This window comes from Ornithodoros turicata, unplaced genomic scaffold (assembly GCF_037126465.1).
Source record: "Ornithodoros turicata isolate Travis unplaced genomic scaffold, ASM3712646v1 ctg00000979.1, whole genome shotgun sequence".
Taxonomy (NCBI): domain Eukaryota; kingdom Metazoa; phylum Arthropoda; class Arachnida; order Ixodida; family Argasidae; genus Ornithodoros; species Ornithodoros turicata.
The window spans coordinates 145,405-205,990 of NW_026999433.1; the positions used below are offsets into that span (position 1 = coordinate 145,405).

Sequence of the window (60,586 nt, forward strand, 5' to 3'; positions counted from 1 at the left end):
GACGTCAGAGGTGAAGTCCCCCATCTTTGGTGGGGGACTTCCATAACGGAATATTTGGCTGTCTTAGATGTTGTCATTTCGTCGGCATTTGTGAGGGTCTGGTATTCCAAGGAAAGAGGAAATAAGGGGGCGAAATCATTCCCGTGCTCGTTATTTGCACAGAACACCACCCCCACATTAGTTCCAGCAGTAGTCGATCAGGAAGGATCTTGCTCAGCATCATTGCATATGCCCCCTCCAGTTCGTCGCCCTCGAGAGGAATTCAGAATTTATCCCTCTGACGCTCTCGAGGCTAACGCGTAGACGCTCCAACAGGCCTTTGAGGGTCGAACGGGTCACACGAGCGCTGCTCAGTGGTGTCCCATAGTCTCCAACAAGCATCGCGGCTTGTCTCCAAAGAGACAAGCCGCGATGCTTGTATCTCGTTGTTCACAGGGTTGTTCATTGTTCACACTTACAGGGTGCTCACCGCAAGTTCTGTATGTCTAGTCATGAGTATAGCACTGTATGCAAAGAGTCCTTCAATCTATTACCTTTCCCGCCCTGCCTTTGCCGCAGCCATGTGTTTCCCAGATCTTGGAGCCACGTCGTTAGATCACGTGCGTTTCCCGAACGTCAGTCATGTATATTTTCGATAACAATGATCGTTAGACATTGCATATCCCCTCCCCTCAAAAAAACAAAAATAATGGGAAGAAGTTCCCAACACCCCATAAGTGAGAAGGAAGGCATTGCCGCATAGCACCTATTTATTGCCTGTCGTTGTGCCTCGATGCTCAACCATTGAAAATATCAAGAAAATAAAACTGATAATGATAATTTATAATGGTAAGTTAACCCTGCAGATACCATAACCGGCCGTCAAAGCCGCTTGTTCCCACCGACATCACAAAGATGAATGTTGACAAAGTCCGTATGGGATGTATTATATGCCCAGTGCTCTTGTTCTTGTAGAAATCACAGTGCCCCATCGACGTTCCACACATTACCGCCATCAGCTTCTTCCTCTGTGCAATGAAAGATGCAACAATCTCATCACTGCATCCTTTCCTTTTTAGCACTTCGGGAACACAGTGCTTGCTGTATTCCATGGAACTGGAAAAGATGACATTCAAATGCATGCAAACTCTGACATAGCCTTTGATCCGGTGTAACGGGAAAATCAGCGTCAGTTGTGCGTTGGCGAAAAGAGGCCGGATTAAGGTGTGTAGAAATATGTGGGACCACGTTGCATTTGCCACATTGGCCCAATATTTGCAAGATTGGTTTCCGATATTGGAACAATATCGGTCCACTATTGGTGTGATGTTTGAGAGCATAGATTGAGAAGTTACGCGTAAAAAAAAGAAAAAAACTCGTTGCAAGTTAAGTTACCCTGTGAAAAATGTAACTATGTTAATAATGAGGTTCTTCAGCCGGAAACGTAACTCGCAGCTACTGAGCTACGTAAAAAGTTAATTCCAAGTTACTTCGCATTACGCACGTGCAGCACGCATGAGCAGCTGAGTTAGACCTCGAGTTGCTTGCAACCCGTGGAACCCAGCCCTCTCCTTCCGATTGGTTTCGGTTCCAGTCTGTCCACCAATGTCATGATGACGTTTCTCAGGACGTTTTGCATCTTACTCCCTGTAACCGCAGAATGGTTCAGCTTCATTTCAATGGCAGCGGTTATTACTTCCTGAACAGAATACTGTCATTGATTGAATGTCACGTTTCATGGCGAACAATGCCATGAAGTAACCTGGGAGGAAGCAACAAAAAAAGTATCTGGACGTGAGTGAAAAGCGAGTTAAAAGTAACTTGGAACTTAACTTAGCCTACTGTGGCAAGGTTACCTGAAAAAGGAACGAGTTCCTCTGAAAGGAACTTAGTACCAGTAAATGTATGCCAAGATGCCATTAGATGCATTCCATGCCTCAAACCAAACGAGTTACTTGTAACTCGTTACCTCGAACTCTGTTTGAGACTACTGGTCCACTTCTTTTATCATGACTGCGGGACCGCACAAGTAGAAAACCACATACCAGCACTGTTGCTTGCGCATCTCGTTGCTCTTGTCTGCATTGTCTGGTTGTTCATTGGGTTTTAGAGTACTAACGCCGTGCTCCTGCGTGTATTTTGTGCCGCACTCAGTGTCGGCGTCGGTCACTGTTTCCTTGTTGCACTTCGGTGCAGTCCCACCTGAAACAGAACATACGAATGTATGTATAATTCAGATATCAGTAAATTAATAAGACATAAGCAGCTGATTACAGGAAATCTAACCAAGACTAGTTTAGTGGAGAATTTAGCATGAAAACGACAAGATGCTATGGGGCATTAACGACATGTGTGCTAAGTGTCTCATACGATGTTGTGCTTTTCGTGTTAAATTCTGATCAGGGGTGGCAGCACTAATCGCGGCGCCCATTCCTTAAATCGCGTTTTTGTGAATATATGGTGGGAATGTGGGGAAGGAAGTGTGTCCAGCTGCAGTACCAGTCAAAGCTGCGATCGTTGAACGATTTCAAAGAGTTTCAGACACGAAGGGCGCACTTTGTTTGCCTTGTTTTCCAGCGACGAATATGAAAAGAGCCGCGTCATGTTGCACTACTTTGTGAGCAGCCCGAAACCTGCTTATCGCCTCACGTGAGCCAGCGGCAGTCTTTGTGACACAGATACGTACATACGATAAGATAAAAAGGGCTATAAGACACGATCGCATTCTCGTTATAAATTATCATGAGCGTATTGCTTTATCCTTTGTTTGCACCTTTGTTTCATGCTTTAAACCAACAGAACACAATGAATAGCTGTCAAAGAGGAGCATCCCTCGAATTTTCCGTTACGAATGAGAGCACTTTTATCGTTTGACGTCACAGTCAATGGGAAGTGGCTCGTGAGACGATCGCGCTAAGCCTCCGCCACGGAAGCGATTCTATAAATTGAATTCTGCTGTAACAATATATTGTTCGGTATGAATATTTTACGAGAATGATTTTTTGCTTGACAAACTAAAACCAACTTTTTTCATATAGTGAAATTTCTTTTCCATGCTCCTTTAAGACTGGTGTTACCAACCGGGCTGTGGCCAATGAAGCAATGAAGTGCGCATTATGCCACGATATTCTTCTCGCTGTTGTACTTACAGTTCCACTTGGAAGTTCCACATTCATCGCGTACTTGCTCGAGGAACATCTCAATAAAATCTGGATCAGTGCAACCGTAATGTTTCAGAAATCGTGGAACACAATCCTTGCTGTATTCCATTAGACTGGAAAAAAGGTTGAAAATGAGGTGGAAAACGAAAATAGACTGGCAAATAGGAGGTAAATTAGAAATGCTTGACATACTGAGGTTTATTAAATTGTCACGTGGTCGTTGATGGGTTCTCTTAGAACAGGGCCCGTGACAATTCAGGGAGAGTGCGCGTGTCGTGGCAGTATTCTACTCGAGGGATTTCAGTGGAACAATGTTCCGTGTGTATGACACTGGAATGGGCATCTCTCAACGATTATGGTGCCGGAAAGGAGTCGAAGGGCGGTGTCTAGCTGGTGCATGATTGCGAGAGGGCAATACCCGAGACAGGCAGTGGACATAGTCTTTTCGTAAGCACAGCAAAGTGTAATAGACGGCGAATCTATTCAAATACCTCCGAAGCGGCTGAAGATGAATAAGGGAAGGATTGCATTACCGCTTGAACAGTTTACATGAGGGGGTCCCAGCAAGCGGCCCTTTCTTTGCACGAAATAAGAGTTCACGAATATGTGCGTATAATACCTCACTATCTGCGTTCATTGCTTTGGTTCACGTCAGTCACATAATAATGGATGTGATGTCGTAAACACCGTAGCAAAGCTGCCCGTTAATCTCGGTCTAAACCCAAGAACACACTCTCATCCCAAGGATATTCTAAGAGAACCATGTATGAACAGGGGTGGCACGCGCAAGAAAGTCGAATCTGATCCCCAATTCATGCGTCCTCATCGTCACTGTGGGGCACTATATGGTGCACTCAGGATGTCCTCAGAACTCGATTAATGACAACTTTAGGACAGTGTGATGATACATTAGAGACGTAATATAGTTTCCTTTAATTGCACCTTATTTGCTTCTTCCTTTTCTTTTCCAAGAATGGTAAATGATACGAAACTACACGAATTGTCCCGATGTGTTCTGTTTTACTGATTCCACTCACTTTGGTAAACAGCCGCAATTTACCTGTACCTTTCCTGTACATCCTATGACGGGCAACGAGCCCGGCGGATTCGAAAGAAAGCATAGAGAAATATAAATTATCAAATAAGGGAAAAAATCATGAGGAGCACTAAGTTCGAGAACCCCACTTCCGAAGGTATATTAGAATCTGTAATCTGTTAATAGGTAATCTGTTTGAGCGTGGCTTCTGTTATATGGGCTAGAAGGGACGGTATCTTAATGACCGTATTCGTAATCAGCAGCTTAACACCGACAGAAGACTAGTGAACTTGTCCTGCATCTCAGTGAATGCAACAATTCTAAACCTCTTTTCTGTGAAACCCGTATTTTCTATAAAGAGAGGGCCTCTTGGCGGACAATTCTCAGGGATACTATGGCGATAACCATACGTAGTAATTGCGTAAGCAGTCCTTTTACTTGTTTGCCACGTATTAAACCTTGACATGTTTGAGAAAAGTACCTGCGTGTTTGTGTGTCGCCTGCGTCTCTCATTCACAATTGGGAAAAGCTTAGTCCAATTCATGCCTCCCCATTGTCTTCTCAAGTTTCTCGGTTACCAGTCGTTCATTCAATTACGAGGTGTAGTGCAACGCGCTCTCGCAGTGAGTGGAACGGTGTGAGAGCAGCTTTGATCGCCATATTCATTATCACAACGCGGCTGCGCAACCTTAACGTCCGCTTGCACGTAGAACAGCGCTTACCAGCATCGTAGTCTGTGCACCTCAGCAGGGCTCATATCCCTAGGTTGTAGGTCTGCACGATGTTTTGGAGCTATGGTTCCGTGCTCATCCGCATATTTGTAATCGCAAATTTTCCTCGCGTTGGATAATTGCTCGTCATCGCACTGTGGTGCAGGGACGCCTGAAAACGAAATATGTGGTATAAGCAGAGTCTCCCAACAAACACGCGTCAGGAATGTAAGAAGAGACTGTTCTTCCTAGACCGTTCTCTGTCCCAAACATCAGTGGCCCTCTTCCTCGCAGGATTTTCTAAAATTCTTTGTGGGCCTTACGTCAACTGGGGGCTGGTCAAAGGGAAGCTTCCGTACATCTGGGACCAATAGGAGGAGATATCGTCCCCCCGTTCACTTCCCTGTTCTCTCGAGTATATTGGCATTCGTTCTCAACCTTGGAACGCCAGGCGTCGATTGGAATTGGCGAAGAGCGTGTATCTTATGCTAGTGGGGCATCGCCATGTAAGAGTGCTAACACCGAAGATAACAATACAAGCAGCAGAGACAGCTAGCGAACCTAACAACTTTTTTTTACACGGGAGCGACACGCTAACAAGACCTCGGAAACTACATCCCTCTGCTCCAAACTCCAAAGGCCGAAACGCGTGGGCCCTTGACGACGTCATGGTCATGACTGTGGCGTTTGCGACCGCCCGAAACGCACGGGACGTCTATAGAGCAAGAGATCCGGCGTGCAACGGGTACCAGTTCTTTTTTTTAACACTGTCTACGTTTAAAATTTTTATAATACGTGCTCCAGCAACAACGGATGTCGCCTAGACAACTCGAGAATTAATATTTCTTTGCCTCCAGCGGCCGTCGTGAGCAATCACTGGTCGGAATGGGGCAAAAGTCTCGCGTGTGTGTGCCTGGTCCAGCAGCCTAAGATGCCTTCTGTGACCTAACTGTCCTACATTCGCTTGTCCTGGTTCCTTCCTGTCTTAGGGTGGTCCGTTTAATTCCTTTTCCTTCTCTTTTTCCTACCAGTCACCCTGTTAGGCACGTGAGTTGTCTCGTGGAAATTAAACTTCTGCTGGTTTGAGTCGTTCATCCCCCTAGTTGTGTTCAGTTTCGCACTTTATATTACGCACAGAAGATGTTCTGTGATCTCTTTGCGGACTCCTGACTGGTTGCTGCAGAACAAGAGATGCAAAATTTCCGGACATTTTGAAGCGCTCGAAGAAAAAAGAAAGGATTTTGATTTTTCTGTTTTTTTTTTTTCAAAATACTTTTTAAATATGGAAAGAGACGCGGTTACTGCTGAGTCGAAGCATTGCCGCCCAAAGCACAGCATACACTGAGCTACTGCTCATCCTCTTGGCATAAATGCTGAGCAGATCATCCCATGGGACAGCGATAGGTAATTAGAACATCGTGTGCACTCCGACCAGAACTCCGACATTATGCGATCGCGATGGCGATCGCTTGAAGCGGCCAGACGGAGCACTAAGTTGGTGGTTGTTGGCGGATTAGAGGTGCCTAAGGCATTGTTGGCGGGCAGGAACCCATCAGAGGGACGAACATTCACATTTTTCAATTTTGTCGCCGGGAAATTCTGGGCTATTTTTCCAAAGACGAGGAAAATACACAAAAAAAAACGGTTTATTCCTCAAAATTTTCGTTTTTCCCGGGGCTTCGCATCTCTATCCAGAACGTCACTTTGAATAACACCCACCTGTACAGTCCCACTTGGATGTTCCACACTCAGTTCGTATTTGCTCGAAGAACACCTCAAGAAAATCTGGATCACTACATACGAACTCTTCTTGGAGTATTTTCGGAACACAATCCTTGTTGTATTGCATTAGACTGGAAAGAGTTGCATGCAAAGACGAGATAAATTGCAGATATTCGTAACGTAGTGAGGGCTAAGAAATTGTCACATGGCCATTGATTGGGCCTCTTAGAATAAGCAAGAAGGCGCGCTGCGCGGGAGATGTGAAAAAAAATCGTCTCTCTCTTTCTCTCTCTCTGCATTGACTACGTTAAACGTAAAACGTGATAATTCACGGTAATGTCAGTGTGTGTGGCGCCAGGTTTCCACCCCGACTCATGGGATTTCCGGTTAGCGATATTACGTTAGTACCACATAAGAGTGGCTTTCTCATAAATTATTGCGCCGGAAAGAAGTAGAAGGGCGGTGACTATCTGGTGCACGACAGTGACAGGACTCTGAGATATAGAGTAGACAGACACACAGAAAAGTTCTCTCTTACACAGCAAAAAGGTTAATTGACGACGAAACCCGTATATATTGAAAAACCTCCGAAGCGGGGGAAGACGAATAAGAGGGGTACTGCTTGCGCAATTGTCACGTGTTTTTTTTTTCCTTTTGGGGGGTCCCCTCGAGCGGCCCTGTGTTTGCACAAAAGATATGTTCATGAATATCTGTCCATAACGCATCAGTATCCACGTGTTGTATTACGTTGGTTGTAGTCTGTCAAACCAGTGTATGAGCTTTTGTTTCAGTACGCTAGAGCGAGGATCTTACGATCTAAATATGTGGACATCACAGTGGAGGTAATCCCCCCTCGCCTCACGCTGGCCCATTGACCTCACTCGTAAAAGACTGAATGGATATTTTCTTCCCCCGTGCCCTCAATTCGCATGAACCTTTAACGCGTCAACCATAACCTTTTGAATATCATGCCCATGATCAGTACAATTCCTAGAAAACCAGTCTCTGAACTCTTCCTGAGGAACTTTCTTTACTTCCTTGCCGGTAGATTGGATTTTCAGTCATTCTATATTTGGACTTCAAGATTGTGTTCTCGAGTGTTTTTAAAGTTGAGCAAACTGTTTTCTTCAGTTTTACATGTCTCTACTGTAAATTAGCGCAAACCGCTTGTCTTATGTAACCATTTTCGTGGATTATGGTATCCCGTTTGTGCGTGGTTTGTGTTACTTAGGCTAGAAGGGACGGTGTCCGAATGACCATCTCCGTAAACACCAGCACTGAAAGAAGCCATGTTCCCAGCGAGCTTGTCCTGCATGAAAGGTGAAAGATGAAAGTCACTGAAAGGGTTAGACAGCTGTAGGACTCGAACCCACACCTTCTGCATCTCTGTGACTGAAACAACCGTAGATCCCTTTTCTGTGAAACCCGTATTTTGTGCAAACAAAGGGCGCTTGTCGACCAATCTTCAAGAAAACTATTGAAACAACCATACGTGGTAAACGCGCAGAACACCTCGATTATTCCCCCGCTTCAGAAGTTTATGAATATACAGGGTGTTTCTTTTTAGCTCCAACGCATTTTCTTAACAGGGGGAGTTGGCTTAGGAAGCATTTAGTTTTTTCATTGGACTACTCGGCAGGGGTGCTACTAGGAAACCGTATTTTTTCCCAAATTAGGGGACTAATTAACATTGGCTCGAACATTGACAGTAACTTGGAGTACATTGCAATTCCTATATTAAAGCCTGATATCCTCGTGATCCGCTCAAACCGCTGATGAAGCACAAAAGTAATTTCAGCGTGTGCCACAGACCTAACTATTTCAGCTCTGCCGTCTGCTGAGGGCTTCGCTCTGTTTGAGAAAACTTTTGTTGCTGCGTGTTTATGTCTTCTCCGTTTCTCCGGTGTCGTATGTCTTGTTACAGTGCCTCCGGAAACGCTGAGGCCGGAAACTCTCACAAACATGCCCCCTCCCCCCCTCATTGCCGCTCGTGCTTCTCAGTTACTCGTTCATTCAAACATCAGCTATAGCGCAACGCACAGGAAATACTTTAGGAAGACGTACTATAGCAGTGAGTGGAACGGGATGAGAGCAGCTTTCATCCACATATTCAATGTCATAATGCGGCTGCGCAACTTCAACGGGAAAGCGCTTACCAGCAACGTTTTTTGTGCACCTTGTCTCGGCCCTGATCTCTCGGTTGCAGGTCTGCACGACGCTTTGGAGCTATGGTTCCATGTTCCTTTTTATATCTGTACTCGCAAATGAATTTGGCGTCGGGTAAGCTTTGCTTGCACTGTCGTGGAGGGACGCCTGATAACGAAGTATGTGGTATAAGCAGAGTGCCCCAACAAACACTCGTCAGGAATTTAAGAAGAGACTTCTCCCTGGACTGTTCTCTGCCCCAAATACCACTGGCCCTCTTAGACTTCCAATTGCTTCGGTATCTAAATTTGTTTGAGGATTCTACAAAATTGGCTTAGTAGTATATAGAACGAAGAACTCTGCGTCAGGTGGGAGCTGGTCAAAGAGAAACTTCCGTGAATCAGGGGCCAGCGCGAGGATATTTTGTGTCTGAAAATACCACTGCGTGGAGTCGCTCGTCCAGTACCTCCCCGCCCATATAGTCCCTTTCTGGTCCCTGATCTCTCAAGCACATGCACATTCCTTCTCAGTCTTGGTACGTCAGACGTCAAGTATATTGGTCCGCAACGAGTATAAATATCATCTCTTGGTGGTACATCGCAAACCAAAAGTGCTAAAACCGATGACAATACAAACAGCATAGACAAGAAGCGAGTGCTGCACACGAATGACACGCTTAGAATACCTGAAAAACTACATCTGTCTGCTCCAAGGTCCAAAGGGCGAAACTCGTGGGAACTTTTCTTCCCGCATGAAAACGCTACGTGCACATGGCGTCCATATCAACCCCATAGCGCGCACAAAACGCATTGGACATCTCTAGGGCGAACGACCTGGAGTGGGACGCGCTGCTGGTTCTTATATTCTTTACAACGCAAGTCCCACTCATGACGGATGTCTCACGGGCACGTCAAGAATTAGTATTTCCTCCTTGCCTTGTGTGACTGATGCAGTCATAACAGAAATCAATGATCGGAATGGGGAGACAACACTCTCGTTTCGGTGCCCCTATTCTCCCAGCCTACCTTTTGAGATCTAACTGCATTACTTTCGCTTGACCTGGTTGCCTTCGTCTCAGGTTGGCCAGTGTTTTTCTTCCCAGTTAGGGTAATGTGGGGCAAGATAATACACCGGGCAATATGTGCAACATTTTTTTGCTCGACGCCGCCTCTCTCAGAGACCCGTTGCCCCATGCGCTTCAAACTTTCCTCATAGGTGGCTGTGCATGTCAGCTTTATTGCACGCGAGAATTGTCCGGATTGGTATTTGCGTTGAAGAGAAAACAAAATCGTTTACTTTTGCCTGGAATGTAAAGACCGAGAAAAAAGGTGCGATTTTCTGTAGTCCCTTTGCTTGTCGTCTGCGTATCAGCGTATCGCAAGTTTATTCTGTCAATGTAAGTCCAAATCCTATTACTTTATTCATTCAACTAGATATATGCAAAATATGGGTACTCTCGGTTATCCGGTGTTTAACTGAAATATTAAAGCATCCGGTGGTGTCCACGGGGTAAGACATGAAACTCAACGTAATTTAGACGTAACGCAATTTTAATTTACTATTAGGTGGCCTTATGCTGGTTACTCAGACATTCCTCTTTTGCATACTGACTATAATTTTCCTGTGCCCTAGAATGTTTGCAGTAAAGCTGAAGTGCACTCAAAAGCGAGCCGCCAGCAACACATCAGACTGACGGTGCTTCGTTTGCAAAGGACGGTGGAGGGAAATGCCACCAGGTTCTGTCTGGTTTTATCGCTCGTGATGTACGGGGTGTGTGTTCAAGTGGGCCGTGTAGGTGCTTGAATTAGATCTAATTTGTATAGTTCATTACGATGGCGTGTCTTATCTTGCCCCACGCTTTGTGTTTTTAAATTTCTTATTCTGTGTTTACTTTAGAACCTATTACGTCCGTTCTGATTTCTAGATCACAAGCTCAGTACATGTCAGAACGTGCCTATGGGTGTTTTTAAAGAAAATACACGAAACAAAAAAATCTATATTCAGTTCCTAATTTCTGACTTATCTTGCAGCACTACCTTAGTCCAATTTTTCTTGCCAGTCATGTTTAATTGTATGTGCAAGTTTGAGTCACGTGGTCGTCTCTCTACTTATGCCTAGGCCAGGGTTTCTTTTCTTTATTTTTTACATTATTCAGAGAACACTTCCTGTGATCCCTGCACTAGGTTCACTCTTTAGTCCATTATTGGACCCGTATGGAAAACCAGGATTACCAATACATGTCCAGTATGGGAGTGCAACCAGGATTGATATTGGACCAATATGGTCTCCCCATATTGGCAAGCCCATTTTGCCCCAATATTTCCAATGATGTCAAAGGGGAGCCCGTGTAATAAGAAAACATTCTCCGGTACAATGCCCACCACTGCTATTACTTCTCTCTTGTTTATGTTTTTTTTTTTCATTTCTTCGGATCTTATTGATCCACGTTGTATAGCATTACAAAAACAACACTGCATCGCCATAAAAACGAAGAACAGGTGCTATGCCCAACTTGCTGAAGGACCCAGGCAGTCCCACGGACATGCCAATGCCAAACATCCCTCAGCGGTCTTCTTTGGGATCCCAACAGTGTATGGACCAAAAATTTCTAACTCCCTCCTAGAGTACAAAGGAGGTGAACACTTTCGTGATGGTGACAGGCATACACATCAGCGACACACACCGCCTGCAGTAACTTGAAAGCACCTAGCGTTAATGAAGAGCCATCCCTTCCTATCAAGCATTGTGTTTTCTAATTGACCTGCCGCAATTCCGTTATCATTAGAGGAACCAGCGACATTTTAGCCCGAATCAAACGTCCGAACCGAGTCTGTGTTGCGCATGCGCATTAGTTGTAGGACGCGTGATTTCGCTCAAACGCCCACGCTGTCAGTCGGTTCGACGGATTGGCATTGGTATCACGAAGAAAAATGGTGGCTGTTTGCAGCAAGTGGAAAGTTTGGTTGTTGAGTTTCAGTGCATCTTACAGTGGCATTGCCACATATATGGACTCTCTCGAAAGATGTGTATGCTCTGCGGGAAGTTGTTGGATGTAAGGACGTACTGAATTGGGCATTTCACGTGCTTCAACGTCCAATCTTGCCGTGCTGCTTGGGCATTTGGTACAACACAGGTACGTACCATTTTCTGCATTTTCAGTCAATATGGGTTGCACATGGGCAATACGGGGCCCATATTGTCAGGATTTTTCCTATATTGGCCCAAAACTTTGCAAAATCGGCCCATATTAACAGGGCTAAGGCAGTATGCGGAAAATCCTGGTGAAACTGGTCCCATATTGTACCTGCATTGCCAATGACTAGCCAATATGGGGGTCCAATACTGTGTCGTGCGTGGGCATAATTGCTAAAACACTCCATGCAAGACCCCGTAAAGGACATAACTGCAACAAATAAGCCTGAAAAGTTCTCCTGTATCGAAACTTCTAGCTGTCGTAAGAAATGAGCATCGCTGTAGCCGACTTTCTTACAGTATTCAATATGGCAGCTCCCATTGTCCTGACAGGCCGATAGACCCCTGACAGTCAAGCTACTAATGTTTTATGCCATCTGATTCGCTGCACTCGAAATATTGTAATATTGCTTCAGTATTCACTTAAATATGGTTCGGGACGATACGTCAAGCCCATAAAACTTCCCTAAAACTGATCAGCGCCCAGAGGCTCAAGGTGTGAACGCCCTAGCGTGTAAAGACGATTCAGCATTGCGTGAAGCTCGCGGCCTATAGAAGGCCACCTGCTATGCGCCAGTACCTAGGCATCCATAAACGACTGGGAGCGTCACAGGTGGACGCCCCTTTCTGTATATCTGCCAGATATCGCGTGTCGGCAGTTTCAAAATTTTTCCTAGTGATGACGGAATTCTCTAATGGCATGGAGTGTTGCGATAGAGAAAGGAACTCGGGATTGCACTGCGGAAGTTCGATTTTCGATGGACCTACAGGATGTCTCAACCAAAGCAGTAAGAAACACATATGTTGTGTTAGTCTTGAGTTAATACCCCAAGCCATTCCTCACTTCAATGTTGCCTGTGTGAGAGAATAAAGTAAATTTAGACATCTCACACCTTATTTTTAATCGCGACCGCAAACAACACTCGCATTCTCCAAATCACGGAATACAAGTTATACGTATAGTGTTTGTGCTACCTGCATTCACTTCCACTTTGATGTCCATGCATCGACGGAGATGGACACTGCCACCCTAAGTAAGCTTTTGCGCCTTCAGTTCTGGAGAGCGCTTTTCTTTCTTTACATTTCTGTTTCTGTTTCTGGCCTATTGGTCTAATGGTTCCGTTAGGACTGGCCCTGATGGATTTTTCGATCGGGAATGGACTCGATGGCTTCAGGATGCCTTTCAGCTGGACGAGGCAGATTTCAGTAGTTTCCCCGTCAAAAAGCGCTGTTCACTATGTTTGTGACGACTTATGACAGTAATTCACACCGTCTTGGTAGCTACAGGCGTTCTAATGAACATCTAAGGCGATGCCTATATTATTAGATTCCTATAGTAGTTTTTGAATTATTTCTTCTTAGAGTATGTTGCTGCATAGTGTCGATGTTGTTTTGAATGTGAAGAGCAAAGCACTCGGTACATTTCTTGAGGTAGATTCTCTTGAATTCTTAACATTCGCCTGCAATAGTGTTCAAGCTGACTACAAAAACGTTTTACCACACTACAAATTTATTTTAAGTGCGCAGTTTGTGAAGCCTGACAGTAACGGCTGCGTGTTGTACTTCGATGCTTGAAACAGAAACGTACGTAGAAGTAATCAAATAAGTATTAATGCTGAGGAGAAAGGGCAACCTACTCCTCCGTCTAATACTACTGATGCCACTACATCTTCCCTTTCTGGCCTCGGACTCCCATATGCCCTACAACTGAGCAAACACTACTTCTCGTGTCATACTTAAGGCCATTCTCACCCGGCACAATCGCCAGGGCATGAATATGATTTAAAAGTTTTGCTTATTCGTCGACGTTCGTACTTTCACTGATATACGTTCTTGTTCATTATTTTTACACGACTAGCGAGCTATACAGCGGTATACAGCGAGCATGAGAACGGGCATTGGAATGGAATGGGCACATATGAGAGCACGGGAATGCGAGCTATCGAAACAAATAGAACAATCTTTTCGGTCGGAGAAAATGCGGCCTTGTCGGCAGCCTGCTCAGGGCGATGTCGTCTCAACACAAGAGTTTCCCGAGGGGTACAGATTGTGATCACAGAAAACCATGCATAAAGCTCGTTTCGTTAGCCTGAACGACTCGTTCACGAGCCTCGCGCACGAGCTGGTGTCGAGTCACGGGCAGAAGTGATGCATATAACGCGCGTTATGAGATAACGACAAGTTGAAGATCGGACCCCAGCTGTCACTCTTGTTACGTTGAATGTGCGCCACCAGGACTGAATACCGGAGAAGGAACTTTATCAGATTTCACGTTTATTTAACAAATGCAATGTGGTGCAAGAGGCTACAAAGCATATACAGGGTGTTCAAAATTAAGCTTTCACTAGCACTTTATAAACAGGCGAACAAAAGAAAACTGGTGCTATTTTCTCTGCTCCTTGAGTAAGAAACAGGTGCTACATAATCAGCAGCAGCTGCTCCTTTCACAAGTAGCGTAAAGTTATCATCCAGTTTCCCGTCATCGCTGTGTTTGCGTAGCGCTCGTGAAAGCTTAATTTGGAACACCCTGTATAGGGGTCCAGTAGATCCCTATCGCAGGTTTCAAATATTTCGTGTCACGGGCCTACTTGGCTGCCCTGAAGGTACATTTTTTTCGAATTTAATCCATACTGAGTCCATGTTGAAAATGAAAATTGAGGCCCGGGAGTTCATGCAAAGTGCATATTACAAGAATGCTTGCAAAGCGATATCGTTGCCTTGCAGAGGGCGGTGCCCACATACCGCAATAATTTGATTTCCTTTATTTTTTTTCTAAAGCAGAACTTCAAGTCGCCGAGTCTTTGTCGCACGTTCCGCTTTCAGAAGTTGTGCTGGGTGCTAGCGGTGCTTTGCCAATTCGCTGATTGCGTACCTCGAAATAGGCCAGAAGCACGCGCTTATGTAGTTTGACCGCAAGTTTTACCACCATGACCTCCGTTTCGAAATTACGCGAGCGGAGGCAAAGATACTGGGATCGATAAATGTTAAAAATGGTTCAAGTGGTGCCGAAATATGACGTGAAACACGACCAAAAATCGCCGATATATGGCAAAATATTTTATACAGAGTGTTCAGAATTAAGCTTTCACGAGCGCTACGCAAACACAGCGATGACAGGAAACCGGATGATAACTTTACGCTACTTGTGTAAGAAACAGGCGGTGCTGACTATGTAGCACCTGTTTCTTACTCAAGGAACAGAAAAAAATATCACCAGTTTTCTTTTGTTCGCCTATTTATAAAGTGCTAGTGAAAGCTCAATTTTGAACACCCTGTATAACGATCAATGTGAAATATGCCGAAAGATAAAATATGTATCAGACACGAAACATTGGAGAATTGCGTGGTTTTGGTCCAAGTGTCTTTGCGTCACGAGTCTACTATGATCATGAGCGAACGCCTCAGTGGTCGGTGTGCGGAATAAGTTTGCCCACCTGAGAGTTCTGTAACGTGCGTTCGTCGCACTTTAAGATATGAGAGCACAACGCAGTGTGTTTAACGTGCTTCGCTTAATGCAGCCTCTCGGAACAAATTGTAAACTGTCACGAAATTGCTGCCGGCGTTCTGTGTCGGATTTGTAGCCTAAACCTTGGTATGAGGTAACTACGGACCACGTTACCACTTTAGTCAACGAGGGCGGTAAAATGGTAACGTTATCAGGTTGCATTATGCCATCAGAGGATGCCATTAGGATGCATTATGCGGTCAGAACTCTTTCCGCTGTTATACTCACATAACGGGTTGGGTGTTGGACAATTTTTCAATCTGGTCTCTATCTCCGTCGCAGACTGTAGAGCAGCAGCGGGGTGGCATCCTTTGTCTTCTAGGAGTTTCGGAACGCAATACTTGTTGTATTTTAACATACTGGAAAACATGGCATGGAAAAACTTGTTAAATGACAGGGAACATCTGATGGAAATTGCAGCCTGACATGGCATTCAGTCGGGTGTACTTAAATTGATGAACGCTGGACAGATGAAGCACGGTACAGAATATGGTTCCCGTCTTGGGGTGCTACATTTGCATTAGCGCGACTTTTCCCTTATTGTGACTCAACATTAGCACGGCATTCATTCATTTATTCTGACGCTGCACTAGCGTTGCCTCTTCTTCAGTTACGCAGTTCAGTACTTGTGACGCAAGGTCGTAGAAATATCAGATTTCCATTACTAAGGCCCTTTCTACAGATGTGGATTGGGGTGTGGGTGTGCGCTTTTTTTCTGATGGCACCGCCGTGCAACCACGTCGTGCACACGAAATACCACTCACCAACAGAGTAATCTTATATTCCCAGTTGGCTCAATTGGATCATTTGGTTTTCGGGGAATGCCGCCGTGTTCCATTTCAAATCTTTTGTAGCAGTCAGTGTTGGCCTCGGATATTGTTGAGGAGTCGCACGTTGCTGCAAAAGGGCCTGCAAACGAAGGATATGATATGCGGACACATGTAATGCAAATCACACGTTATTTGGATTCTGCATGCACTTGTTAAACATGAGCTTCACCACGTAGCACGCTCCTAGCTAACCATCATCCCGAACGACGGCCTTTTTGCCCCTGATTGTAAACAAGAGGCGGAGCGTATTTTGATCCCACTGATGCGTACTATAAGCTCAGAATAGGATCCGCCTCCCGTTTTCAACAGATCACGATTAAGAACGTTGTCATCCGGGATGATGGTTAGCTAGGACGGTGCTGTCCCAGGCAACACACCAACATTGGCCGAATAAGGGATCAATGTGGGCTGCCAGGTTGGCCAATACTGGTCTCAGGTGGGCATGAAAAGTGCAACCAGGCTCCCTATTGAACCAATATTGACTGCCTATATCGGCAAACCCCTATTTTCCATATTGCGCCATCTGTGATAACGTCAAGGATGAGCCCGGGTAACGGTAGTAATATTGATGTCATTTTTTTTACGTTTTCCTGTAGATTGCAGAGCCAATATGGGTTCGACTTATGTGCTGCCTGGGGGTGGTGTAGTTCATTCTAATAGTGTAGAGTTACCAGTGGTAATTCAATAATACTCCATAAAACTAGGAAGTTCACTGCATCTCGATTTCTATGGATGAGGACGCATCATACAGGGCTTTTTTTTAATGTACATCATTTTTATGGGGACTAACCAGGTACGTTTTTTGCTGCCAGGCGGATGTCCTGGTTGATAGCCTGTTCGGTTCTAACAGATTGTGAAGGACGGGATAAATAGAGAAGACACAAGATGCTATGAACAGATGAAGCCGCGAGTTTTTTTATGAACGCGAATATCCCGCTGTTTCTTACATCGTTTGCAGAAACGTCAGCACTCGCGTATAGCTTGAGCGCTCCTGGAGGGAGAAGGAGAAAGGGAAAGACGGGGCAGAGATACGGGCAGGGATTCTGTGTTCGTCGCTGAAGATAAAGAAAAAGAACAAGATAAGAAATCGACCGACGGGAAAATGTACTGGCGTCATGGTTTCGTTTTCCTGAGTTGCTTGACCTGGTTGATTCTAGTGGCTGTAGGCCTAGGTGCTTGTGTCGTCCTTGTTTGTAGCCAGCCTTGACTAACATCTTGTCTAAGTCGTAAAAAGAAAATAAGGTGGCGTAACCCCTTGCTTAAGACTGCTGTGTTCCTACAGTAGTCCCCTTCCGGGGAGGGAAGGAGCGAAAGGTTATCAAGACCAGGCGCTGTGGCCATCGTGCTCGTCTGTGTGGGCCGATCATGTATGAACGTTGCATCACCAACTGTAGGATGGGCATCTGTGCTGTATCTGTCGGCTGTGTAGGAGAGCCGTTAAGAACAGCATATGATTTTATAACTTGAAAGCCGAAGGTCTCGGTTCCGCCCGCGCGTTTAGTGTCAACACTGAATTTCCTGTCGCCCGGTGACGGTTGTCGTGAAGCGCTTAGCGCCACGCGTTAGAATGCGTTGCAGGCCATCGTTGAGGGAATGCAGTGCTCTCCTTCCCGCGTCCAGGTGGAGGTACACATGTGAGCAAACTTTTTGGCGCCAAGATATGCGGTGGTGATATTGGGCGAATAGGGGCGGGTCCCGCGCTATGTCATAGCTTCGCAAGTAAGCTTTGCTTACTTCCTCCGCCTTCTCTTGCTAAAAGTGGGCGGCAGTTAACTGGTCAGGGTGCATGCCCACAACCACGTCGCAGATTCAAAAAAATGTGTTGCCTGCTCTCATTTCCACTACAAGCGAGTCGCATAGTCTGTGCTAAGCAAAACCGCTAAAGAGTCGTTCTCTGCCAGATCCTCCGCGTATAGCCGTTACCCTTGGGGGAGAAGTGTGAACGACGAAAACTAGTTCGTGTGCTAATTCGCTTCTTGTTGGAAATTGTGTTCGGCTTTTGTCTTTGTGAACCATTCCAGGATCAGTTTTCTGTGTGTGTCTGTGTTTGTTACACAAATGAATCTGCCTTCATAATAAGCGTAGCACAGCAATGGCGGGCATCCGGGCTGTTTAATTTTAATGCGATTCCATACTGGTATACGCAATCGCATTAAAATTAAACGGCTCACCTTTTACTTTGGCTCACAGGCAAACGGTACACTAGAATTGGTGGAAGTTCGCGAGACAAGCAATATACAGTGTATGTTTTTATTTTCGAAAGGTATGCCACTGCCTTTCTAAGTTCATGGTTCTGAGACTTTTTTTTTTTGCTTTTAAAACTTCACGCGCAATGTCTCTAACAGAAATACAAGGTAGAAACAAAGTAGCTAATCATAATGCAGTGGCAGAAGCTGAACCAAAATGGCATAAAAAACGCCAGTAGGAGTCTGTCCACTTACAAGGCAGCTCATTAAATAGTACCAATACTAATGAGAAAATACAGGGCCCTGAGCACGTACGCAAGCGATCCCGTTCAACTTCTCCGGCATCTCCGTGTAACTGCCTGTGAGGGCGAAGCGCGTACGCGGTGGAGGGCCCAAAAAGGGAGCCTGCGTCTTATATGGTGAAAGGTGAAAGCGCATTTATTAACACGCGGTCTGCATTCGTCTCGGATTAGGGCCGAATGGCCTCTGGGCTGCCATTTACCACACTACAATACGCTTATGGTGTCAAAATCCTAGCCATAATGTAGCCTTGAAATAAAACATTGTTGCATATCTTGCATAAGAATGCGTGGCACCCCGCTGCATAGCATATAGCACATTTCTGAAAGAACACATTTATAGCAATATGTGCAGATTTGAGAACATCCTGTGAATATCCAAATACCCCGAAGTTGACCTCCGTGGAATGTGGAAAAAGTGGGACAAGCCACAGTCGCCAGGACGTACATGCGACGTCTACGGGCTCTCTGCAATGATCCATGGGATATCCTAACATCCAATTTGGAATATCAGGTGGACACCTCCTCTATGGTGGACGTGTATGGTTTACAGGGGACACTGCGGCTGGCTGTGTCGCTTGTTGATGTCAGTTGCGCTGGCGCTGACAAGGTCAGTGCGAATTTCCGTCATACGACCCATTTCGAATACTTGGATTAACCGCGAAGGGGTCACGTGATGCTCGCATTCCGCGGACGATCGAGAGATCTCTGGTGTGCCTGCTATCAACAGTTGGCGCTGTAAAAGTCTCAAAGGCGAACAGGTACATGACAGGCTCGATCCTCGAAGCGTTCGCAAAATACAATGACAAATGTCCGGATAAGAGCCTCAGCTACAGCAAATAGGAGAGGATCAGATTGTTCATAGAAGAGCGTACGTGTTCGTATTGTGAAAGTTTCGAGTTGACGACAGCCATTGCAACAAACAAAAGCGAAGGCGAGCGGTCAGAGCACGGCATCGTAAAGCATGTGTGTCTGTGATGGAAGACTAGATGCGTGTCTTACTGCATTGTGCAACTGTCCCGGTACCGAGGGCCTTAGAACGGAAACTCTAGGATTACCAAACGACGAAGAGATCCAGGTTGCCAGATGGGAGTCTGGTGGGGCAGTGAAGCTCGTGGCGCCGTTAAGCGGCCTCGTCTACGTCTCTTAGGAATTAGATTGGATGAGTATGACACTCTCGACTATGGCAGAAAGCTCCAGGGGGAAGTTATACTACTAATAAAGGTGCAGTGAAACCCAGCAACCTGTGTCTTCTTTTGACTTTTCTGAAAACTAGACAGTCATAGTACCGACGAAGGTGCACAGGTACCACTGGCACAATACCCACGTTTCAGTATTTACGTGCGTCGTGGCTACATCGATGGGAACAAAGACTTACGCCGTTCTATGGGATGGTATGTTACACCGCAGCGACTAACGAAGAGCAAGGAACCGTCAAACTGGGTAATTTTTTTACCGTTCATTACAGGAGTTATGAACTCTACCAAGCTGACCCGCTGGCATGTTGGCTGTGACACGTTCTCTATATAGATGATTCCGATAGGTCTGTATACAACCAATGCGATCGCGGTTACCTCGGCCCGGTTCCAAGATCGTTCTGTCCACCACTGTTTTTCAACGTGAACATTTCTTATCTTCATATTTTAGGGTTTATCCCAAAAAAAGAAAGAAAGGTGCCCACGTGCTTTGAGGACGAAATGCCTACGCTGCGTGGTGTCCACGCCGTCGTCAGAGGCAGAAAGAAAGTGAATTGCACCACATCATAGAAAACAAGGCGCGTCAAACGAATGACGTGCAGAAGTATATTGCACGGTCCCAGGTTTTCTGTCCAGCATTTTAGGCCATATTACCAACCCGCGTAAGTTTGTCACTCTTTCTTGCTGCTTCTACTCTGCTCTCCGACAGGGTAGAGCAGACGACGTTGTGTGTACCTCCGCGCTTGCGTCTGATTGGGTGCTACAATTCTTCAAATACGTAGCAAGGGATAGAGGTATCGTGATGGCGGTACGTCTAGTCGCCTCTGTCAGAAAAAATAACGTTTTTGTATTAACGCTGCACCCGTTATGAAGGAGAAGTATTGAACAAAAACTTGTATATAGAATTACGATGTGTAGAAGAACACTATTAGACTTAGTACACCCGTAACTAAATAGCTGCAGATAGGAATTCGTACCTCCTTTAAGGCTTATCGATTTTTTTCTATCCAATCGCAGATCCTAAGGTCCCTTGTTCAAAATTCAGTTGAATATCTTTTTTCTTTTTTTCTCATGAAGTAGAGTGCTGGTGTTAAGTGACACTGATTCTAAAATGTGGATATCTTCATCGCCGACATCATGAAGGCGGTATATGAAGGTCACATTATGCGCCCAGCAATCTGGCTACCGATGTACTCACAGTTGAAGTTCAATGATGCACATTCCGCCACTATTTGCTTGCTCCTCATGTCCTTAAAATGTGTGAAGATCAGTTGATCGCATCGTTGTTCTCTGAGTCGTAAGGGAACGCAGTCCTTGCCGTACTCCAACATGCTGGAAAAGATAGTATAAAAACGAATTCAGTTATTTGCTGACGGTTGTAGTGCCGCGGAGCCATAAATCTTGCGGGTAATAAATACACAGTACGCATACAACACAACTGCAACGTGTTTCATCAATGCACCTAAATGCAAACATATGTAAAACCCCAGTACTTAGTCACACTGCACATCGGTACGATGAAAAGTAATGAAGATATACCAACCAAATACATTATCCCGACCTCATTTAACATCAATATTTTAACACTGTTAAATGGACAAGAGGCCTAACAAGGGGCATCGCGCTGTACAGCTTCTTGTGGTATATTTCAAAAAAAAAAAAAAAAAGGGGGGGGATAAAGAACAAAGATCAGAAGACGACGATTGTTCTAGAAACGCCACTGATGTCGATTGTAAAAGGCTGGATCGCGAGCGTGAAGAAACCGGCCGCCATCTTACTGTACCCACAACAGCCGCCGCAGCGATCATGGTAACTTGTTGCAATTACGGTCGTACCAACCGTACTGGCAAGGATACAGGGCCTAAATTTATACAAGTGAGTCATTATTATCAAGGAATAAATAGGTGTCCATTCTGTATATTTAGTTGACAATTATGAATTTTTTTTTGCCCAAAACGAGGACTGGACGCAGGTTGTTTGATCGCTCTTCCGGGGTTTTATGGAACACACTTGTATTTTACCCGGCGGCAAATACATTTTGAGTTCATAATACGATTGAGAGAACGAGTGACACTACACTGGTAGTGTTGCCATCAATATATGTGCGAACACTCGAGCGCTCTTCTGCATGCATTGCTAGCATGGTTCACGGTGCAAGCACGGTACGGAAGCAAGTGCACATTTTTCTTTGAATTACCTTCGCGCAAAGATTCGGTATTACGTTATAATGAGACCAAGATTGCCACCCTTTTTCATGTATTGGTATTGTTTTGTGCCTTGGTTTGATTTGTGGCAAAGAATCCTACGTAACGGTGGTGCTGCACGACTTGAATACCGCCTTTGTGTCTGAGCTATATCGTCTGGTTGTTGCGATAACACTAATTTGTAGCGTGTCGTGCTATTTGTAGCAGTTTTTAAGGCAAAAGTGGACTCTCAATACAGATTTCCTCATGGGGCTACCCAGAGAATCGTCTATGAAGTGTAATGCGACTGAGTGTACAGGTAAGTATTATGTTCCTCATCCACGGGTTTCTAGTTTACAGGAAGGAACCACCTCCTGATGGATGTTGTATAAACTTGATAAAAAATGTTGAATAATATAATGAACGATATAAAATGTTGAATAAACTTGAACTTGTATACTCTTTACTCATCATCAGTGACCTTTACAAAACCATATCGTGGACTATTTTGTTTACGTTTCACAAACGGGGTACACGAGGGCCAAAATGACAAAATCACTACTCTTTCAAGCTCCACATCGTCCTGTTGCAATTTGCAAACCATAGGTGTGTAGTGCAAGAGGGTCCTTGCACATCAAAATGTAAGATGGGAGTCACAGTTAACGCAAAGTGGTTCCTATGAGAGGCTTCGATGCTGAACAAAATTGTGCAAACTGCGGAAGGTGCCACAGAAGATGTTCAGAAAGTGTGTCTGATCTCACAACGGTGCTACGACGCTCCCTTTTAGATGACGATGATACTGATTGGAGTTTCAGATGTGCAGCTGCATTTTTTGGAACGTGCTCCACATAACAAGCATGACATAGTCAGCACTGGATAACAGGCCCCCGTCCCTAAGCAGCTTTGCTCAATCTGCAGTTGTGTTCAACAAAAGCATGTGAGTACTCGAGAAGGACATTCAGTTTGGCACAACCGCGCCTGCAAATAATCAGAACAAATGAACGAAGAAATAAACATAGAAGGGCTGTACTTCAAAAACAGATAAGTCCTGTGTCTCATGGATGTGTTACCACTTTTAAGTAACTTAATTGATTAAGCTTACATCACTACCTGATTAACTGTCCTAACGAGCGTGATCTAATTGCGTGAAGTAATTATTTGGGCTACTTCGGTGTGCTCATATTTGCGAGGCACAGCACCGCTGTCGTTCACTAAAAGACACTTTCTGCGGCGATGCTTGATATAAACCATACTAAACCCATCCACGGCTAAAACAACGGCTGTGATTCTACAGAGCGATCTCTTTCTGCCATGCGAGTATATTTTTTCTCGGACTGTTCTTTGTGGTACAATTTTTGTCCAGAATGCAGCACTTGATATTACATGGTTGTTAACCTCACATCGCTTCTTGTTGAAATATTGACTGGGAAACGAGCTGTAGTACAATCCCCAGCGCTGCACTGCAGTGACGGTCTAGATTCAGAATGCAAAACATAACGTAATTAAGAATCGAACGGCAGGACACCCGTGAAACACTGGTAGGATATATCAGTATGCTGGCACCTTACAAAATTGTGCGATGACAAACAACGATCAACGCCTGCAGCGCAATAAATATTCACAATCTCCGTTGCCTCCCGTTGTTCTCATGGGCACACACTGCGCTTTAGGGCTTCCCAACATGGCGGCCCGAATGCACGCCTCCCCCCCCCCCCCCTCACGGAGCACCTCTCCCATGCGCGATCCAGCCTTTATACAAAGAGATCACTGAGGAAAGCATTATTTTAGAGACGCGGGACAGCTGCTTGATGTGCTAATTCAATTCAAATTATTCTAACTGATCCACTTTGCATTACGTTACAAAAATAATGATGCATGAAATTGGGAGAGGGAAAACCTGATCCCAGCGGAAGCAGGACGCGATAAGCCATGTATTTGTCATCTCTTTCTGCGATGCCCGAGTGGGTTGGATTTGGAACCTCCTTTCGTCGGACTGACAGCGATTGCGCTCAAGAAGTCGTAGGCGTTATGGTCAGGCGCTTCGTTTTTTTTTTCTTCTTTTTTTCGAAGGGATAGTTCGTGAATATCGCTGTCAATTATCACAAATTTGAGTGAATTCGGCACGTTCTTCATATTGGTGGGGTAAGACAGTGACATTTACTGAGCAATATCCCGAGTTCTGTTCGCAAATGTTTACATAGTTAGACTTACGATGCATGACATTCACATTAGGAAGGTGGTAAAACCAAGTAAGAACAAGTGCCTTTGACCGCATGATTCTAATGATTCCAGGTGGCGTAGTATTTTCATTATAATCCAATGATACCTTGTATTTGCTTCCGTACGTGGACGATGGAACAACAATTTTCGCCCAGGTTTGAAGCCGATTTAAAGGGTACTATGCTTATAACATGAATCTGCATAAAAGCGCATGCTTTGGGCGTGACGGCACATTTTATACGAAAACGCACGAATAGTGAATACTTTTCGATAATTCGATATAGCCAGGCGCCGGAGCACCAGCTTATCCAAAGCCTTCCAATACTTCAGTATTGTTCACAAGGAAAGAATGCGCTACCGCCGGAACGAGTGAACCCGAAGCCTACGTTTCTTGCGTCTGGGATGTTGATTTCGCAAATGTTCAGATGTAGGAAGGGAAACGTTCACTACAAACAATAGCTCGACTTCGCTGTCGTTCGCCAGCTTGTCGACGGTCTCAGAAGCGCAAGCTCTCGCTGTGGAGAGCCGCGAGCGGAGGCAGTATAGATGAGACGGCATGCAAACTCGCGGCAGGCGGTTGCGCACACCTCTACCGCATGTGGGTACTCAAAACGATGTGGGTACTCGACGCTGACGACGCTGTCAACGTACTGCAGACTGCGTGGGTGGCCTTAAGAAAACAGCGTGGTGCAATCTCTCTTGACAACCTGACTAGGCGATGATGCGCGGCATGCCGCTAGAAACCACGTGGTCGAGGAAAAGCGGGACGCGGAGGCGGCTTCTTCCGCACTGCGGCAAGAATTTCCCACTCCGCATACGCGCTACCGTGTGCTTTTGGCGCATGTGGGTACGTGGCCGTATTGCAACAGTGCCTGCGGGGACTTGCTTGTATTGCTCTCCGCCGCGGCCAAGCCGTTTCGCCCTCATCCGTTTCACGGTCTTTTTGCGCACTGCAGAGCGGATCAAGCGATTAGCAGTATAGCTCTGAAAAATAACAGCTCCCACCGTAAAACGCACGAGGCTGCTTCGGAGCCCTTGCTTCAATGGGAGATAACACTTACCAGCATCTTGTCGTATCGGGAACCAAATCTGTAGTGAGTCCGTATTGCTGTCTGTATCTTGCATTACATTCAGCGTCAGCTTCAGAAAATATCTGCGCCATGTTTTCTTTCTCGCATTGTGGCGCAATGAAGTCTGGAAATATTGTAACCGGGTATATTCGTACGCTTCGAAATAGAAAGCAGCACTCTGCATTTGCCTGCTTTTTTTTTTTGCTTCTCGTGTTGCGCACACTCATCAGCAGTAGAGATGCAGTGCCATGCCCAGAATGCTTTAATTGTCTAAGGTTCGTTTACCTTTCATATTGTGGAAAAGTAGCAAGTCTACTGCATTGGCCTCTAGTACATTTTAAACAATCAGGATTCAATGGTATTGACTTCTTAAATCAGATTGGATTAGTTTAACACACTTTTGGAACCGTTGCGTTCATGTTACGGAAAGAGTGATATGTGAATGGGCTATAAATCTAAACGACCTGAAATCTATAAACGACCTTCGCGCTAGACCTATAAACAATTGCAAAGAACGATAAGAGAAGGAAGTCACTGAAAAGGTTAGCCAGCTGTAGGACTCGAACCCGAATTCCTTTTCAGTGATTTCCTTCTTTCATCATTGATTTCTTAGGCACTTGATGTTTTGCGCGTATTTGTCCTTTCTATGTGTTCCAGGCTCATAACGTCAATTCCCATCATGTTCATTAAAAATAACATTGCTTTTTTGTTGTGTGTTTGTGCTCCCATGTTGAATTTTGTGGTGAATTTTGTGACACGGACCGTGTGCATATATCCCAGCAATTACAGAATGCAGATTGTGGCTCTGACTCAGACTCTGAATGAGACGCATAACAGCCTCATGTAGTTGCTTATGAGGCGATTCATGTACAATGAAAACGCAGAAGCTGTCCGTCTGTTGTCTCATTCTGCACGGGCTTGGCTCACCCGCCGGCCAATCAGGCTTTCGGTGGACTCCGGAGGCGCGAAATTTAACAAACAAACAAACAAACAGACAAACAAACGCTGTTTGTGGATTCAAAAGACTCGATTCGCAGTTTTGGGCACTCGTATTCGGATTTCCGAATCACAAATCACTGCTAAGGACTCAAGGATTCGGTTGTCCCATCTCTAGAAATTACTATTAAAACCCTATGACACACATTCACACAACATGTGCGGGTGTAATCCTGAAGCGCAAAGCAGCTTTGCAATCACGTGGGTGAGAAACCCCGTTCGCCTCGGCTGCATCGTCGGCGACGTTATGTGCCTCGCCAATGCTGAGGGGGCGCCTTCTTTTTTCTGTCTTTACTTTTTTAGCTCGCCCCACCCGTTCACGGTCTCTAATAGTCGATCTCCGAAGCAGATGCTACATGGCTGCACGTGAGGTACGTGTTTACAACTCAAGCTGGAATGGTAGCACACTTGATTTGTAAACATAAATGGATAAAGGTTTCCTAAGCATTTGGTTTGAGACATTCAGGAGGTCTGCAAGCATAGCCTGAAATTATCCAGTAACTTAGTTCTAAATGTTGTCAAACGTTGAGAATGTGTTGAATGTAGATTGCACAATCAACGTAAATATTTGCTACTTATTGATTGACTAGAAACAGTTGAAACAACGTTGATTCAGTGTTATAATTATACATTCAACTTTGCTCAACATTAGGCAACGTAAATTTTACCTTCAGCCAACACTTGGTCGGCAAGGAAACGTATACTTTGAACTGAAAGACGAAGAAATGACAATGGAGATGAGGACTCAATGAACGTCCACTGTGGGCTTATTGGGGCTTTCTTCAAGACGATCTGCCAATCTTACTGAGGAGGTAACGACGATCGGGCGCACGAACTGATGCCAAAACCGCAAAGCGCCCCCGCCCGATGAAATTCACGAACCTAGCGTAGTCTTACCCACTAACGCTTTTATACCTTTAACAGGGTGGTAGCTTCAACATCCATTAGGCTTAGCAAGGCTGTCTCAATTGAATCATATGGTGCTACACAGACGTACATGAAACGGTTGTATACTAACAATCTACGCAGATTCACTTTGCCCGGATGCACTTGTTACACGCTAAGAATTCACACAACACAGGGTTTCTGCACAATAGCGCCACTTGGTACATGGAATGCAGACTTAATCATCAGGAAGTAAACGCGTTATTTTCATCTCATGAGGGGGCAAACTCACACAGGAGGAACCCTTCTATGTAAGAGGAACATTTCGCGACTGCAGATGTAGGTGAAGATGCAACACCAGTACATTAAAAAATTATGGACATTGAAAAGCTTTCATAGAACTCACCGAAGAAGCAGAGCGATACGAGAGCGAGGATGACTTGCTTCATTTTAAAAGAACTGCCTTTGTCGAGCGCCCACGTAACAGGTGTACTGTACTGCTCAGTCAGCGTATGCAATGTTCCACACGCGCTCGTGCCGACAATCATAATAATAATGATAATTATGATTGGATTTCTATGGCACATGAGCAACTAAGACTATAGTGTGCCAACTATTTAGTGTTATTCATAGGCATTTTATTCACAATGCACCACAATCATAATATCTGCTACGGAATTTTGCAGAGGAAAAGTTGCACGATCTGAAACAACGCCTTCGGAAAACACCATACAGTGTCCTATCCCTTCAGACAGTATCCTAACATCCCACATCCTATGCGATACCTGGTTTTGTGAGGTACACCTGTCGTTCTATACCTCGCTTCAAGCACATGGCTTCGTTGTTTTACTTGTGGAGGACACTTCCCTCAACACGACGTCTCCATCCGAGCTGTGCTCTATACGGCCTCCGAGCTCTCAGCTGTAAAAGTGTAACACGGCAAAGACACACTGAAAAGTCGTGCGCGCTTAATACAGAACTGAGAGATCAGGTTGGATTTTCCTTCCAAGTTTTTCGAAGAAGGCCAGAGAAACACTTCTGGGTCCCCTTCTCATCTGATGTGAGCTCATGGCCCATCTCCACCTGTGCCGATGGGGCAAGAAGGACAATAACTCGCTTGTGACGTTTCGTATGCCGGTGACCTTCTCGTTGCAAACACGGGCGAACATACATAATAGAAGCCGTCACAGAGAAGTCTTAATTTGAGACACATTTGAATAGGGTGACTAGACGTCTCTTTTCTTTTAAAAATTATTTTTGTTCTATTTCTTCCTGATCCCGACTGTGTTCTTTCTGGCATGGCGACGAGGAAAAATGGGCTGGCCTATCCCTTAAGGAAAAAAATTGTCGTTCAATACACTTTCTATGAAAAGGGCCCATGCAGGATATAGACGAGAAGTGGAGTTCGTGTTGACTCCATTTACACGACATTTTTTTTTTCATTTTTCAGTTTCCTTTTCTTCTCTTTAGCTATTTGGTGCAGGTTGGCTATAGACGAAGAAAGTAGGAAGTCACTGAAAGGTTAGACAGCTGCGGGGCCTGCTGGCAGCTTCGGTGTTCCGGCCTCAGAAAACCAATTTACACCGTGATTGTCTGTAGACGTCCATATGTTCAATAGAAGGGCTATACACCATTTGTCTTTTGGGAGTTCATATGCAAAGGATGAAGCATCAAAATGTAATGTTAAAACTTTTATTTTTAACTTTAAAAAGCATTAAAAGCTTGTAATATTCAATTTTTGGCAAATTTTGTCATCCCAAGTCATCTTCAGTTGGACTGTGTATGATGGCAATTAATGTTCTGAGGCTGGAACACAGAATACATAGAAGGGGCTGGTTCATAGAAGGGGCAAATACATACAAAGCCTCAAGTGCCTAAGAAATTCATGATGAAAGAAGGAAGTCACTGAAAAGGATGGCAAGCTGTAGGATTCGAACACACATTTTTTGGATTACCAGTCAGGGCATTCTTTTCTTTTTGCTGCCCAGGAGCCATTATGCAACATTATGCAATCCCGTATTATGTATTTTTGATTGGATGATTCTCTATGTGGCTGATTCCAGGCACAAAAAAAAAGGGGGGGGGGGGGGCTTCCGAAGGGGAGTTCGCGAATCATGCCACTCGAAGTTTGAAGAATGTGTTGGGAGCAATCTTCTTCAAATTCGGAAAAAGTCACATCCGATAGGAGCACAAGGAGATTCAACCTTTACCCGCCGAAAGAACTGCCCTCTTTCAGACATGCGTACAGAAGGAGAAACCACTGAATATCAGGATTATGTTGACACTGCAGTTAGTGATTTGTTCTGCTGCTCGCCTGCCAAATTTGAGTATGTCGAACTCTGAATTCGTGTCGTGTCACCAAATGAGTTCCCGGTGTTGGTTCCAGCTATGGTGGAAAGCTGCATTATTATGAACATTGTCGCGAACATCGCCATTCTCCTGCAGCTGCCTTGGTTGTGAAGTCGTAGAGTTGAAAAGTGACGATCGACGAAAAAGCCTGATTCCGATACCGTGTGGATGTGTTGTGTTTGTCCGTCTGTATGTGTTTGTGTGTGTTCCAGCCTCAGAACCGTTGAATCGTGAAATCGGAACCTGCCTGTGGTTATCCTTGTGAGCCTACGTTCTGATAAACTCGGGGAAAAGGTACTGGACAGACTCTCGAAATGCATTTCTGCAAATAAGCTGCATATGAATGTGAAGAAATCGTTTGTTTGTTTGTTTGCAAGAAAAAACTATTTTCTCTCGGATGAAGAACTTGAGTCAGCAGAGGTGCCCTAATTTTTTGTAACCAGCATACGGTAGTCTCAAAGTGTAACGAAATAACATTCTAATTTCAGGAACATCCACATTGATTCGCGCACCTTCCTAGACAACGATTTGCCATGCAAAAACTGCAAAAGATGCATGTAGACATAATACTTCGTGCACTTTGTTTTCACTGGTCTTTGAATACCCTGGAACCTAAGAATGCCATTTTCTTAAATACCGTGAAATTTTCTCAGAGAAATTCTTGCATTTTTTTATTCACGTGGATATACAGTGCAAATTCTGGTTATCAAAAGTCGGAACTGAAGAAAATCGAGCGCAATAAGTAACTGAAATCAGAAGTGCGAGCAACGAATGGCACCCTCTGTTGTATTTGTTTGCCTTCCTTTCTCTCCTGTGATCTTCACATTAAGAAATCCCCAAGTACGTTTATTAGCAGGTCACTCTTTATGCTAAGCACCCACGCCAAGAAGAGATCTAAAATTTACGGTACCAGCTACTTCATTGTATGGTACCCTTGCACTTATTTTTACAGCTTATAAATATTGTGATGAAATATGAAATCGCTGTAAAACTTGCATCCCGCACGACATTACATTAAATGTGCTGCTTGGAGTTCTGCAGCGTTCATCACGTTCAAGTGAAAAGGCAAAAAGAACGCTCCGAGACTTACTCTCACACAACCATTATTTCGGGGCCATGACCTCGCACTAAATGGTCACGAGCATACTTTTGAAAACTACAGCGGCACATAGGGAAACCGACGTTGCATTTGCACCGACCTTCTATTTCCAATAATTAAACGAGACCTAATTAGTACATCCACTTCGGATGTAGAACATGTTGTCATCCCTTATAACTGCAAAAATATGATTTCTCTAAGAATAAAAAAATCAGTCCATGGAAACGCTATATGCACCGCACCTACTAGAAATTAACCAGCGCTTGTTGAAAATATACTGGTATATGTGTTTTATGTGATGTATGGCCCACATTTTCTTTTTGACCAGCTATGCGTGGTCAGCTATGACCAGCTGTGTGGTCACATATATGTTACGCTAGAAGGAAGCTAGGTGGTACCACGGTACGGAACAGGTGAATTAACATGAACACAATCACATAGCAGAGTGAATAACAACCACCATTATTGACTTAGTTTGCTTGGTCGATGACAACTGAAGGTGGCATATTTCTTTCCTCAGATTTTTTTTATTGGTTTGTTCCAGCTAAAAACAGAAGCCATACACTGAGCAGCAGGGCATAATAAAACCTTCCATAAGCATCACTTTGCCTCTTTGGCTTTGGCAAGCGTGGCTTTGCCTCCACAAGCATAACTTTGACAGAATTGCTTTGTGCCGTGATATAGGGTACTATGACTGTGTTCGCAGTACCATTTAAAACGTTGGCACCTATAGGGCTAGATTGCAGCCCCCTATTATGTGCAGATATTCTGATGCCTGCAGAGCTGTAAGCTGTTCTTCCGGGTGAAAGAAATCTTGAAAACTGCATACGTTGTGGCTCACTGCCAAAGAGATACGGTTGAAGAAGAAATTACTGGACATAAAGCACAGTGAGGCATGCTCCACCCAGGCCACAAGGAGGTACAATTAATTTGAGCCACCTTCTGTTAATGCAGCAAAAACACCTATTTCCACTGAAAAACAGAGTGTGGGCTTTTTTTCTGTTGTGGTTGAAGAATGTTGAAGGTTGAAGAGTTGTGTGTGGTGGAGATCATAATAAATTGTTTCGAAAAGCTGTTATGTCGCATTCTGACATGATCTGAGCCAATATGGTCAGCTGATGCTATAAGATCTACAGAAAACACATGCCAGCAGATTCTGAACATGCTATAGGAGAGGGTATGTCCTTGAAATGATCAGATTTCTTCACTTTCCAGATGACTTCAGGTATGTGAAAACAATCATAAATCTTCAGAAAACTGTTATGAAGCAGCGACCGCAATTAATCTGTAGAAGCGGGCAGAACGGTTGAATGCAGAATTTGTTCAAAGTGTGCTATAGCGTCATACAGATGGGATATGAATGAGCTGACGAAACACCCGGAAGCCGGGCTTAGATGGACAACCACAAGTCAAGTATAGACAGGAAGTGGAACACCGGAAGTCCAGCTAGATGGGATGTAGACAACTGCAGGCTAGGTTAGACCGGGAGTGGATAACCGGAAGTCGGGTTTTAGGCATTGGACATCCGGAAGTCGGGTTTAGATGGACAACCACAAGTCAGGTATAGACAGGGAGTGGAACACCGGAAGTCCAGCTAGATGGGATGTAGACAACTGCAGGCTAGGTTAGACCCGGAGTGGATAACCGGAAGTCGGGTTTTAGGCATTGGACATCCGGAAGTCGGGTTTAGATGGACCATCACAAGTCAGGTATAGACAGGAAGTGGAACACCGGAAGTCCAGCTAGATGGGATGTAGACAACTGCAGGCTAGGTTAGACCGAGAGTAGATAACCGGAAGTCGGGATTGCGGCATTGGACACCCGGAAGTCTGGTTTAGATGGGCAACCACAAGTCAAGTATAGACAGGAAGTGGAACACCGGAAGTCCAGCTAGATGGGATGCAGACAAGTGCATGCTGGGTTAAACCGGGAGTAGATAACCGGAATTTGGGTTTGCGGCATTGGACACCCGGAAGTCTGGTTTAGATGGACAACCACAAGTCAAGTATAGACAGGAAGTGGAACACCGGAAGTCCAGCTAGATGGGATGTAGACAACTGCAGGCTAGGTTAGACTAAGAGTGGATAACCGGAAGTCGGGTTTTGCGGCATTGGACACCCGGAAGTCGGGTTTAGATGGACAACCACAAGTCAAGTATAGACAGGAAGTGGAACACCGGAAGTCCAGCTCGATGGGATGTAGACAACTCTATGCTGGGTTAGGCCGGGAGTAGATAACCGGAAGTCGGGTTTGCGGCACTGAACACCCGGAAGTCGGGTTTAGATGGACAACCACAAGTCATGTATAGACAGGAAGTGGAACACCGGAAGTCCAGCTAGATGGGATGTAGACAACTGCAGGCTAGGTTAGACCAGGAGTGGGTAACCGGAAGTCGGGTTTAGACGGACAACCAAAAGTCAAGTACAGACGGGAAGTGGACAACCGGAAGCAAGGTTAGACCTGAACTTGACAACAGGAAATAGGGTTAGAGTTGAATTGGACAACCGGAAGTCAGCTTGGACAAGAAGTGGATACCTGAGAGTCAATTATAGACAGGCAGGAGACAACCAGAAGTCCGATTACGCCTGAAATAGACAACCGCAAGTCAAGTATGGACGGATAATGGACAACCGGAGGTCGGGTTTAGACCGTCAGTGTACACCCGGGAGTGAAGCACAGACGGGAAGTGGATAACCGGAAGTCGAGTTTTACCGGAAGTGGATACTGAAAGTCATTTACAGATGGGAAATAGACAACTAGAAGTCATTGTAGACCGGGTTGACAACTGAAAGTCGAGCTAGAACTGAAGTGAATACGGGAAGTCAATTCCGATCATCTTGTCCGCTTAGAAACCACCATCCATGAAGCCTTCGTACGAAGACAGCAGTGCGTGTCCGTATTCTTCGACCTTCAGAATGACTCGGCATGGCGGTACGGCATCTTACGAGACCTTCACTCTTGCGCAATACGTGGTCCGCTTTTCAAATGTATTCTAGGTTTGCTTCGGGCAAGAGTGTTTAGAGTGCGACTGGGAACTACCTTCTGGCGTCCTTACATACAGGAAATGGTGTTCCTCAGGGACCTGTACTGAGTGTTACCCTGTTCATCCTTAAGACGAATTCCGTGACATAATCACTACCACCGTCGCTCACATATTCAGTCGATGTGGATGATGTGCACATATCCTGTTCATCGTCCAATCCTGCCATGTGCGAGAGACAGCTGCAGCTTGCAATCAATGGACTGACTAGGTGATCGGTGGAGAATGGCTTTAAGTTTTCACCAGATGAAACGGTTTGTGTGCCTTTTCATGGGTAAGAGGGCTGTTTCCGGAGCAATCTCTGAATACAAATGGCCAACCTCTTATTGTGCAATCGGAACACAAACTTTTGGGGCTTACTTTCGACAAGAAGTTCACGTTCCAATCTCGCATCAACAACATGAAGGTAAAATGCACCAAATCATTAAATATGTGAAAAGTTTTATCTCACTGGTCTTGGGGAGCAGATCAAGACTTTACACCGGGCGTGTACCGTTGTGGTTTGGTCTAGACTGGATTTCGTGGGTATAGTTTATGCGTCAGCACGTCGTTCTGTCTAAAAACGCATAAACCCTGTACATGATCAAGGACTACGGCTGGTGCTTGGTGCTTTCCGCACCTCGCCAGATAAAAGCTGATATGTTGAAAGCAATGAGTGGTCTTCAAAAGACGACACGCCTATCTTTCGATACTTTATGCACTCAGGGTGAGAAGTTACCCACTACACGCTGCTCGTTCGAGTGTTGGGGCACACGTTTTCAACAGCTTTTCTTGAACAAGCCTTCAGTTGTTCCTCCTCTTGGTATGCGTATCTCACAACAGGTTCAACAGTACCATTTTTGTGATTTCAACTGTCAGGTATCAGAAGGTACTAGACTTTTACCTCCATGGACACCCCCCCCCCCCCCAAGGTCTAGCAGTTCCTTAGCAAGATACGAGAAAAATGATACCAACACGGCCGTATTGCAACAGGAGTTCGAACATCTGAGATAAAGTTTGGGAGAGCACACAGGTTTCTATACAGATGGATCCAAAACCAACACAGGTGTATTTGAGTGTCATGGTGACTTTGAGATGCCCCAGGGCATTGAACTGGTACATATCCATTTTTAGTGCTGAGGTTTACGGAATAATTGTGACACTGAATTACATTTTACAGCACAACATCGTCTCATCAGTTATCTACACATATTCTTCGGGGCTATGCAGGCAATATGCAGGCCACATAAAAAAAAAAAAACTCCCTTGCTCACAGGGCGCGGTAGCTTGCATCACAAATCATCAACAGAAATACAGGTTGATATTCTGCTGGATAACCAGCCACGACGGGATATCGGGAAACAAGTGTGCTGACAGCGCAGCAGCCAAAGCAATGGACAACGACATCACACCGTTTGATATTCCTGCCCAGGACCTGATTCGGCTCCTGCGAAACTGTGTGAACTCCGAGCGGCAGGAGTTTTGCAATACACAGGAAAACAATAAGCTCCACCTTGTCGAAAGGAACATTGAATGACACGGGTATCCTCTCAAAAAACGGAATGCAGGAGATCCTGCGATGCAGACTGAGAATAGGGCAGACCTATGTCGCTCACAGGTTTTTACTTGGAGGAGGTGAGCCTCTTAAGTGCACACACTGTGGTGAGCAGCCCTCTGTTGTCCATGTTCTCATCTCATGTCCTCTTTTTGAATGCCAACGTCAGTGTTATTTTAGCAGGATTTAGAAGCACTTCATACCCCCTCACCAAGCCCTCTTTCTTGGTGATGAGCCACTGGTTCAGTTCAAGACTGTTTTTAACTTCCTCCAGGACATTCGCTTCACTGATAAGTTGTAAATTTTGTACTTATTAGTATTTCATTTTACAGGATTCACAATGTTTTGTTCTTAATGTCATTATGTTACTTTTACTTTCCCGTGTGCCCAAACTTGATCAGCCCGAACCTTGTTTTAATCAGGCCTGATCAAGAGAAATCCGAGGTCGGCCTCTTCCAGTAGGTTCCGGAATGGATCAGCCATTATCCTGCCTGAACAAAACCGGAATTTCCTGGATCCCAAAACACATAGGTTTTGATCAGGCTAGTACAAGCTATAGTAAGGTTCAGTTCGCACACCGAACGCGAACCTGGCATTAGTCGATGTGGATCAGGTTAACTCCAGGAGCGCCGGGCCCGGGTCGGGGTTTGAGCCTTTTTCTGTTCTTTTTGTTTAACTCGTGTGGTACCCTTTAAAGGACTTCTGCAGAGGGAGAGTGATTTTGTAATGTTGAGTCGATAATGCTTGCGTGACCTCAAAATTCATAGCATTAAATTTAATTTTACTCTCATATTGATTTATCGATATGCCCACTGTTTTTGGCGTTCTATGGCTTTTGTCACTTTTTCGCCAAGAGCCCCAATCAATCAATCAGTGCATTTGTTTAGTTACTCATGTTCTGACTAGACAGAGTTTATTTTGGCTCCCTTCTCATGTCATATCACTACAATGAGCTCAATTGCAGACAATAACCTCTTTAGGGCAAGGAGCCATCTACCGAGAGAAACATATCGTGCGAATCGAAAAATAAATATGAAAAACTGACGAGGCACCACCGTTCCGTGATTTAGTGAACTGTCGTTTCACCATAGACGATGATAAAGAACGACGCTTTTGTGGTGTCTTGCGATCGCCACACAACCGTTTTGGTACCAGCATAATGACCCCGAAAGTACTTATCATTATGCTTTTGGTGTGCATGATAGGAGCCTCTAACTGCAAATCTTTCGGGGTGCGAGAAGGCCCATCATGGCCCCGGCATAGGGTTGTGTATAAGTGGGTTCCGCTTGAGCGCAGTATGTCACTACTGTCACTCTCTGCGGTATTGCTCATCTTATGTAAGATGTGTTTGCACGATGCGTGGTCGCATGTCTTACCCCCGGGACCAATTATTTGTGTGTGATTTTCACATACAAATTGGTGGTGGTGGTGGTGGCGGTGGTGGTGGAGGCGGGAGGGAAAACCACCACTTCAGTTACTACATTTTCTGCTGTATTAACACATTATTTAGTTTTATTGCAGGGAACCAGTACTTCAGAAATGTATCGTTATGTTAGTCATGTACTTTGATGTTATGAAGGTTCTTAAATGTACCTGCAGTATCACTTTTGAAAGATGCACCTGATGTCAATCTGACGGTGCACTCTGCTGGGAGTAAACTTTTTAATTATTATTTTTAGATTTGATTTGAAAATGGTCGATATCAGCCCTCGGTAGCACAAACAGATCATACGAGTACCGATATGCTCTTTTTCTAGAAGGATTTTTCAAGTGAACTGCGAGAGGTGATGTACCCCTACATGAGCACCTCATGTACAGGTTGTCCAGAACACGCGTTACTGAATAATAATAATAATAATAATAATAATAATACGTCATAATATTATTATTATTATTATTTCATTCACTTCGTTCAAATGATTATATTGATGCATTTATATGATTGATGATATGATATGATGATATATATGATTGATGGTATAATATGATGATATATATGATTATGTTGATGTATATTTGGGCCATGATCAGATTTATATTGTAAAGGTCGTTAAGACACTTGGTGTATATTTTCCCTAAGCCCTATCCTGGGAATGCCACATGTCCCATGTAAACGCAAAAATATCAAGGTCGATAGGACTTTTGAACCGTCTGCGTCATGTCTTGCCTTTGAGGGTGAAATTACTTGTATACAATTCAGTAATTTCTTCTGTCTTTCGCTATTGCATTTTAGTCTGGGGCACTGGAAGAGGGAGATAACTAGTTTACTGACCCTACAGAAACGGGCGGTTCGTATAATAGCCGATATTCCTTACGATACACACACACAGCCTTTGTTTACCACTTTCAAGATAATGCAGATAACCAGTATGTACAACTATCATATGTTCAAGTCCTTTCTAGTTGCCACACGACAAAATAATAATGATTTGTTATCCGTGTTCACGTTACGACACTTGTCACAAGGTAGTCGTCACTGTGACAAATGGATAATACCCATGTTTAGGACTAACCACTGACATCAGTCTCTGTCTTACACCCTTCCGTACGGTTTGAACAGTTTTCACACCCAGAAGATATATATCAGTAACCTCTCCTTTTCTTCCTTAAGATCGTTGTTTATTTAATTTCATATTTCGGGATAGCAGTTCAATCTCTTGTTATTTTATACACAATGCCATTGTAGTATTCTGTCATGGTTGTGCTAGTTTTAAAGGTCTATTCTTATGTCAAATAGCTTTCCATATTTCGCACTACATAGCTGATTTTGTACATTTGCTGCACGCCATAGCGACGATCATGTTAAAGGGGTAATGCCCTTGTCAAGCAGCCTCGTACTTCTTTTTGGCTTCCCCCTGATTGTGTTTTTTCTGTGGAAGCTGCAATAAAGTATCATTCATCGTTATCGTTAATTGACCGCTTGAGACAAGTAGAGTCTCCAGCCTGCTGTCAATGTGGTGCTCTTGAGGATCTGGAGCACATCCTTCTTCATTTCCCCCAACTACCAACCTTCCCGAACCGCACTCTCCGAGTCTGTTAATCAGCTGGACTAACCCCTTCTCCCTATCGAAATTGCCTGGTCCCATGCCCAATCCAGCCCAGCAACGATCTCCGCTCAAAGCTCTTTTGACATTTCTGGACACCATCAGACTTCGTTATTGTGGAGGGCTCATTATTTTATTCCCCACATCCCCACCAGCAATGGGGTAGAGTATCGCCTCTGGCGATGAACCTCCCTACTTTCCATTTCAAAATAAAGTTGTTGTTGCTGACCTGTTTCGTACCTATTTTGCCTCTACACTCTCAAAAATAAGGTTGAAAAAACGTCGTAAACTGCTTCTTTTATAACATTCACAACTCTGTTACTGCCTTTGTATTGCAGTTACTAGCTTTTTACAACCCTATGCGTGCTTCCAAGTAATAACTGCTGCAGTTATTAGTGGACGTAGTAAAACGGTGACGACTACAACCTATGTGTAGTAACTTCATGAATAAGCTTAGATTTGATTGTTAATTAGTCATGCCGTAAATTTCAATCCTTCATAGCAGTTATGACACAACTTGTGAAAAACAAATGTGATTAATGAAGGTCGCATGTGCTTTTTATGCACAAAGGAAGGCCGTCAACTACCTTGAAATGCTCAATGAACTCCCCGAACTGGAAGAACCTCACGTGCAGAGAGAGGTGTGCACATTTATGCACGACGGTGCGCCACCGCACTGGGCTCTGTCAGTCCGGAGCTGGCTATATGTTTCCTGGTAGGTGGATGGGTCGAGGTTTGCCTAACATGTCATGGCCCCCACGATCTCCAGACCTCAGAATATGTGACTTTTATCTGAAGGGTTTCGTCAAATCAAAAGTTTATGACGGTAGACAAGTTCCAAACCTACAAGTGCTTGAAGAACACATAGAAGCAGCATTTCTTTCAGCGTCAAACCAAATGCTAGAAGCCGCAACTCGCGAATCTGTGACACGGCTGCATCGCACTATTGCCATGGACGGACGCTAGGTCGAATTGCATTTCTAAAAATGAACATAACAAATTTCATCATATCCCTCCTTTTATAACGGCCCTTGGCCTTCTCAGCGAGTTTTTCGACGGCCCTGATTACGCGTACAATTGATTGCACAGAGACTGCGTCATGTCGAAAAACCCAATCGCAGTTACTGTTGTGAAACACCTCATCTCATGGTTGTTATTGTTTTTCAAAAATCCACTTCACCTTCGCACGTGGAGAGAGGTTTGTCAACAAGCAATGCAATAACAACAACAACGAAAAAAAATCAGACGTAATCAATCGCATTTCACCGCTAAAATTGGTTTCGCTAAAGTAACATTTGATAAGAAAGTTGGGCAGAGGGTCAGTTTATTGCTTTGTCTGTGTACGGGCATCATATAAGGGGAAGAAGTTGGCCCTGACGGTTGTCGTATGCTTAAAAAAGGTTAATTTGCACATAACGCTTTCCAAAAACGAAGCGAAATTGAAACGAAAACAGGTTATGAGGAACCGCAGTTCCACATGGCTTGCTCCGTGATGTTGTGCGACTCGTCGCCGTCTGGGGAGCAGCGTTGGCAACATCCGAAGTGATGTTCGCAACATCGTCATCTTTGTTGTTTTGACTACGGGAATCGCACATTTCGCGTTATAACATCACACAGCGCAGCTCAATCGCGCTGAAATTTAGCACGGTTGAATGTCCTTAAGAGTTTTACACGTAGACAACACAATGTTGCGCGTGCATTGAGTATTTGCAAAGCACGGCATGCCGGCGCTGGTAGACTTTTATAAGGTAACACCCTGTATGTTTAAGGTTACGTTAGGCTATTCGCGACTCCAGCGAACTATAGGTGGCGCACGCCGAACCTGGACTCGAGGGTTGCCACTTCCACCGCCAGGTGGCTACGGCTTCGCTGGAGTCGCGAATACGTTTACGACGTTGTGTTGGCTAGGCAGTTGTGTCAGCGCACTGTGAGGAGTCACATGTCAGCGTATGCGCTGTGGATAGCTGGATGAATATTCGCTTTTGGATTGCACCGCCTAGGATAGCGCTGGAGTTAGGAAACCGCCATTAGATGCGGCTCCTTTCGCGCGCACGTTATGCCCGGATTCTTTTATGACATCTGTTCTGTTTCCTTTGTCGTCCCAGCTGTGTGATCACTGTTTTTACAAATGAAATTGGGAAATTTGCTCAATTAAGATCACACTTTTCTGTCCTCCTTATGCATTATATGTATATAGGAACGCGAATGACAGGTGGTTCGATAATACAACCCCGGCCGCAATGTCTCGCTATGTCTTCCGAAATGATTTCGGACACAGACACTTCCAAAGCGGGGAGGTTGAACGGTTGCATTCGCACAGTGAAATGAGGAAAGTGACTCTGCGACCATATTGGGCACACGTCGAGTAGAGAAAGAGGTGAATGCGTTAATTATCAATGTTAAGCTCACGCAGCATACAGAGCGGGTGTCTGTCTAGCGTCCTGTGTTCTTTCAGCATCACGACAACGTTTGATTCACACCAACTCGCTTGCATCAGTACTCTTGCAGCTTTCTGTCGGTCGCAAAAATGTTGGCGCAGACGTTCATACATGCATCCTTTGCGCATTTATTTTATTTTTTAAATGAACAGAAACTACCTGAACGTAATGCAACAAAGAGCTGCCTGTTTACAGGGTCAGTGCTGCGCCTAGTAGAATTATTGTGACATTCCTTTCCAGCTGGCCCATGACGCATACTACCCCCCTTCCTATCCACCACTCTTTCCCATTATCTCTCTTCACCTGTTGGCATCTGTACGTCGCTTATAGCCACAACCGCTTCGCTGCGCTAACACGCACTCGGAAATAGATATTTTCCATGGTGTGGTCGAAGAACAGCCGAAATGACAAGTGTATTTATCTGTTACTGTCATGCCCTGAGACACTTTCCTTAAACGTGTTGGGACATTTCCTCTGATGTGTTGAAGCATAATATATATATGCATCGTACTCATTATGAGAACACCGTGAATTTTTTTTTTTTCCTCTCGCTAGATCGGTCCGGAAAATAGGCGCAGCCACAAAACGACGACCCACGGTGTGACCTCACGGACCCTTCTCCCCCATTTGGCTTGAGAGACGCACGTCTTCCCTCGCTGCTCCTGTGTGACGTCACCGATGTCACTTCTTCGGGGCCTTTTTTCTCCGTACCTGCTCGTGATGGACCTGAAAACTTGAATATCGGATGCTGTCGGATGATAGAATAGTTTTTCGTATTTATCTGGGAAAGCTGGAAACCAACTGTCACAACACCTTTAACATTTCTTCACTGGTTACAACATTCGCTGTAAAACGAAGAAAGGAAACCAAGCTTCGGTAACCAGTTCCTTGTAATCAATTGCCCAAACACCTAGCTCAAAAGGTGCATGAGTCATCTCTGGGCAGAATCACATACGCCATATTGAGTACACTTATAGTCGCCTTCGATTTCTATTATCGTATTCCTGCAACGATTGGCGGTTCATGAGCTTCGACAGACTGTAGAACCTGTGTGCCTTGGACGTACTGCCCTTGGAGGACGAACAAGACAAAACAGAAAATGGCATCATATTTCATTCCCCATTTCGATGTGCTGCCGTCTTCCTGTCTTGGTATTGTTGCCAATTCGCATGTTGTCCCTACGCGAATACTAGTTTATGCCTGCCATCACCTGCTGTAATTGCGGTTAACAACACCTGTTATGTCCGTGAAATGTTTCGTGATATCAACGGCATGATCAAGCCGCGCGCAACAAGGTAAGGCTGCGAGACACGAGATGACTGGTGTGGCTCTTAAGCATGGTTCACACTAGTGCGTTCTGCTGCGTGCGGGCGCCTGCGTGTGTATGCGTGCGTTGTAAGCAATCTATTCAGCTGTTCACATACTCGGTCCGAATGCGTGCGTCACCAAACCGTAAGCCAATGAGCGCCGAGCGGGATTTTCAACGTCTCCCAATTCCGGTGGCCATGTTGAAAACAGTCTCGAAGAGGGAAACCTACTGTGCACACTCGGAAGGCGGCCTCGCGATTCGTTCTCCGCTTGCGGGCTGCTGCGTGCGTCGGAAAAAGTTGGGCTCGGGCGAACTAACTCGCGTTTTGCTGCGTGAGGTCGCGCATGTATCTGTTGCCACGGTAACCAGCGCCCGCGCGCATCCGCACGCAGAAGAACGCACTAGTGTGAACCATGCTTTATCGCAGATGGGTAGAAATCCAGCGAACCGGTAGAGATGTAGGAAGGGAGTTGCCTCAGGACAGAATCCGCCGATATTTTTCGAAATATCGGCGGCTTCTGTCCTGAGGCAACTCCCTTCCTATGCTTTATCGCAGTTCGTCGTGCGCAACCAGCGTCTGTGAATCGGATATATAATCTGTAATCGGAAGAGGTATGTGCAGGTATTGCAACTTCACATTTTGCTTTAGATAACCTCGTGAAAGAAACTAATCGGTTGTTAATTGGATCATACACTGACCTATCGGAGAATGGTTGTCCATGTGCGATGTATAGAGGTATATGTTCACTGCCGTTAGCTATAGAGTAGGGTGCAAACAAACATTTAAGGCTTGTGAATGGAACCAGGATATAGATTCTATAAAGTGATTTCCCAAAACATTGCCATTCTCAATGGCGCAGAAAGGGGTCGTTCGAGTACAGATGCAAGAGTCAGTTCAACATAGTGGTTTAGAATTGTTCACGAAACAAAAAGTAAGAAAATAATGCTTGGTAAATAGAGGCATGTGTTTCGCTGGTGAGGAGAGGAGGCAACGCGGTCGGGTTGGTGGAAAGATCCAAAAACCACGCAACAGAGAAAGCTTTCACAACGTCGCTAGCGTTGGTAGCTTGTTATAATCTGGTTATATTGCACGTATGCATTAAGCAGTGGTTATAGGTGCGACCTCATCAGTGCAGTTTGGATACGTTTTGTTCGCTTCACTTAGGAGTACATATGCGGTGGGTTCATGATGGCGTCCAGCTTTCACTCATCGAATTCACAGACAAAAGCATGCAAGTTAAAAGGGATGTTGCCACGTACGCCCACAGCGCATTTCCATATTTTCAGATATTCACAAAATAAGGTGTTTGCACGTGATTAACCCTTTCCGTCATCGTTCTTTGAAATCCTTTTTTATTTATTTTTTCCCCTCCTTCTCTCCACTGATGGCCTCCGTAAGTCATCCTCACATCGCATGGAAGTGTTTGAAAAACAAGACAATAAAACGATACAAGACAAAAATTCTGGAGCAACATATTTTATTTATTCTCGATATGTTGATTGGTATGTGTTATTACCAATAGCTACACTTTTGAGTTCTTTCTAGATTCAAAAACTTCACCGCCAGAGGGAGTGGACGTGGATATAAAATGTTTGCGCGAAAACCAATTTTTGTCTTTGTGTTAGGTGCAGTGGGAATCACAGACTTCTGTGCGTCATTGCAGGTAAATAATTGTGAATAAATCGGCCTCGGTGGCTCAGTCGGTAGCGTGTTCGCCATCTGATCCCGAGATCGCGGGTTCGAACCCGGCCGAGGACGCCGGCAACTTGGTGGGAGGGTACAAGTTGCTTATACACTCCGTCTTCCGCGAGGGACGTTAAATACAGGGTGCCGTGTGATGAGCTATCATCGCACGTTAAAGAACCCTCAGGTGGGCAAAAGCAATCCACAGACCGACCGCTGTAGCGTCGCTCATGATCTCAGTTGTCTCGCAACGTAAAAAAAATGTGAATAATTCTTCCAGCGTATTGTCCGCTCTATAGAGCTCAAATCTTTAAAACTTGCTCATTGAATATACAGGGTGTTCAAAATTAAGCTTTCACTAGCACTTTATAAATAGACGAACAAAAGAAAATCTGGTGCTACTTTTCTGTTCCTTGCGTAAGAAACAGGTGCTACATCATTAGCAGCACCTGTTTCTTACACAAGTAGCGTAAAGTTATCATCCGGTTTCCTGTCATCGCTGTGTTTCCGTAGCGCTCGCGAAAGCTTAATCTTGAACACCCTGTATACGCTCTTTTCGCAAGCGAAACTTGGTCAATTTGACTGTGAAGAGATGACCATCATTACCGTATCGGCCTCTTGCGTTCCCAGATGCGATAACCCCTTTAGCTCAATAGCTGTACGAGTATTTACGAGTAATTACGAGTACGAGTCATTACCTATACTTTACGTGTTCGTGATGTTCGCTACAGAAAGAGTGTAATTCTTTAAAACTTTTTCACTTCATATGTAAGCCGTTTTCGGGAGAGGAACTTGGTCCTGTTGATTATGAAGAGGTGATTGATCATTACCGTATCAGCTTCATACGTCAAATGGCATATGTTAAATGTCAAAATACAGCGCTTGGATGTGCTTCATTGGGTTTGAAGAGTCAGCCCAGAATTGGAATGATCGATTTGTACCAGGACAATCTGAGCTGACAGAACTTGTTTAAATGTATCCCATACAACGCAAACGCGGCCTCCCGGTTGCGTGCTGCGCTACTGCTGAACCCGTTTCCTCCTTCCTCCTTCTTGTTGACAGTGCGCCAAGGGCATCATCTATGGACCTATAATGTCTGTGTAAGCTCCGAGAGGCATTAATCATTAGCTGTATCCAGTATCCTTCCTATATATTTGTTCGGTAGAAGGTGCATCACTGATGGAGGAAACCAGGGGCAAAATCGGCCGTCATCGCTCGCAGATGTTTAAACAGAGCTACTAGTCGATAACATTCACGTAGAGGTGTAGGAGTAGATTTTTGCCACTGCGTTCTTCACTACTGCGCTTATCTCGCAATCAGTATGACCGTGTTTCCGTATTTTCTTCTGTTCCTTGACTACGGTCGACCGGGAGAGTGCGCAAAGCCAGCCGCAGAGCAGTTCCACATTTGCGGGGGAAGGTTCAGTAAGTACATACATACATCGAAGCAGTATGGCGTTTCTGCATTTCCGGGCCCCTATGATGCGCTCCATGGTACCGACCACCTGCCCAGCAAATCGTACTGGTGACGTATAAAAGTATACGTTAAGACCGGGTACTGAGCTTTACACCTGATAAGATGTCTAAAAGTTGTTGCCGTACACATCTGTGAAGGGAAATACCGGCATAATAACCGTTTCGAAAATCCGCTAGGATACACACATAGTATATGGATGTCTGTATATTAGAAAGCCTATCTCTTCGCTGAGGTGTGCATGTACATGATTACACTGTACAGAAACTATGCGTTCGTGAGTTTCCATCCCTCAACGAGCTCGACTCACTCCCCCTCTCACACAAAATTGCTTGGTCCCTGGCCACATCCAGCACACCAGCGCTCTGCTCTCACCTTTCTGGACATCACGGGACTCCGATCCTTATTGTGAGAGGGCTTATTATTTCATTCCCCGAAATAATGGTGTAAATTATCGTCCCCGGCGATGAACCTCCCCAGCCATCATGCCGTAATCAAGTTGTTGTACACACTCTGTTTGTGATCGTCCCTGCCTTAATTTTCTCTGGGGTTAATCATTCTCTCCATACCCGTTCGTGAACGTATTAAGCCAGCCCTGATAATCGTTCAAGATAGATAACTCCATGAATGTATGGATGTATACCTATAACACATAAAACTCATGCTAGAAAGGCTGCATACGTAAAAGACTTAAAGGATGGGCTTGAACTCTTCACCGTCAGTTTCGGGAGCTTTTGGCTGATTTTGAGGTTGTCAATACATCGTGAAGTATATTTAATAGAACAAAGACCAGAATAAGAACGAACCTCGCTGAAACGAGGTCACAAGAGTTGCGATGAAGTCATGATGTCGCCTTTCTTTAAGATGTCTTCTTGTTTTCTTTTGCATCTCGCAGAATGTGCTACAGTTCGACAGGTGTCATCGTTTCCTCCAAAAGAGAGGATTTATAGTCATGCAGGGAAGAATAGACGCATAGCAACTCATTAGTTGTGGTGGTGGTGATGGTGAAAGGGCTAGCCGATGACGGCATCACAGAGATAGGCAACGTCACGATGGACGCCCTTGCGGAATGTGCGTCCTGGACCGACTTCTAAGGGGGACTGTGGCGACATATGTCTGACAGCGTGTAAGGAAAACACAGGAAAAAAAACCCTGACAGCAATGTCGGCACCAGGGCTCGAACCCGGGTACCTCGCAGCCTCGACGTGACATGGCCAGCACGCTAACTACTCAACCACGTGAGCTGGTACCAATTCATTACGCTGTGGCATTCCAGTCGGCATCCCAGCCAATTAGGCGGCCGCGGGAGATGTCACGTGCTCAGCTGTACCAATGAGAACAGCCGAAGCTCTCTCTCCTCAAACAGCTGATGAAAAAGGTGCTGACGCGAGGAATCGAACCTGGATCCATTGATTTGCTTTGTGACATGTTAGCACCTACCACGTGATGTCGAGGTGTATAAATCGAGGTGTCGTAAATTCCTGGTGTGAGTGCTTTTTCCCCGAATTCGACGAATCCCCTGAGTTGCTCGAATTAGCTAATTTCTGTGCGTTCGAAGATTACGCGCTTGTATCGACAAAGCCTGTGGCATGCCTCGGCAAATTGTCGTTGTTTACCTCTCTCTCTCTCCTTCTTCTGCCGTCGAATCTCCGGGCGTGGTGTGTTGCTGGGTTTGCATGGTGAACAACTACGGCGCGTACATTTTTCTCTAACAAGTCCGTTGCCTAGCAGAGCTAGAGTGTTGCACCGAATCCGATATCGAACCGAAGCCGAAAATAACCGTTATTTTTGGGGTGAAGCGAAGCTGCACAAAACCACGATCCTCGGTAGCTCAGTCGGTAATTTGCTGGCTTCGTGAGCTCGAGATCGTGGGTTCGATTCCGGCTGAGGGCGGTAGCAATGGGTAGGTAAACATTGCTTCCAGTGCCGGTGATACTCGGCGCAAGCTGAAGGAGTCCAAGTTGGTCCAAATTATCCGCAGTCCTACCCTGCGGCACGTCCAACATGTCGCCACACTGCGCAGACAGACCTTATGTGTAAAGTCACAGTACCATTCTTGCACAAAACCAATACTACCGCGCCCGTGCGACATACTTGTCGTTGCCCTTCCGAACTACCACACTAGTACTTCATCCCCGTACCTTGGTGGAATACTGCGTAGTCAATAACATTGTAACATCACCTCTGATAGCATGTCTTGTATCGGATCTTGCGGATCTCCAGGCGGCAACTGATGGGACCCAAGAACGAAGCCAAGTGCCATCGTAAGCTTTAGTGTCTCTCTTTCCCGCTTTCGCATTTTATACACTAAATAAAGCCCTAATTTTCCCTGCTTTGCGATATCCATTTGACGCGAGAATAGCTCTCCATCATGAAAAGTGCTCACGGCACCCTTCCGGCGATGGTTGTACGTACTTCCCAGTGACAGGCGCTTCAAGGGAGACAGTATCCTGGCTTCCGGATTGGTACTGTCCACAGTTGTTATACAAGAGTACAGAGAGACATTTACTTCTTTCGTAGTTAACTGTGAGGTCTCCACGCACAGATCACAGGCCGATGTCGATATTACGACCCTGGTGGCGATGGTGGTGAAAGGTCTCGCGGTTGTCGACCTTACAGAGGTGGGCAACGTTACCCCTAACGCCCTGGTGGAATGTCGGTCCAGAGCCGACTTGTAAGGGAACTGAAAAAGTCGAGACAGCACAGCAGGCATCGGGATTCGAACCCGGTTGCCTTCCAGTTTCGATTTGACATTGTCATACCCTGCTCAGACCCTTCTACCTCAAAAGTACGGTAAAGGCGCCCCGTGTACGTACGGCAGACAGACGCGCTTCGCAATGTCTGAAAAGTACGGCAAGGCACCCAAGTGAACGTACAGGGGATGGACGGCGCGCGCGCGGCCTCCCGCCGCTCCGTAGGTGGAGGTCGCGGAAACCTTTCGAAACCCGTGACCTTCATAGTGTGCGCATGCGTGCAAGGCGGAGCCTGCTCGCGCAGTGGAGACGTTACGACAATCCAGCGAATTTCATCGTTTTCAAGATTCCCTGATCATCAAACAACAACAACAACCTTATTTTGGGATGAAGAGTGGGGAGAGCATCAACTTGCTCTTGTGCTCGACAGAGTATTCGTGAGTATTCAGAGCGCGGTTGATCGAAACTGACATGTTCTTCTGAAAACAAGTGCATAATGATATGCCCCGTGCATATTATGAAGAGCGCACTTTAAGGGGAAAAAAGTAGGATTTCCTACTCAAGCTGGTAGAAGTACAATACTTCTACCATTTCGGGTCAATCCACGGGCGCCTTCTCCTCCGCAGGTATAAGCGCACCGTCCCTTTCCCTTGCTCCTCTCTCTCAGGTTTGATCGAAGAAAAAAAGGGTAGAATTTCATATCCAAGCTTGTAGAACAACAGTTTCTACTTTGTAGTTTGTTTCTACCCTGCAGTTATACCCACAAGGCAAAATTGGTTTGTGTTGAAAAGTGGTTGCAATCCAGCTCAAACGAGATGGGTAGAAAATTCTACCTTTTTCTTTCTTGGGGTGCAGTCAGTGCCTTCCTGTGCATTGGAACGTAGAAGATTCTCCTCCTGTACTTGTACGAAATAGGAAGTAAAGAACTCCGATAAATTCATTACATTCAATTCAATTTCAAAAGTTTTATTTGAGCTGTCATTCAACAATTCAACTTTCTAGGGACAACGTATTACATAGTACAAGCCGCGTAAAATCGCACCTGGTGCATTTGCGAGGGGTTAATAAGTGTCGCAAATTTCGCGCCCTCATTTAAGAGTGAATGCAGTGATCTTCTGATATGTTTCATTTTTGTCTAAATCAAGTCTCTGTCTTGGCACAGAGTCAGACACCAAAATTTAAGCTGACTTCGCTAACTTTGAGTGAGCACATCGAATAACTGAACAACGAATCGTAAGCGTAACTTGTATTACTGTTTCTCTACTTTTGTATCAGTGTTTTCTAGGTGACGCAAGTTTTTTGGCCGTATTCAGAACACCAGTGGCTTGATTTCGGTTATCAGGGATATACTTGCTGCACATAAGATTTTGTTTTAAAACTGAGCAAAACCCTCAGCTGAATTAAAATGAAATAAAACAATATCAAGGGTGCAGTTGACCTTCACTCGGACAATAATATCCAAGGCAGTTGCTGTAACAACACTCATCCGCGTCAGATGCTTACGGGAAACATTACCGTCATATCTAAAAATACCTTTATAGAAGTATCTACCGCAGCGGCGTCTACGTAATGGGATGTAAGTAACTATTTCTAATGAAACTTCCTCAGCGTTACACGAAACCGAATTCAACATAATGTAATAAGAACTTATGTCTTATGTCTGTAATGTAACATGTCGAGTTCGTGGGCTCTTCCTTGCTACAGACTCTCCTTGTTTCATGATCATCCACTCGGCAATAGACATAGACATCCTCTCCCTGTTTGCAAACAAATGACGTTGTTGATGAACAAGGAGGCGTAGAGACAAGAATAATTTATTCGCGTGAACGCATAGAGCGAGGGGGGGCGTGGTTTCAGATCACTCTTCCTCTTCATCGTTTTCAGGTTACAACAGACGTCATAGTGTTCGACAGCGCCACCAATGTGGTAGAGTTGAACTACGCTCAAAGGTAGGGGCGAACAAGGTCACGCCCAAAGTCGTGGTCTTGGGGGGATTACGATGGTCCCTGAAAGTGACGCGACCCTCGGTCCTACTTTTCTTTCACTAGGAGGCAGCGAACACGTACCCATTCGTGGAACCAGCTCTCCCCTTTCGATTTGTTGCGGTTTCAGTCCGTCTACCATCGTCATGATGACGTTCCTCGGGTAGACGTCTATTGGGGTAGCGAGTGCTATTGATTTTAATTATGTGGGAACACGCACAAAATCTAACTTTACTACATATAGCATTTTATTGGCGTGTTATTTTTTGAGCTTGCTCAGTATGCCAGTATCCCTACTCATGCCAGCTTGTCTTCTCGTTTTCAAACGTATCCCTCATTCGATAGGCGTATATAATGGCTATTCTGCATGTTTCTTAGTTAAAGGGACCGAAAAGTGAAAAATAACCCCCATATTTTTGCCCACTGTCGTGCACAACATCGTTGTTTGATAAGACACAGAAAGCATTAATTCTCAATTCGGCATATTTTTTACGTATAAATATTTTGAAGATTGCCGGAATATGGACGGTGCTGCCAGCGAACGGCGAAAAAGAGCAACTTGGGTTTCAGGTCCAGGGCTCCCAGGGATTGGTCAACCCTTACCACGTGAGAGCTAATTTTGTAGAGAACGAAGCTGGCGCACATTATCTTACAGCTAAACACTATTTTAAAAATGACGCTCACTTCCATAGCTTTTACGTTAATAAAGCATTCAGCTACTTCGCCGCTACGAGCTACGATCCGCCGCGCCATCTGCAAGGTCGTCTGTGTTATCGCGTTTATTGTTTACGTCGTGGGCGGTCGTGTTGGTCGCGCGAAGAGAAGTGAATGACATGTTCGTGGTTGCTGTGCCAATTATTCGAGAGACCTACATATGAGCGGTGTGGTTTTTGTGTTCGGGGATGCAAAAATCATGTTCGTTCACCATCGGCGGCAGGCGTTTCTACCACAAGATTCAACAGGAGAGTGCGCGAAAACGAATGTGGTTCAAAGCACTCGGTTATTAGATGTAGCAGTCGTGTGGTATGTGCTGAGCTCATTTTGCTGGCGATGACTACGAAGATGCCGTAGAAGGCGAATTGCGAAGACGTCCGAAGCACACTGATGCTCAGTATCCAGTGATTTTGCTTCACCGAGGTGACGAGTTCAACACAACGTCTTAGGTATGTACAGGCGTCACACACGTATAAGTTATAATATAGCGACGACGTATTCCATTTAACTTATGTTATCCTACTTGTCCCGTACTCAACTTTGTCAACATCAACAAATTTAATTTTAGGGGCCTTCCAGTGTTGAAGTGGCGCAAGACTGCTTCGTATGTGTGATCCAGGCACTCAAGTTGACATGACAGAAATAACTGAAAGCAGGTATGCAAAGTCCGTAGATGGAAGCACTAGATTTGTTACGTGTTGCAGACTTTGTGACATTTTCTCTTTTTTTTAGTCTTTGGACAGGTGCAGAACATTAGTATGACGTCAACAAGAGGAGAAGAAACCGATGAGAACTACTAGCTTGTTTGAAGGGTACGAGAATAGTTCCTGTTGAGATGGAGTTATGACTTTCTGACTAAGGAACACTAATTAATTTTCTAGAGATGCATCATCTACACTTGAATACCCAGTGCAACAGCAAACGTTCATTGTCTTTGAAGCCGCAACTACTGGAATTGTTCAATGTGTGTCAGAGCTGCAGTGAGCCATGCAAGGTTACCACATCATATTGGTCCCAAAATTTGCAGAGTTCCCCTATCTCGGACGCAACTGTCATTTCTCTTTATAGCTCTTCCGATCCTACCTTCTCAGAAATGAATATGGTTCACCATACACTGCATGGGCACTGCCTTTCTCTGCTCATGCTTTCGGTTTCTTATTCTGTTGAATAAATCTTCACTTGAGTTTGCAGCCATTACGCTGTCTACTGTGTTTGCCCCTCATCTATATTGATGTGCTCTAACGGTATAGCACATCAACATCCCAACAACCTTCCAAACAACCTTGCCTAGTCCTACTTTTGGGTGGAAACTACACAATGTGGTAACATCCACATATATAAAGTTATAGTCGACGGAGATTTGCTGTTTTTGTACAACCTTCATTGTACATTTCTTCTGTCTCACTTAGCATGCCTGAAGAAATGTTCTGATCTTCATCAAGATGACAGGTCATTGTTTGATCTGCAGCATTATTGTTCCTGTAATCTTTTCACCAACAGAGAATACAAAAGTGAACAAATGGTAAAATATAACTCGCTTGTTAAATTCAAAAGGGAAAGACGAAACTGTTTATACTTCTCTTGTTTATTTTGTTGTAGGTTTCACAACTGTACGTTCAAGTACGTCAAAACATCAGAGGGCAGGAAGTCCTACTCTATTTCCTAAATCCCTGAACAATAAAAAAGAAAGATATAGTTTGAATTGGGACAAAACGTTGCTTCTGCTCTTATATTATATTTCAATTAAATGTTACGATGCATTTGTAGTGTACAGTGAAGCCAGTTTCAATTTGCAGGGCTGTCAAAAGTACTTTACAAAAGTGCATCTCAATTACAGTAACAGAGAACTTATGCAATAAATTATTTAGCCATTTTGGAGTACTATGCACACCAATGGTGCATTGTTAACTTTGAACCCAGATCAAGGGTTAAAAATAGTTCAGCCCTCAAGTACTTCTTTACAAATGTTAGTTGGCGACGTGATAATGAATCAGTTACGAGTACTCCGTTTAGCAAAACAGAGTTAATTAAGTGTTAAATCCCAATCTTGGTTCAATTATTAGTTGACATTTGGAAACGTGGTCACTAAGAAGTATACTAAAAGGTTATGAACACAATTCAGCTGAATGACACTGATGAAAATTGTCTTACTTACTCCTCACATATACAAGTGAGACATGAGTATAACCTACAAATACTTATATGCCCACAGGTTACTTAACCTTCCAGGTACAAACTAGTAATTATAATATGCTGTGACAGCAAAGAAAAAGCAATGAGAAAAACTTGCAGCAAACAAGAAATGAAAATGTGCTGACAACAGTTCTACAGGTCAGCGCACTGATGGGAAAGCATCCCTAATAGCATGCATGACGCAGATTGAGATCCAGTGGAGTATTTTCTATTGTATTTTCACGGAGCACCCCATATCCTTGTGAATCGCCAACGGGTGGTAAAACGGAATTTCCTGCAGAAATAAGGGTTTTCCGTCCAGTTTGCAGTTCAAGTAGCGCGTAAAGACCACATGGCGCTGCCGTGTACGTTGCCATGCTCTTCGGTTTCTCGGATGTATGTAAAAGACACTGGCAGTACTTCGGTGCCAAAGCACAGTATTTCGGAATATTCGTTAGTTCTGATGCAATCGTCTGTCTGCTTTTCACACGCATTCTCTACCTCTCGGCAGCAAAAACCGTGGTATCCGTCGGTTTGCATTTCACACATGAACACCTGCACGACGAAAAAACAGCGCTTGTTTCGGCTTACATAAGTGCTTCTCCCTGATACATGGAAATTTCACAAAGCAGTCCATGTTCACGGCACGGTGAGCTACTCCTGAGGACGAATGTGACTCCGATTAATCTCTGGACAAGGAATCTTCTGCTGCGAAGAACATACTTTCCAGCACGCTAACGCACGAACAACAGTTCTGTGTGAGTGACAGTTCTCGAATGCGGAATTCCAGCGCACTTATGTCCAAGAGGGTCGACATTCTCGACGTAGAAAGCAGTCACAAATGCCCACTGCCATTTTCGTTTTCGCCGGATTAGCGCCCGGAAGTGCGCGTATTACATGCGTCCTCGACAGATGGCGCGGGGTCATGCCATTGTTGACAGACTGCTCGGTTTCCTACTAGGTCCCTGGACATGCGATTATGGAAAATTCGATTACAGAAAAACTACAGCGATTTCAGCGGAGTTCTTTGACATTTGAACTTTTGAAGGTTCAAGCTTTTCGCTGAACATAAAGTTTCGATAGGTTTATATTCACTTTTCGGTCCCTTTAATGACATGAAGATTCTAAGCAAATGACCGCCTTACGTTTACCCTTGAAGTTTCGTTCACGGTCTGTAAACTCGTGTGCGAGAGGAGGAATTTCAAAGCTGAATGGATTTCGGCATGGATGCCGTTTTTAAATACGATGTCCCTGCTATTGTCTTGCAGTGGTAGGAGAGCACATATAGTCACACGATACTTCTCGCGAAGTAACTGTCACGGAAAAACCTGCGCTGTTAAACGGTTGCAGGACAACCGCAGGGTCATCTCGTTTAAACAGAGCGTGGAGACAGAAACGCGTGGATACAGAAACGTGTGCGCAGCAGAGATGACCGCACCTGGCAACAGGCCAGGAGATGCACAGACACTACCCGGGCAGGAGACAAAAACCACAGGGGAAAGAGTCTTGGGCGAACGCGGTGCATCCCGGACAGGTCCTGGTCGCACGTCTGAACAAACGTCAAGGCACATTGCGACGCCCGTGATCTGCGGCCAGACCGTTTGTAAACAATGCGTTTGTTCTTTCTACGCGACGTTCTGGATGTCTTTCGATCCCGGTAGTTATTTTTATCCGATAATCTCGCATTAACACGAGCTGTTTTGCACATAACGACTCGTACTGTTGACGACTTCCAAAGATGTGAGACGGCCGCGCGTTAAGACTCACAGCGCCGATGCGATGTAATTAAACTAAGGAATAATGGGCCACCACTTTGCGGAAGAAGCACCACAAAGTTTACGCAGGCAAAATACGTTCATCTCTTGCCTTTTTGACGACGGGAAGTTACCGGTAAGCGGCAACACGACTTGTAAACAAAGTCACAGGACCTTAAAATGATGTCTTCTATGACGTGCGACCAGGACAAGGTGGCAGTTTTGCTAAAAGCTCCTTGAGCGTATTGAGTGTATATTGAGCATATTCACAACGATGGCGGGCTTTTTGTCACCCCTATGACAAAGGAACAGAAAATGGAAAGAGACGGGCCTCCTCACTACGAGGACGTCCGGTGGCGGACGTGATCGACGCATAATCCGGGATAAAATAAGTAGTTTTGACCACGACCTACAAGATTACAGCGAACATGTCAGAATCGGCAACCCCTATGAGGAGCCCGTCCACACGATCCGCTAGGGGCGTTTCTCAGCGGTCCGCGAGGCCTGTATCATGATTGGACAATGAAAATTTTTGAATTTTGAATGCTCACAAGCGGACGCCTGACTACACTAGCAGATAACAGCAACAGCTCCTATGAAAACGCCTGGAATGATCATGATAATCAACTTTAGAAAGAAGCATCTCCTGTGGGACATCCACCGCTTATGAAAAATACTAAAGTGAGCTGAAGTACAAAGTATTGCAGAAATTGAGTAAACAGAGTAGCCGTGCCGATGAGTAGCGCCTCCGCTACCTTTTAAATGTAGCGCTGGAAAGGGGTTCCTATGACGTGGTCGTTAGAATCTAGTAGGTCGCGGTTTTGGCATGATTTCGTTCTTCATCGCCATGTCGACTCCACGGCGCGTGGCTTTTTACGGACGTACTGGAGAGCTTTTGCTATATCCGTGTCGCACATGCCGTCGACGTCAGCGCAACGTGCGATATTGCTCACTGACGCACAATTCCGTTTATTTTTTTGCGTGTTGTTGTGTTTTTCTTTCATGGCCAAGGTCGTTATGATCTTCGTTTACACATTATTACCATACCATTACGTCTATCTCACACAATATGGTAGACCATTTGAAAACACAATCAGGTGTTTTCTGCTTAGATTCGTAGCGTACAATATTGTTTGAAAGCTTATTCGTTGTCTATTCTTGTTTTTATTCTTCATCTATCTCTTCATGCATGACAACTTTCGAGCTTGTTGCAAATTTTCGTACATGCGTATATTTGAAAATGGTTTCCGTTTGTGTTTCCTTTTTCATTTTTAATAATGACTGCTACATGACCTTTCATCTACACTGAAATCCATATTTCGCTATTTCCTTGCAGTGTTAGACACAGCCTGCCGTTTCGGTAAAAATTTGCGTGTATTTTAAGCATGGTGATAATAAAAGCAGAAAAGAAATCTCTCTATTTGTGTGTGTGTGTGTGTGTGCGCGCCTGTGTACGGGACGTGTGGGAAGCGTCCACTGTGTGGAGTGCAGCTACGTCTTTAGCATAGCTATTGAACCACAAGCACATAATTGTACTTCGCAAATGGTACGATTGTTCCACCTTTGAAGTAGACTTTCTATACTCTGAAAATGATTAATGTCCGTTTCCGACTAGTACAGTAAAATCATTGCAATAACTGTTTCTATCCTAGAGTTTCACCTAAGAAACACTCATTGTGGTCACAGCCCGCAGCGCAAGAAGATCCTGTTATTTGCTTAGTTGTCATAGCGCACGCTGCCATTGATGATATCCTTGCACAATAGGAGACCCGTGTTTATTAATATCGACGGTTCTTAACTAATAGGCATGCGCTTCAATCACGATCCTTAATGAGTTTCTACTACTGGAAGACTGAACTCTGCGTTCTCCTTGCAGGCGTCATCACAAATGCAAAGGCCACTGTCTTAGCAACCAGGCTATTTGAAAAATGCATGAAGGATCTCATGCTTCGCTACAGCTTGGATGCCTACAGCATACAAAAGGCAAGTACGAACTGGTCCCTTTGAACACATGTGTCTTAGTTAGCAACGTAAACTGAGGGGTCTAAAGGAAAAAATAATGGAAATCACCATATTTAAGCAAACCGAAGTGCAAACAATGACAATGAGAGGGCAGTTGACGGAAACTCGGCGAACCCATTCCTCTCTGGTTACTGAAACTGAGAGCGTGATGTCCTCCCGTCAATGTGAGAGGTGAGTCTCTCAGCCTGATAACAGGAGGTCACGTTCCACGTGACCTTCCGATGCCAAAATTCGCAAAAACAACGCCTACCTATGCACTGCTGACGATGGCCCGATAAGGCCAGAACAGCTGTCCAGTCCTGGTGTGCTGACATGTGGGGCTTATAAATAGCTGTAATACTAGTAATATATTGATACATAACTTGGTGATGATGATGATTGGGGGTTTTGTGGCGCAGCGACAACGCAGGTCATAATGCGCCAACACTGTGATTAAAATGTGACTAGTTAAAAATAGGTGCGATGTTTAAAAAAGAGAGAAACAACTGATAAAAAGCAAGCCTAAAACTACAAAAGATTCACAATTCCAATGTCTTTTAAAAAACTGAAAACTCGACTAAAAGGGATGATAGCCTCATCACCGAGCAATAGTGCTGGGTGAAGAGGTAAGAAATATGTATAAAATTCCTTAAAATGACGATGACGATGAGTTTCGTGATGTGGACATGTGATGAGTATGTGCATAACAGAAAGAAGCTCACCACAATGCGTGCATTGAGGCGGCTCCTCTCTGTGAAGTAAAAACTTGTGTGTAATGTATGTATGACCTATCCGTAATCTTGATTGTAACAGACTACACAGACGATCTTCCAGGTACTCTCCATGACTTTGAATGTGAGGTTTGATCAAGTGGAGTTTGTTGCATGTCTGTGTATCCCAGAAGCTCTGCCACTTAGCGTAAATTGATTTCTTGAGTGTTGACCTAATATCTTGGATGGGGATTTCAAATGGGGTAATGTCACTGGAAGTTGCAGCTTCAGCAGCCTGGTCTGCTAATTCATTACCTAATATGCCAGTGTGGCTCGGCACCCAGCACAGGATAACAGCATAACCCCTCTTCTGTGCAGAGCTGGCCAAGGATTGTGCGCGTTGCACAAGGAAATTCTTTTGTTTCTGTCTGCTACAAATGGCATTAATGGAGCTCAAGGAATCACTGTATATGATGGCTGATTTTATGCAACCTTGAAGAATGTAGCTCAGTGCAAGGATAATGGCATACACCTCTGCAGTAAAAATGGAAGCTATATTTTTTATACGATGTGACCTTGTGCATGTTCCAGAAATCATGGCACAAGTCACTCCTGCGCTAGACTTTGACCCATCAGTATAAATTTCAACATGGTTTCCAAAATTTTATTTCAAGTGTTCGAATTCCTGTTGTAGTGTTGATGTAGCAGTTTCCTGTTTCCTGTACTTTGTCAATGTAGTATCGGACCTTGGAGGTGGTTCCCAAGGTGGGAGCCTTTTACCACAGTCCAAAACTGGGGTGTTATAGCAAGAAAATTCGTGATCCAGAACATCCCCCTCAGTGCGCATAGAAAAAGGAGGGACTACCGAGGGTCTGTTTATAAAGAGTTGCTTAAACCGTGTACTTGTGACAGAAGTGAGTGCTGGATGTTGCGGAAAAGTTCTTATTCTTAGTGCATATGATGCTGCGAGGTAAAATCGCCGTCTTTTTAAGGAATATTCATGAGATTCGACATACAGGCTTTGGACCGGTGAGGTTCGGAAAGCACCGGGAACGAGCCTGAGTCCCTGGTGATGAATAGTATCTAAGGATTTCAACACAGACTGACGGGCAGAGCCATAGACGACGGACCCGTAATCTATCTTCGAGCGAATGCAAGATGTATACACACGGCGGAGTGTTTCCCGGTCAGCACCCCAGGATCTGTGAGAGAGGATTTTCACTAAATTCATCGACTTGAGGCACTTCACCTTCAAGTTTTGAATACGAGACTTGAAGGAGAGCTTAGAGTCGAATATGACACCAAGAAATTTGCTCTCCGATTTTACAGGTATATCTTGCCCATGAAGTTTGAGCGTGGGTGGTGAAAATGCTCCTCTCATTCTCACAAAGTGGACACACACTGTTTTCTCTGTGGAGAATTTAAACCCGTTCAGTGAAGACCATTTGGCCATTTTATTTATACACAGCTGCATCTGTCGTTCACATCTCGACAAGCTTCCCGAACAACATGATATTTGGACGTCATCCACATACAAAGAGTACGATATGGAAGGTGGAATGACACTTGCTATAGAGTTAATTTTAACCAAGAATAATGTCACACTAAGAACGGATCCCTGCGGGACACCATTCTCTTGCACAAATGAACGGGATAAAGTAGTTCCAAGCTGTATTCTAAATGTTCTGTGCTGAAGGAAATCAGCAATGCATTTAAAAAGGCGACCTCTTACACCAATGGAATAGAGGTCCTGCAGGATACCTATCGCCATGCGGTGTCATACGCTTTTTCTATATCAAAGAAAACTGATAAACAGTGTTGCCTTCGGACAAAAGCTTCACGAATGGTTGTTTCTAGACGAATGAGGTGATCCACTGTGGAACACCCCATTCAGAAACCGCACTTGAATTCAGATATACAATTATTTGTTTCTAGGAGGTGAATCAGTCGGTTGTTTACCATTCGCTCAAAGGTTGTACCTATGCAGCTCGTGAGAGCAATAGGACGGTAACTGGCTGGATTTGAAGCTTCCTTTCCTGGTTTTAGGAGGGGTATTACAGTGGCAATTTTCCATGCAGATGGTAATGTGCCCTGTATCCAAACATGGTTGAAGAAGTTGAGTAAACATTTTTTTTTGATTAGTCAGACAGGTGGTCGAGCATGGAATATGTAACTCGATCTGGGCCTGGAGCAGTTGCTTTTGCAGCTAATAACGAGCGTGAAAGTTCTACCATGGGGAATGGTTGGTTGTACGCAGAACCATCGCCATCATGTATCGGAAGTTTTTGTTTTTCAGCTCTTTGTTTAGTTTTAAGAAATTCACTTGTATAGTGGGAAGAACTTGAAATGCTTTCGAAGTGTTCACCGAGGACATTAGCCTGTTCTTCTAGGCTTTGGCATGCCTGGCCATTGACTTCTAAAAGAGGAACCGAACGACTGAGATGTTCCTCTCTGATTTTGCGGAGTCTGTCCCACACCACTTTGGATGGGGTATTACAGGACAGAGAAGAAACAAAGTTGCGCCAAGAGGACCGCTTAGCTTGTTTTCGCGTCCATCTGGCCTTTGCTCTTGCCTTTTTAAACAGTAAGAGATTTTGTGTTGTGGGGTACCTCCGAAATGTACCCCACGCCCGATTTTGAAGTTTGCGAGTTTCCTCGCATTCGCTATTCCACCAGGGTTTAGGTCGCTTTCGGAGACGACCAGAAGTCTGGGGAATGAATCGTATTGCCGCATCAAGAATGACGTTGTTGATAAGATTGCTAGCTTCCTCGACCGTCACTGTATCAATAGGAATCAGAGAGAGGTCACATTTTTCAGAGAACTGATTCCAGTCGCCTAGTTGAAATTTCCATCTGGGAGGGCGTGTTCTCAGAGTGTTGACTACAGTACGATATTTTAACACTACTGGGAAGTGATCACTCCCCCGAGGATTCTGTTCAACTGTCCAGTCAAGAAACTGGACAATCGATGGGCTGCATAATGAAATGTCTATGGAAGAAAAAGTTTGTGTTGCAGGGTTCACATAGGTAGGTAATCCAGTATTCAGAAGACAGAGTGACCCCGAAAGTAGGACCCTCTCCAACATTTTCCCCCGTGCATCTACCTTTGCACTTCCCCACAAAGGATTGTGGGCATTCAGGTCGCCCAAAATCATAAACGGCTGGGGGAGTTGTTTGCATAGATTTTCGAAATCTCTTTGCTCTACTACAACTGATGGGGGCAGGTAGAGTGAGCATATCGTCAAAGTCCTGTCGAGGCACACCTCGACTGCTAC

General features: G+C 44.8%; 1 protein-coding gene across 1 annotated transcript; it reads right to left on the reverse strand.

The window, feature by feature from the left end:
* Positions 1-757: 757 nt before the first annotated feature.
* LOC135376031 (uncharacterized) lies at positions 758-27,835 on the reverse strand. Its single transcript, XM_064608643.1, has 11 exons — positions 27,722-27,835; positions 25,426-25,558; positions 21,160-21,293; positions 16,215-16,359; positions 15,679-15,809; positions 8,765-8,921; positions 6,606-6,739; positions 4,899-5,058; positions 3,129-3,253; positions 2,025-2,181; positions 758-1,095 (listed from the first exon to the last, which is right to left on the reverse strand). Exons 1-11 carry the CDS (start codon positions 27,762-27,764, stop codon positions 834-836), a joined length of 1,581 nt encoding a protein of 526 aa, XP_064464713.1. The 5' UTR covers positions 27,765-27,835; the 3' UTR covers positions 758-833.
* Positions 27,836-60,586: the final 32,751 nt, after the last annotated feature.

What these genes read in the sequence shown, in the direction of transcription:
- LOC135376031 (XM_064608643.1), bottom strand. Translation starts at nt 27,764, where the DNA reads ATGAAGCAAGTCATCCTCGCTCTCGTATCGCTCTGCTTCTTCG. An exon ending in AATATAAGATTACTCTGTTG is followed by an intron (nt 15,810 to 16,214) that starts GTGAGTGGTATT and finishes CATGTTTTCCAG; the next exon opens with TATGTTAAAATACAACAAGT. An exon ending in TCCAACACCCAACCCGTTAT is followed by an intron (nt 8,922 to 15,678) that starts GTGAGTATAACA and finishes CTTCGTTATCAG; the next exon opens with GCGTCCCTCCACGACAGTGC.